Genomic DNA, 72,089 nt, shown 5'->3' with positions numbered 1-72,089 from the left:
TTGATTATGTTGTTTGTTAATTATGTCATTGATTATTTGCTTGTTCGTTTAATTGTTCGTTCATTCGTTTATTCGTTCGTTCAACCATGGGAATGCCCGTTCGATGTGGCAACTCTGTAAATTGATGACAGAGGGAATAGGGGGATCTCATATGGTGCATGCTCCGAGAAAGGAAATGATCATCATCACATGATTATTATTATAATGAATATGAAAATTTAATTTCGTTAGTAAGTCACTGATAGGTATTATTAATCAATATTTTATTTTAGAATTTATTTTTAGATTTCAGGTTTTAACGAGTTCAAAAGGAACCAATAAATCAATAAGGATTTAATTGAGTTAAAAAACTTGAAAAGGTGAAAGATTGGAGTTTGAAGTTGTGCAAGTAATCATTTAATCGATAGAAAGCACAAGAATATTTCTTTCGGGAATAAAGTACCTGGAAAATTTCATAAGGAGATGTGGAAGTGAAAGATGAATTTTGGAATAAAGATTAATAATGGGAGAACACCAATGTATTATCTGGGGTTCATCTGTGTGGTATGGGTTACCTCTGAGTTTGAATTTTGGATAAATGCTCGAGATTGGAAAATTTTTATTCTTCGACATTAAAGATTATAACGTATGGGTTACGTCAAATCTGAATACCCAGCTCAATAACGCGCGAATTGCTTTGGGGACGGGGAATGAAAATTGTAAAGACACCTACTATCGAGAAACATTGAATGGATAAAATGGGACAAACCTGTAAACTATCATGCTTTTACCCAATGGGAAAAAGATAGAGATAAGCCCAGTATAGGTCCACCAATTTGAGGAAAGATAAGTTGGTTTAGATGAGTTTTATGGATAGCTGATGACTTTTGAAACTGGATTTTGGAAGGTTAGATTCACCCGTTAAGAGACAAGTCGGCCAACGAAGGAGGAAAAATGGATACGTTGTATTGTTACAGGTTCTAGGCTACATTTCAGATGAAGGTTCCTGGTGTAGTGTCCTAGTTCACGCTCTCATTATAATGTTCCGTTAAAAGAAGATAAAATAGAAGGATATTTACACATTAACGAGCCGTATAATGAATATTACGTGCAGTATTTAATAATAGAGTAAAATCCGAAAAGAAGGACATTTATTTAAAAGAAGAACATTTATTTGAAAAGGAATATTTATTTGAAAAAGAACATTTATTTGAAAAGGAGGACATTTATTTGAAAAGAATGACATTTTGTGTATCATAGATTAATTTATATAATATAGAATATATAGTAAGAAGGATTTATGTGGACGATAAGAAAGATTGGAAATTCGCGAACTTTAAAAGTTATGAAAATTTTGGAGTTTGTGATATGTGAAATTATGGATCTTGGTGACAAAAAAGATGTGATAAGTGAAATTATGAATCACGGTGATAGGAGATAAATTTTAGAATGTGACATGTGAAATTATGGATATCGGTGATAAAAGATAAATTTTATGGCGCAGTAAAAACCTCCGCAGCCTGAGGAGATCGTGGACTTAGAATAATTTTTGAAATTTTGAGGCGCAGTAAGAATTAATAGTAAAATATGGCGTAGCGAATACATAAAACTGAAAGATGGAATCTAAAGATTGAAAGAAGCAATCTATTTAAAGATAAAAGAATGTTTAGAAGATTGAAAATAGAAATGATAAGAGTGAAGTATAAATATATAAAAGGATGTGAGATTTTAGTTAAGATTCTGGATGAACGATTACGACGATGGAATGGTATGAAACTTGGAGGGTTGATTACGAAAATCACAAATTAAGACATGATGAAAATATTGGAAATGTAGATATAGGTGAATTAAGAGGAGAAAATATAACATGTGAAATATGTTATCCAGTAAAAGATACGCCAGAAGTTTTTAAGAAATTTTGGAGAATATTACAAAAATTTGAATATACGATAAAAGGTTATAACGCGGAAACTATAAGAGCGTTATTAAATTTATTAAGTATAGATAGTGAAGAAAGAAATAATTATACAAAAGGAAGGACTAGAGATGCATTAGATGTAATGGTCGAATCGATAAGATACTTGAAACAACCAGTATTAAGAGAAAAAGGATTAAAGATAATAATAATAGTAATCGTGAGAGATTGTATAGAAAATGATAAAGAAGATGAAACAATGGACAGATTGATAGGGAACGAAGAATTAATAAGATATGGTTATATTTTGGAAGATTGGGATGTGAATATAAGATTTGGGGAATTTTATGAATGGTATAAAGAAGCTATAACAAATTTTATAGAATGTAAGGATAGCACTATTAGAAGATACAAAAATATATTATATGAAGAAGCTGAATTAAAAGAAGATGAGTCAACAGAAAAGATAGAAGCGTTCAAACAAAAAATTAGATTAATGTTGCACACAATGCACATAAGAGTTCGTGAACATGGTTGGGGAATTAGAAAAGAGATAGTTGAAAAAGTTTATGATAAGATTAGAGGGTTTGAACAATTAAATATAGATGAAACAGATAGTGATGATACACCAAGAAGCTATACTATAACAGAAACAGACGATGAGAAAGAAGGAAATTTACCGATTAGTAAAAATGAAGAAATGTCAGATGAGGAATCTGATGAATCTATTGAATCTAATAATGTTGAAGAAACAGGAACAACAAAGATATTCGAAGAAATAATTAGAATGGATTTGAAAAGAATGGGATATGATGTAGAAATAACGGAAATTAAAAGAATAAGAAAATTTGGAGTAACCGCAAAGATAATAACAACATATGAATTTATGAAGAAATATTTAACAATATGGAATCTTGAAGATGAAGAATTAGATGAACAAATATTACAATGGAGAGTTGAAAACACAAAAGAATGCGGAAGATGTGAAATTGAAAGATTAAAGAAAGAATTTGAAATTGGAAAAGAAACCTGCATAGAATGTGAAAAAGATATTGAAAAAGAAAATCCAACAGATGATGAAGATGAAATGGAAGAGGATATAAAAGGACCCGAAATTGGCTCAAGTAAAAAACCAAAAAGTAAAGAGAAAAATAAAAAATCAAAGGAAGTACCTATAATACCAATAACACCAGTACCACCAATAAAACCAAAGATAACAATGGCAGCATCAAGAGATGAACTCAGAGCAGATCTAAGAGCATTAATGAATACTATGTATAATCATGATATTGGGGCAGATTGGAACAATTTAGTATTACCACCAGTAACATTGACAGGATTACAAGGAGAAGTTCAAGCGAATACTAATGCGATAGGAAATTTAAACGCAAATAGAGGAGCTATTGTAGAAATACCAGCATTTTATGGTACCAGTGGAGAAGATCCAGAAGAATGGGCAGATAAATTTGAGGAGACATTTACAGCGAATGGTTTAGGGAATGATGATGCACAGAGATTTAGAATAGCAAAAGCGAAATTAATGGGAGGAGCAGCAGATTGGTTAAAGACTGAAGGAGTAAATATTGTCGATTGGAATGTTAATGGAGATCATAATTTAAGATTAAGAGTAAGAATAATTGGAAAGTATGCAAGTGATGAAATTAAAGATAGATGGCTAGAACAATTAGAAAAGATTAGACAGGGAGACGAGAATGTAACTCAATACCTTACGAGATTTAAATATATGTTAAAGAGAGCGGGAGGTGATGCAGCAGTAGCAGCAAATCAGCAAAAGAGAATTTTTATTAGAGGATTAAAACCAGACTTTACTAAAGACGTAGTAATGGGAAATCCAGCAGATCTAAATGCAACATTTCAGATAGCAAAAAACGTAGAAAGAGGTTTAGAAGCATTAACAGATAAAGTACAACCAAAAGGAATTAATGATGAACAAAGAAGACAAGAACCTATTGTTCAAGGGAATGTAAGGAATAATAAAGAGGTAAGTGTAGATGAATTAGCAGACAGTTTTGCGAAGTTACAAATTAAGATGTTAGAAGATGAGAATGAAAGATTAAGAAATTTAGCGAGTCAGAGTTATAGGCGATTACCACAAAGAAACCAACCAATGCAGAGAAACCAACCAATGCAGAGAAACCAACCAATGCAAAGAAATCAACCAATTCAAAGAAATCAGTCATTCCAAAAAAGGGTACCGACATGCTATACATGTGGTAGAGTTGGTCATTATTCAAGGGAGTGTCCAGAGAAAAGAAGGAATGTAGGAGTGAATATGATGGACGAATATGATGACCAAGAGGAATATGATTATGATGGATATGAATATGGGGAACCACAATACGGTGAAATGTATTATACACAAGGTTATTACGATGATTATGAAGATAGGGAATTAAATTACCATAATGAATTATACGCGAAAGATAATGCAGTAAAAACAAGAAGACAAACAAGAAGGTCGAATCCAATAATGGGATATAAAAATAATGGTGAAGAAGGAAATTTACAAGAAGAATTAAGAGAAGCGGGAAATAGAATGGATGATAGAGAAATACCAAGTGGAACAACAACACCAAGATATACGCCCGAAAGGACAGAACAAAATAATGTACACAAAGATAGCCAAAATTGGGATAATCCAATAGGACCAGAAGATTATAATTATGGTCGTCGACCCATGACAAAGGATGGAAGATTTTATAAACCAATGTTCACAAAAGAAGGCAAAGCATTTTACCCTGGAATGCGGCAAGACGAATTTGGAAATTGGGTTAGAACAAAGCCATCAGGGATAGGAAAGCCCAGAGAATATGGACCGAGATTAACTGATGGAATACCACCTTATGACATTGTGGGAGACGTGAAAAATTGTAGAGCGAATATAACATTTGGACAATTAACAAATGAGAATACTAAGTATCATAAACAATTAAGGGAAGGAACATATAAGCCAAGAAGTGTAAATGAGAGAAATTGACTACACTCGGTGGGAACTATGAAAAACGAAGAAAAGAGAACTACAGCAATGAGAACAGAATTAGAAGTTGAAGATCAATTAGTGAATGTAATAATAGATACTGGAGCAGCAGTAAGCGTGATAACAGATAAATTAAGAAGAAGATTGAATATACCTATATTTGGAAAAAGTAAATTTAGATGTACAATAGCAAATGGGCAAAAGATAGCAGCGTTAGGAAAGGCGAATATAACTTTGAGGTACAAAGATGAATTAGAAATACTGAAAGAAGTTGAAGTAATCGATTCAGAAGAGGAGGATCTAATTTTGGGAAATGACATATGGAAGTTGTATAATGCAAAAATAAATTTTGAAGATCATACCTTAAGAATAGAAGAACAGGGAGAAATAATAACGATTCCAGTAGGATATGAAAGAGAAGTAGCATATGAAAGTGAGGAGAGTGAGGACGATGAAGAATATGAAAGCAATGATGAAGGAGAGGTATTCAAAATGCACCAGAATTTTAAATAGAGAGTCTTGGCTCTGAAGAGAGAGAGACGGAAAAGATGCTCGAACCAAGTGAAAAATTTATGCAAAAACTAAGTATAGGGGAGGTAGAAGAACCAATTTGGGAAAATATGGTAAAATTACTATTAGAATACCAAGATATTTTGGAATACGATGAGGAAATAGAAGGAAGAACAAAAGCAGCGCAGCATGAGATAAAAATAAAAGATGGGGTAGAACCAATAAAGCAAAGAAGATATAAAGAAACAGATGAAAAGGCAAAATTTATAAGCGAAGAAGTAGATAAATTGTTAAGACAGGGAAGGATAAGGAAATCAAAAAGTCCATGGAGTTCACCTGTTACATTAGCAGGAAAGAAAACAGGAAAATATAGATTTTGCATTGATTACAGGAAGTTAAATAAGATAACTATAATGGATAGTTTTCCTTTACCAAGAATGGATGAATTATTGGACAAATATAGAAAAGCAAAATGGTTTTCAAGTATAGATCTAGCGGCAGGATTTAATCAAGTAGAAATGAAAGAAGAAGACAAAGAAAAGACAGCATTTGTATATTCGAAAGGATTATTTGAGTATAATGTAATGCCGTTCGGTTTAACGAATGCACCAGCAACATTTCAAAGATTAATGGATGAAATATTGGAAGAATACATAAACGATTTTGTGGTAGTATATATCGATGATATTATGATATATTCGGAAAGTTTAAAAGATCATATGGAACATGTGGAAAAAGTATTAAAGAAGTTACGGGAGAATAATTTGATAATAAAATTAAAGAAATGTAGATTTTTGGAAAGAAATATAGAATTTTTAGGACATATAGTAGGAAATGATGGATTAAGGCCAGACGATAAAAAGATAGAAAAGATAAAAGAAATGAAGGCACCAACAACAGTGAAAGAAGTAAGATCATTTTTAGGACTTTGTTCATATTACAGAAAATTTGTAAAGAATTTTTCAAAGATAGCAAGACCAATAAGTGATTTGAGAAAGAAGGGGATACCTTTCATTTGGGGAAGAGAACAACAAGAAGCGTTTGAAAAATTGAAAGAAAAGTTAATACAATATCCAATATTGCGACATCCAGATTGGAAGAAAGAATTTTTATTAATAACAGATGCATCAGGAAAAGGATTAGGTGCAGTATTAAGTCAAAAAGATGAAAAGGGAAAAGAAGTAGTAATAGCATACGCAAGTAGAAGTTTATTACCAGCAGAAGAAAATTATCCGATAACCGAATTGGAATGTTTAGGAATAGTTTGGGGAATTCAACATTTTCATAAGTATTTGATCGATAGAAAATTTAAAGTAATAACAGATCACAGTGCATTAAAAGGATTAATGAATGCAAAGATACCGAAAGGAAAAAGAGCAAGATGGGTAATGGAATTACAACAATATAATTTTGAAGTAATACATAGATCAGGAAAAGAAAACACGAACGCTGACGCGTTAAGTAGGTTATTAAAGATAGTAGAAGACCAACCAGAAATAGTAATAATCGATGGAGTAGATGGATTAGGAAAAACAAGTATAGTACAAAATTTAATTAAAGAATGGGAAAAACAAGGATTAAAAGTAAGATTCAATACTTATAAAAGAAGAAGAAAAGACAAAGATGAATTTTATGAATCAAAAATGGAGACAGAATGGAAATTTAGAAAAGAAGTAGTAGAACAAATAAACAGGAGAATGTTAGAATATGACGAAGATACAGATATAATAATTTTAGACAAATCACCATATTGTGAATATTATTATCAAAAGACGAAAAGCTTTGACAGAGGATTAATTACTCCACATGGAAATCATGAGATGGAAAAAGAAATATTCAGATTGAAAGAAACAATAGATAAATCAATAGTGATATTTTTAGAAAAAGATGGCGACGTATGTTGGAAAAATTACATTGGAAGAGAAACAAAGAAAACGGAAAAATCATCATATCCAACATTAAAGAAGGATGAATATTTGGACATGGTTAGAATGTTTGAAGAAAATCAGGGCGTGTACAAAGATACTAAAAGATACAGTCGAGTAAAAGTTAAAAATGACAATAGTAGTTGGAGAAAAGTATTTAAAGAGGTGGAGAAATGGAGAAGAGCACAGAACTAAAAATACAGAACATAACAAATTTAGAAGCGAAATCAATTAAAGAGGTATTATGGAAGAAAATAATTACAAGAGAATAATTGACAATATCGAAAAGGAGAATAAATATGAATTGAAAGAAGGAATTCTATATAGAGTAAAAGGACAAAACAAATTTAGAGTAATCAGGGATTATGAATACGAAGGATTGATGTACATGATGCATGATAACGAATTATCAGGACATTTTGGAGTAGAAGCGACATTAGATAGAATAAAAGAAAATTATTGGTGGAAAAATATGAAAGAAGATGTAGAAGAATATGTAAAAACGTGTTGGAATTGTCAAATGAGAGGAAAACCAAGAGGAAAGAACGAATTAATGCCGATAAAGATAAATGAACCATTCGAGATGATTGGAATAGATATAGTTGGACCATTAAAAGAGACAGAAAAGGGAAATAAGTATATTGTAGTAGCAATGGATTATTTTACAAAATGGCCCGAGGCCGCACCACTAAAAGAAGCTACAGCGAAAGAGGTAGTAGAATTTATTTGGAGGGATATAATTTGTAGACATGGGTGTCCAAAGAAAATAATTAGTGATAGAGGGACTCACTTTAACAATAGAATGATGGAAGAATTGGTAGAAAGGTGTGGAATAAATCATAGATTAAGTACACCATATAGGCCACAAACAAATGGTTTGGTCGAAAGATTCAATAAAACTTTATGCGAAGGATTAGCCAAATTAGGAGAAGAAAATTGGGATAAACATATACCATCTGTATTATTTGCATATAGAACAAAGAAGCAATCATCAACAAAGATTAAACCTTTTTATGCGACATACGGAAGGAGAGCAAAACTACCATTGGATAAAGACGAAAATAAAATAACATTAGCTGACAGAGTAAAAATATTAATTGAAGAACTACCGGTAATAAGAAGGAAAATAAAAGAAAATGTGAAAGAAGCTCAAGAGAAACAAAAACAACAACACGACAAAAGGGGAATTAGAAAACCTAAATTTGAAATAGGAGAAAAAGTATTATTATATGAAGCATGGAGAGAGAAACAATGGTCGGGAAAATTGCAGAACAAATGGAAAGGACCATATTTAATTCACGAAGAATTTGGAAATGGAGCGTATAAACTCAAAGAATTAGACGGAAGAATACTAAAAACACCACAAAATGGAGAATGGTTAAAGAAATTTTATGATCGAAGGGGATTTATACCAAAAATAGTAATTAAAGGAAAAGAGGTATTCGATAAGACCCGAGTTCGATTCGATTAAAATTATTATGGATAAGACACGAGTTCGATTCTATTAAAGTTATTTGTGAGGTCACAAATAGCGAAGAGGGGGATAATGTAAACGGTCGAATATCAAGCACGAAAAGATGATAAAATTCAACCACCAAATGTAATTATTAAATATTAAGAACGAACAAATTAATCGTGGATTGGCGTAGATGGATAAATAATTAGCCGAAAAGGATAAACATTTAGGAAGAGTAATGATCTACATGATGTAATATTTATTGAATGATTGACAAGGAACCAATAGGATAAATAGAGTCGATCAATTGCGGCTTAGCAATCTTTAACAATAAGAACGATAAGAAAGAATAATTATAAGCCACAAAAGATAGATTATAAGCAAAACACATAAAGCGAATTAAAAGAACATATAAAATAATGTCAGAAAGATTAAAGAACACAAAATAATGTAAAAGATAATATAAAAAGATAGTATAAAGATGGAACGTAAAAGATAATATATTAAAAAGAACATATATAAAAAGATAGCATATTAAAAGATAGCATATTAAAAGATAGCGTATTTAAAATATAGATAGTATATTAGAAAGATAGTTCAAAGATAATATGTAAAGAGAACATAAAAGATAGTATATAGATAGAATAGAAAGTAGCATAAAAATTGTATATATAGAGAGCGGAATTCAAGGTAATTCCTTAGTTCTCATCCACAGAACTCAATAAAAATATAAGTTTTATTTTTTTAATTATTTGTTAGTAAAGTTTAATGTTAATTAAAGGTAATAGGTTCGCCCTAAACTTTAATTAATGTTTGCTTAATTAATTTTAATTGAATAAATGGAAATTTTAAGATGAATTAAATATACACTTTTGGAAAGTAATAATTCGTAGCGAGAGCTATCGAAGTTTGAAATTAAAGGTAAAAGTGGATATAATTTGGGGAAAATTTAGAGAAGTTAAATTTTATTTTATATCGTTCGACGTTTTATATTACTAACGCTATTTATGTCATGAACCAAGAATGTTGTTGTATGTTGTTCGTTGATTATGTTGTTTGTTAATTATGTCGTTGATTATTTGCTTGTTCGTTTAATTGTTCATTCGTTCGTTTATTCGTTCGTTCGACCATAGGAATGCCCGTTCGATGTGGCAACTCTGTAAATTGATGACAGAGGGAATAGGGGGATCTCAGCATGATTTACACCATTCAAAATGTAAATACTTTCCACATCTTTCACATATCATAGTCACAAAAATATGGTTTATACTATTTTAAAATTTTTCAATGTTTACAAAAATGAAAATTTCGGAACGTCAACATTAAAGTTCCTTATCTTTTTAATTGATTTGAAAACTGCGTTTCATACATTGTTTAACAAATAACTATCTCTGTGCCATTGGTGTAGCGCTACAAGTCCCTATCTGATTTGCATTGTGCAACAATTAAATATTGTTGTACATCAATCATCATTGGCGTAACACTGTTGTGACGATTAATTTCATTAATGAAAATGTTATTTATCCAATTTATAATCAGTGTGTACAACTGTACATCAGGATTTTATAAAGTTGTTTAATTAATTTTATTATATTCAATTAATTTTTATAAAAATAATATTCATTTGTATTTTATCAAAAGTTTTAAAAAGTGATAAAAAAATTTGAATAAAATTATAATTAATGTTTTTTTACAATTATAAAATTACATATAATTTTCATTTTTTTTATTTTAAGTGTAACTGACCAAAAATGACGCAGAAGTATTATGCAATTTAATATGGTTAGCCGAGTTGGACTAAACTATCAGCCATGAAAAATCAAGCATGGATTGACAAATTGTTACACTGTGCCTGACATTTTACCTGTTTTAAGTTTGATGTTCATCTGTCCATGCTTGATATTTTATTTGTTCATGCATGCTTGATATTCATCTGTCATATACTTGATATTTTCATCTATCCATCATGCTTGATGCTTATCTATCACATGCTTGATATTTTAGCTGTTTGTGCTTGATGTTTTATCTGTTCATGCCTGATGTTTTTACAAACGGACCAAATATCAAGCATAACACATAAATATCAAGAACGAACAGTTAAAATATCAATCATATTGCAACGACAGCTTCTGCCACTCTGTCACCACAAGAATTTCGTCTCTCTCATAAAGTCATAAAATTTATAATTTAATAAAAGGTTTATTCTTTATTATGTAAAAATATGTCATTATAACACAGTTATTTATTAAATGTAAAATAATATAATCATAAAATTTCGTCAGAACATTATAAAATAATTATAATAATTAAAATGATAGTTTTTATTTAAAAGAATTAAAAGAATTTAAAAGGAACTAAAAGAAACGGAAAGGAACTTCCAAAGAAAAGGAACTGCTAATACTAAGTCAAAAAGTTGGGGTTTATATAATAATTTACATGTTGATCCTTCGATCAACGTAAATAATAATAAATTAATTGTAACTTATTACATCATTATTACTATTAGGATGATCTTCATTTCCGATCCAAATTACTTCGGACTATTAATATATGTTACACAAAATATAGACGATCCCTATAATTCCGAAATACTCTATTATTTAAATCAAAGTTAATTCTGGAATTATGGCACTACAAACTTTCCTCCCCCTTAAAATTTGTGTCCTCATAAATTTCCAAATTAAAATCTGTATTACAGGATCAAAATAAAACGCGTCCTATTAATTAATTATTCCTTCTACTAATTTTAGTAAATCGCGACATTTATTTCATACTAACTCCAATCCGTTATTCTACCCCTTAATTTTCCGTGTATTACTAAAAATAAATCTCTAATTTTAACAAATCGCGACATCAATGTTTCACCAAATTAATTTGTTTTTAACTCCTTAAATTAATTAACGTATAGTTCTTTGTTCTAAAAATAAATTTCTTTTTCTATAAATTTCCACGTGGGGTTTTCATCAAATCTTTTCGTGATAAGTTTGTTTTGTTTAATTTTAACGCATTCTTCAAGTCGCGTCTTTTTCTCTATATAAGACCTCACTTTTTCCTTTTCTTTTCTTTCCTCATTCATTCATTGTTATAAAACATTTTCCTTTACCCTTTAAAATATATATAATCTTTCGTCATGACTTCTCGCCGCTCAGTTTCTTCAAATAAGAAATCTCAACTTCGTTATAAAGCTCTCAAGGCTTCTCGCAAAACTGAAATAGCTCGACTTAAGGGTGGGTATCATACGCAAGGTCCTTAGGATGTCTCTTGAATGGGGTTTAACTGTAGACGGGGTTTTTAAACTTAAGTTCCGGTTCTTGAATGGTTGATCTTTTGACCTGTAGACGGGGTTTCTATACTTCTAGGGCTAGTCTTGAATGCACTCTCCTGTAGAACTCCTTTGTACTATCGACTTTATTCACTTAGTTTTTTAACTAATAATGGTATGAATTTCTTCTTCTCTTTTTTCTTTCCTTCTAACAGAACAAACAGAATCTCTCCAACGCAAATTGGATAAAATGAAGGAGCGAAACGAATCTCTCTTTGAAAAGAATGTTCATTATTTGACTTCCGGTTGGAAGTTACAAGATCAAATTGAGGAAATGGAGGAAAAGGTTAATGCTCTTGAACAAGAGCAAGATAATTTCAAAGATACCATTTCAGAGCTTCGTTCTTTTAATCGAAATCTTGGTCGGCTGCTTCTCAGTCTCAAAGGTATATTATCTTATTTTTAATATTTAAGATTAAATTCCTAAAAATTATCATTTAATAATAAATTTTTTTTTTTTTTTTTTTTTTTTTTTCAGAAGAAAACCTCGCTTTAAAGAAACTATTATAATTCTCTTCTTTTTCTTCTTGGGATTTTTAAAATTTCAATAAAATTTTATATTTTACTTTAACAATTGTGCTTTTACTTTTTATTTTGTAAATTAATTAAGATATTTATCTAAGTTCTCTCGTGAAATATCTCTTCAATAATTCTCCATTCGTAGGGTTTCTCAATATTTTTCCATCTAACTCTTTTAATTTATAAGATCCATTTAATAATATTTCATGTATTAAGTATAGTCCTGACCATTTATCGTCTAATTTATTTGATTTAGAATTTTGCTGTGCTGCGTTATATCTTAATACTTCGTCTCCTATTTTAAATTCTTCTTTCCTTTTACTTCTGCTATCATGATATTCTTTCTGTTTTACCTGAGATCTTAAAATTTCTTCTTTTGCTATATTTCTTTGAAAAGGTAGTCCTTCTATAATCTCATTTAGTCTCTCTGTGGTTTGGGTTTCTTCTTCAATGAAATTAGCTTTTCGTCCATATACTAAATAAAATGGTTTGGTTTTTGTAGAAGAGTGGGTTTTATTTCTATATGCAAATAATACTGATGGTATTTTATCGTCCCATTGTTTATCTTCTTGCAATTTAGCTAATGATTCGCATAACGTCTTATTAAATCTTTCTACTAATCCATTAGTTTGGGGATGATAACTTGTTGATAAATTATGTTTTATTTCAAACTTTTTAGTTAATAATTCTACCATCTTATTGTCAAAATGTTTGCCTCTATCACTAATTATTTTTCGTGGACAACCATGTCTACATATAATATCCTCATAAAGAAATTTAACTACTTCTTCAGCTGTATCTCTTTTAGTCGCTCTTGCTTCTGGCCATTTAGTAAAGTAATCCATTGCTACAATTATATATCGATTTCTCTTTTTAGTAGCAGGTAATGGTCCTACAAAATCAATTCCTATCTGATAAAATGGGGTTTTAACGCTAATTGGGCTTAATTCATTCTTCCCTTGGGGTTTATTTCTTCTTTGACATCTATCGCATGATTTAACATAATTTTCTATATCTTTCATCATTTTATTCCACCAATATTTTCCTCGTATTTTATCTTGTATTGCTTTTATTCCAAAATGTGCTGATAATTCATGATCGTGCATCATATATAATAGTCCTTCAACTTCATGTTTTTGTATTACTTTAAGTAATTTATCTTCTTTTATTCTATAGAGTTGGGCTTCTTTTAATTCAAATTTGGGGTTTTCATGAATATTTTTAACAATTTTATTATATTCGTCAGTTTCCATTTTTTATTATTTTTAAAATTTCATTATAGACAATTTTCCAACTTTTGTTATCGTTCTGGATTTTTACTGCTTTATATTTCTTTTTGTTGTCATATATTGTTTGATTTTGTTTGAACATCTTAACCATTTCCATATATTCGTTTTCTTTGAGTGTATTATATGATGCTTTATATCCTCCATTACTCTTTTTAGTTTCTCTTCCTATGTAATTTTTCCAACATGCGTTATTTTCTAAAAATATAACTGCTGCATTATCAATTATATTTTTGTATTTGAAAATTTCTTGTTCCATTTTAAAATTTCCAAAAGGTCTTATTATTCCTCTATCAAAACTACTTGTCTTTTGATAAAAATATTCGCAGTATGGGGATTTATCTACTATAATTATATCTTCATCAGTATACACAGGCAATCTCGATAAATCGGATCCTCGATAAACCGGATTTGGCACTATTTCGGATTTTTCTTCTGGAACCAAATCATCTATATTAAAACAGTCTTGATATATCGGACTTTATTAGTAAAATCTCGATATTTCGTAAATCGGATTTTATTCTAGATCAACTATAGTTAAAAAATCTTGATATGTCGTATTAATTTTTTTGGAGTCCGAAATAATTATGTCAATCATTTATTAATTAGGCAAACAATTTTTCTCACTGTTTTTTTTTTCAAAATATACTTTAGCATGAGAGAAAACAAAGATACGAATAATAAAAAGAAGAAATCTTTAACATTAGCTCAAAAGAAAGAACTCTGCAAAAAACAAAGAGATCAAAAACTTAGTGGTGTTCAATTAGCAGCACAATATGGAATTTCCACTAGCACAGTTTCTGATATTTTAAAAAGATCAGAACATTGGCTTTCCATTGATACCACTTTACCAAATGCAAATAATTTTCGTGAAAAATCTAGTGTTTATCCACAACTAGAAGAAGTAATAAGCATTTGGGTTGATCAACAAATTTCAAGAAATTTAACTATAAATGGGCCTATTATCCAACAAAAAGCAGTAGAGTGTGCTAACTTACTTGATATCACCAACTTTTCAGCATCTGCAGGATGGTTAAGCAACTTTAAACAGAGAAATAATTTGCATACATATAAAAAAAAAGGAGAAGCTGGCAGTGCTCCTATTGATGAACTTCCACAAATGAGAGCTGAATTACGAGAAATTCTTCAAGCATATGAACTAAAAGATATCTGGAACTGTGATGAAACTGCTCTTTTTTGGCGTTTAGAACCATCCAAAACAATAGCACATGATCCTGTACTTGGTAAAAAACGTCCTAAAGAACGTGTTAGTATTTTGGCAACTTGTAATGCTTCTGGTGATGAAAGATTGCCTTTAGTTTTTATTCATAAATATGAAACACCACGTGCATTAAAGGGAATTGAAAAAAGATCTCTCCCTGTTTGGTATTATTGGAACTCTAAAGCTTGGATGCAAAGAAGTATTTTCAAACATTATCTTGAAAGATTAAATTCCAAAATGCTTAGAGAAAATCGGCATATTATTTTACTAATAGATAATGCTAGATGTCATGAATCTGAGAACATCAATAGTCTTTCAAATGTTAAGGTTCATTTTTTACCACCAAATACAACATCATTTCTTCAACCATTAGATCAAGGCATTATTTATAGTTTAAAAGCACAATATCGCAAATTGCTATGTCAAAATCGTATTCAAGCTTATGTTTTTTATGAAGAGGGAGACCCCATTCCACCCCCAATTGATATTTTTGATTCAATCAATTTAATTGCTGATGCCTGGAAAAAAGTATCTAAAAAAACAATTCTTAACAGTTGGGCTAAAGCTGGAATCCTTCCCAATAATAATATGGAAGATTCTGAATGTTCAGACAATTCCGATTATGAAGAAGATAATATTGGACATGAATTACAATCATTAATTGATGAGTTAGGATTCGTAGATCCTTTAGCTGTGAATGACTATATTAATATTGATAATAGAGCATCTGCTGAAGAGGAATTATCATTACAAGAAATTGTTGACGTTGTAAAGGGAACAAATGAAAGGGAAATTGAAGAGGAAGAGGAGCAAGATGAAATCTCTACAATAGTTGCGTTAAATAGCATTGAAAATGTAATTAAATATATTCAACAAAAAGATTTAGAAATTGGTAATTTAGAAATGAAAAATTTAATTAAATTGAAAAAAAGGATCTTTTTTGATAATATAAATGAAAAAAGGCAAAGTAAACTAAATGAATATTTTGATTTTAATGTATGACAGATAGTTCTTTTATAATAATAAAATTATATTCATTTTTGAATAAAATTTTGAAAATTTTGAACGAAAAATCACGTGATTTCTTGGTATTTCGGATTTTTCATATATTTTTATATAAATCCGGTTTGGCGAGATTTTTTCGATATATCGGATGTCTTGATATATCGGATATTTTTACTGGAACCAACTGATCCGATTTATCGAGATTGCCTGTGTATGTTACTAATCTCTTGTTAATTTGTTCAACTACTTCTTTTCGAAACATCCATTCATATTTGATGGTTGGGGTCTCAAATAATTTATTATCACCTCTCCTTCTTTTGAAAGTGTTAAAAATGATTTTAAGATTCTGGGCTTCAATTTTTCTAATTATATTTTCTACTATAGTAGTTTTTCCTACGCCATCTACTCCATCAATTATTATTAAAATGGGTTGGGTTTTTCTATTATTTCGTTTTAATAAAATTTCTTTGGTCCTTTCTCCTAACTTGAGTAACATCGCTTCATTATCTGTAAAATATTTGAACTCAAAATTTGGGTTTTTAGTATACGAAATAAAATGCTATTCATCTTTTATTTTTACATATTTTTGTTTCATTTTGAAAATTTGAGTTTGGGTTTATAAAAATTGGGCTTTATTTATAAAAATTTCAATTAATATCTTAAGAGTTCCATGTTTTCCATAGAAGGATCTATATCTATGTCTGAACTAATTGTCATATTAAGATCTATTATCTGATTAAATAACACGTTTCCAAAATTTATTTCTTGCTCTAATTCCTCTATCCTCTCTTTCAAATCATTATTTTTGTTGACATATTTTGTTAACAAAATATTACCTTTCTTTTTTAATTCATTTACCCATTTATTCCTTCTGTCATATTTATTTTTGAAATATTTCATCCACTCTTGAGCGTTCATCACCATATTTGCATTTTCATTGCACATTCTCGCTGTTTCGTTAAGTTGATATTGGGTTTCCTCTAATTGATTCCTTAATCCTTCATTCATTTGGTCCTTTATTGCAATTTCATTTTCTAGTTTCACAATATGGTTTTGAAGTTCAATTATTCTGTTATCGGTGGGATTTACTTCTTGAATTATATTCATTATAGGAATGGGGTTTTCTAATAATTCTTCTTCTGGCCATATGAATTCTCCATTCAATTCCCATGGTTGTCTGATCTCTTCGGTCCATTCAATAGTATCATTAATGGTTCTAATAGGTATCACTTGAGTTAATTCTTTATTCTCTATATGTTCAGATATCATATTTGTTATCTCTGGTGGTACTATAACATCTAAAGCTTCTTCAATCCTTTCTTTTGGATATTCAGAAAATATCCTTTCTTTGAATTCTTTCTTAAGGTATTTTTGAATTTTTCCTGACATTTTATTGATTTTATCCTGTTCTTCGCTCATATCATCTTCATCTTCTGGATCATATCCAAGTTTATCTATCCAAATTTGTAATTTCTCTTAAATTAATTGGGATTGGGGTTTTCCTGATTTATCCTTGTTAACCATATTCATAATAGTTAACACTCCATTACATTCCTCTCCACATACTATAGCTCCTGATGATCTTGACTCAAAGTTATCAGTTTGTAGTCGGCAAACTGTACAAGTCTTTATACAGGAGGTACTTCCTGTTCGTTCCAATCATTCTCTTTTCTCATCACATTTGTCACAAATACCTAAATTATTGATACAATTAATGGGGCTTTCCTTTCTGTTACAATTCGTACATTTGATTTCAGTATATTTTTGTTTCTCTTTTCCTTTATTTTGGATCCTTGGTGGGTTTAACTCCATATCTTGCATTGGATCTTCAGGTTCTGGTATATTAAATTTGGGCTTTTTGTTACCTTCGTCAGTATCTGGTGTAGGTGGTCTTTTGTTATTAACGCTATTCTCATGACATTCATTGCATCTTAATTTTCCTATTTTATAATTACTGTATGCCTCATAGAATATTACAGGTTTCTGGCAGGTGCAACAATGATTGCCTCCTTTAAATTGGGTTTCTGATCTTCGTCTTTTACATCTCCTTCCATCACATTTGCATAGGCACAACCTATTCCAATAGTATAACTTATCATTGCATACCTCCTTACTATGTCCCCAAGATCCACATCTTTCACATTTAGCTTTATTACAATTATGTGGTGGATGATAGGTTACTGTTGAATGTTTAAAGCATTCCATGGGCTCTTTATGCTTTAGCATATTGCTTATCACAACTTTTAGTTCTCCATACTCTCTATCCAGGCTATAATGGTTGTTTTGACATCTTCCTGTACACCTTTTACATCTTTGACCTAAGTCGGTCTTAATCCTAAAATTCTGAGGATTGGGCATGTTAAGAACTTCCTTAAGTTGTTCAACTGTTGAGTTCATCTTGAATTTGGGTTTTTAAATTTTTGATTTAGATTTTGAGTTTTTGGTTTCTTGGAAAAAAAATTATTAGTTTATTATTAAAACTATGATTTGTATAATCTCATTTTACCATCTTGAATGGTGTCTTTTTATAATAATTTTATTTCCACAGTTGAATGATCATCATCAATTTTACTGGTGCATCTTTAGATGATCTTGGCGTATCTTTTAAATTATTGTTTACATCTTTAAATAAACAAATCCTCCTCATGATAATTTGTTTATATTATCAGAATAATATTAAGATTTGGGTTTTGATTGTTTCTGATTTTCCATCTAAAAATTCTAAAATCTTTTACGCCAAGGAGTGTTTCATCACTAATTTTATTTCCTTAAATGTTCAACAAGATTTGGGCTTTTAATTTGTGCATTACACTAAATTAATTAATCTTAATTATTGTTTATATTTTAATCTTGAAAGTGCGTCAGCATTCCCATTTTTCTTTCCTGGTCTATGTTCTACAAAGAAATCATATTGTTGTAATTTCATTATCCATCTTGCACGCCTTCCTTTTGGAATCTTTTCATTTACTAAGCTTTTAAGGGCTGCATGATCTGTGATTATCTTAAATCTTTTATTTATCAAAAATTTATGGAAATATTCAACTCCATATACTATTGCCAAGCATTCTAAATCTGTTATAGGATAATTTCTTTCGGTTTTATTGGTGCTTCTGCTGGCATATGCTATCACAACTTCCTTATCTTTATCATTTTTCTGAGCCAATATAGCGCCTAATCCATCTGCTGATGCATCTGTTATCAAAATAAATTCTTTTTCAAAATTTGGGTGTGACAAAATTGGGCTTTCAGTTAGACATTGTTTTAACCATTCGAAGGTATCTTGTTGTTCATCCATCCATTCATATGGAACATCTTTTTCTAATAATTTATATAGTAGTTTAGCTCTCTTGGAGAAATCTTTAATAAATCTCCTATAATATGAACATAATCCTAAGAATGATCATAATTCTGTTAAAGTTTGGGATTCTTTTATTTTACTAATTGTTTCTACTTTCTTAGAATTGGGTTTTATACCATCTTTACCAATTTCATGACCTAAAAATTCAATTTGTTGTTCACAGAATCTACTCTTCTTTAACTTTACGACCAAATTATGTTCTCTTAATTTCTGTAATACTTTAGTCACATGTATAATATGATCTTCAAAATTTTTAGAGTGTATCATTATGTCATCAATGTAAACTTCAACAAAATCTCCAATAAAATCGTATAAAACATTATTCATTAACCTTTGGAAGGTAGCTGGGGCATTTTTAAGTCCAAATGGCATAACATTAAATTCAAATAATCCTAATGAACACACAAAAGCTGTTTTTTCTTTATCTTCTTCGTCCATTTCTACTTGATGGAATCCTGCTGCTAAATCCATACTTGTAAACCATTTTGATGTTTCGTATCGTTCTAGTAATTCATCAATTCTTGGTAAAGGATATGCATCTGTTTTAGTAACTTTGTTAAGCGCTCTATAATCAATACAAAATCTATAGGTACCACTTTTCTTATTAGCTAATGTTACTGGGGACGCCCAAGGACTATATGACGGTCTAATCCTTCCTACTCTCAACATTTTCTCTATTTCTTTCTTTATGAATTTCTTTTTTTCCAAAGTTTCTCTATAACCTTTTTGTAAAATTGGGGTTTGCCTTCATTTATTATTATACGATGTTTAACATTTGGTACTAAATTGGGTTTTTCCTTATCATATTCCATAATATCCATATATTCTATTACTAGTTCTTTTGTTATTTTCTCTTGGTTTTTATTTAAATTTCGTAATTTTAACTTTTCTAGCATCTTTTCTGTCTCTCCCTTTTCTGGGCCAAGACTCATTATTTTACTTCTTCTTCATCTTCGCTGATATACTCTTCTTCTAAATCTTCAACTCTAAAAGTTTCAATTTCTTCATTATCTTCGTATGTGGGGTCTTCTTCATCATCAGTGTATTCATCCTGAATTGGGGTTTCAAATTTAACTCTATTACTTTTGATATATTCAATTGGTATGTATATTTCATGTCCTTGATCATTTAATGTTAAGGTGTGGGTTTTAAAGTCTATATTAGCTTTCCAATCACTCATAAAATCATTGCCAATTATTAACATTCTATCTTGTGAATTAATTACTTCAACTTCAATTTCTGTTATTATTTCATCAATTTCAATTTCTAAGGTTGATTTACCTAATGATGCTGTTTTAGATCCATTTGCCATTATACATCTTACATTACTTGATCTTTCAATTTCATTTCCTGTCTCTATTAATAATCCTTTTGATATAGCACATGTGGCTGCTCCAGTATCTACTATGGCTTTAATTTCAATTCCATTTATAAAAATTGGGGTTTTCATAGCTATTGTTACTTCTTTATTTTCATCATAATATCTTAATTCTTTTTCGTCCGAGTGTAGTCATTGTTGATTTGGCATTCTAGGTATTCTTTGTCTTTGAAATGCTTTCTTGACTTCCATACCATATTTAGGTGCTGCTGCTACTAATTGTGTGAAATTAATGTTGGGTTTCATATTTTCTAAATCGCTTACTATATCATAATCTTGTGCATCAGTTTCGAATCTACTAGGTTTAATTTGAAATTTTCCTTCTCCTTTCCTAACATATGGTCTTCTAACTCTCTCAGTCATCTCTATATCATTGTTTACTGGTTTTCTTTTAATAATTGGATCTCTATCAGGTAATGTTTTATTACCTACCAATGGGTTGTTTCTTACTTGACTCCTAGTTGTCCTTTCTGCTGGATAATATTCGTTATCTTGATAATATAACTCATTTTGGGATTCTTCGTCAAGATAAAAATATTGTTGATAATCGTAATCAAAGTAATAGTATAATCCTGTTTCATCATCATAATGATAATCTTGATTATCATCTTCCATATCAATCACATTATATTGTTGAGTATTTTCTCTACAAAATCTGGCAGTATGTCCTAATTTACCACACTTATAGCAGTTAACTCTGCTCCAATCCATTGGTGGTCTTTGTTGAAATTGGGGCCTATTCACTTGACGTCTTGGTGGTCTAAATTGGGGTTTTTGAGTGTTATTATTATTATTTATCTCATTTTTAATACTTAATATTTCTTTTTCTAATTTAGCAATCTTTAATTCTTCCAACTGTTTGGCTAAATTATCTACTTCACTTGTAATATTATTATCAACTATAACGTTTGGGGTTTTACTTGTTGAGCTTTCATTTATATTTAAATTGGGGATTCCCATTCCTTGTAACATCAAATTATTACCTGCTTCTATACTTTTTGCTCTAGTAATTGCATTAACTAAAGTATCAGAATTCCCTTCAAATGTCCTTCCAGCGACTATAGGATTTAACCCTTGTATAAAATAATTTACTCTAAATCTTTCATGTAAATCACCAGCTTCTGGTGCTACTCTTTTTAATAATTTATTAAATCTCGCCGCATATTCTCCCACTTTCTCTCCATCTTTTTGTTTGATAGATTGTAATTCTCTTGTCCATTGTTGTTGTCTAACAGGACTGGCATATTTACTTTTCATCTCATATGCTAAACTAGTATTATCGTTTGCATTATCAAAACCAGCTAGATTTCCTAAAGCAACTATTCCTTCTAACCAGTCTGCTGCTTCTTCTCTTAAACATGGTTTTGCTCTCACTAATTTTGCTGCTTGATCATCAACATATCTGTTTCCTGCATACACATTATTAAAATCTCTGATCCAATCATTAGCGTCTTGATCCCCTCCATAAAAGAGTGGTAATTCTGCTATTTTTGCAGCTCTATTAAGTGGATTTAACATGCCTGTTAAGGTAGCATTTATTGTATTAGGTGGGGCTGTATTCAAGACTGCTCCTGGATCTATTCCAAAGATAGTTCTCATTACTGTTCTAATATCTTCTCTTACTTCATCTCTGGTAGCCATTATTGGTAGTGGACTATTACTTCTAGTTGAGTTTCCTGAGGTTGGGGTATTTGTTCTTGTATTATGTATACTATTATTTTCTGTTGTATTATTACTTGAGTTTTCTGATTCTTCAGAACTTGAGGGATTTGGTGGGGTTTTTATAACATTTTCATCTTCATCAGACGAAAATTCATCATGTGACTCCTCAATTTGGTGTTCACTTATCCATTTATCCAATATTGTTTTTAACACGTCATTACTTTCTCCTTCATTTTCAATATAGGTCTCTATGAATCCTTTTAAGTATATTTGTGCTGGGTTATACCCTAATGTGAATATTATTCTCATCAAGTCTTCCTTCCCTATTTGTATTCCTCTTTCTTGTAATATTTCGATTATTATGTTATATTCATCATTCTCTTCCTTCAAATTTGGGTTTTCTATCACAATTTCTCCTTTAAATCCATTAGTTGTTAGTAATTGGGTTTCTATAGCATTTGTGAGATAATCATTTTTCCATGGTTGGGGATAATAAGTATCTTCTTTGTGGAATTTTATGCTCTTTTGTAACCTTCTAATCTCATTTCTATTTACTCTAATTTTCTCTCCTAAGTATAATATCTCTCTAAATATTTTTAATGTTTCAATTTGATCGAATAAATCATATGCTGTAGTATCTAAAATTATCCAATTCCAAAATTCTGCAAATCTATGATTTAATTCCCCATCACCTATTATGTAACCATGATTTTGTAGTTCACATATCTCTTGTAAAGTTTCGTAAAGTTGGGTTTTATTATCTACAAAGTAAATATTTCCCTCTTCATTATAATTATAACAGTTTTGTTTAATTTCCCATATAATGTAAATTAAACCATCTAACTTATAGTGGGGTTTTCCTTTATAACTAATTGACCATATAAGATTTGTTGCTTCTCTTGTAATCTCATCTTTATTACTTTCTACTATTTCCCCAAAGGAAATTATTGTTTTAGATGTATAACTATCTTCGTAAATTTGGGTTTCTATTCCACATAAAATTTCCCAGAATTTTAAAAATTCTTTTATTATCTCTTCTTGTATTATTGCTATTGGATAACATTTTCTACACGCGAAATCTAAGACTGGGTTTTCTACACGTGAAGTATGTTTTTGTGTATTATGTAATGTCCTATGTTGTAACCAATGATCATATATATCTGACATCTTATATTTTATAAAATTTTCAGAGTTGGGTTTTATGATATATTTATACTTTTAAATTATTTTGATATCTCTTTTTGGTTTTTAACTCTGTTTTTATCTTAATTATCCTTTTAATTATATTCTTTTTTATGTCCATTAGAGTCTCGTAGTCTCCTCTAATTTTCCTTTCATATCTTCTTAAATCTCTTTCTAGTCTTATTTCTTTCTCAAAATCTTCTTCAGTTGGTTTAAGTTTTCTCCTAATTTCAATTATTTTGTCCTTATAGTAAGATATGGGCCTTCGTAATGATTTTTCCTGATATAAACATTCGTGATATGCCTTTACTAAGAATTCTTTTTGTTGTTTGATATCCATAATTTAATTCGTTAATAAATTGGGATTATAATTTAATTTATCAGATTGGGGTTTTTAAGGTATTTATAGCTTTTTAATGATTTTCAGCCATTTGTTCAACCTGATTCAAACAATATTCTTCATATTCTTTATCAATTTCAATTTGATCATAGCATATGCAATGTATTTCATTACAACATGGATATGGTATTGGTGACATTGCTCTCTCTTCTCTTTCAGAGTCATTATCACTTAAATCCTCGTCACTATCTTTCTCATCCTCTGATTCAGTTGGGGTTTCATTTTTGCTATCCTCATAATCACTATCTAAATCGATTTCATCATATCCTAATTGGGTATTGCATTGTATAATTTTATAAGATATTTCTTCATTAAATTCTCTAACTCTTTTATCTATTTTTCCAAGACTTGATTGATAAGTTTCAATTTCATTTTCCATACACCTTTCTTTAAATTGGTCTATCCTATTCAAAGGTTTGAGCTTTTCTTGTAATTTTAACCATCTTTCCCTAATTCTATCAGCCATCTTATCTAATATTTTTATATCCTCCATTGTCATTCCATACATTTTGATGAGGTAGTTTCGTTGAGCTTTAATCATATCTCTATCCTCATCCTTAAGTACAATTTGATTATGATAGTTTTTAATTGTAGTCATTTTATCTCAAATTATAACGATAATAAATTTTATCAAAATTATTTTTAATATCTCGCAAATAAGGATGATATATACTGCAAATGAGTATCTTGATATTATTATTTTTGTTAATAAGAGTATTTCTTCAATCATTTGAATGATCTTTTGGCTGGTAATTTTGGCACTCCTTTTATAGACAATTCGGATATTTTATCGGGTATTCTACTAAAATTTTTAGATAGCTTCCGCCATCTTTTCTCTTCTTAAAAGGTGGGTTTTATATCTCAGTTTCTTTGGTTTTTAAAGGTGGGCTTTATCTACGAATTTGGGTTTAAAACTTGGGTTTATTTACGTTTTATTGTACTTAGAAGTGGGTTTTCAACTCATAAATTGGGATTTTTATATGGGGTTTTACCATTCTTTTAGGTTTAATACATCATTTTGGGCTTTAGAATTGGTCTTTAATCATTAATTAACGCTGAGTTTAATATAGGGGTTTTAAATTGGGGTTTTTATTTTCATTTACTACTCAATTTTGGGGCTTAAAAATTGGATTTTATCACTTTCTTCATTAAATTTGGGTTTTTACGAAATAACTCTTTATTTCTCTATCCCTTTAACATATTCCAACTCATACTTACTCATAATTCAATCTATTTACACATTTTTGTAGGTTCAGTTACGCATCTCCAGGATGCTTTCAGTAAGGAGAAGTTACACTCTCGTCAGAGTCCAGTTATTCCCATTCCTATCTGAAGAGTTATACCTGCAAAAATAAAATCTAAATTATTAAAATAGATAACAATACTTAACCATACGATACAGAGGCCTTGTCGAATATAACGCTTTATTCGCAGTTTCTTAGATTCCTAGTCGCTAATACATGTATGAAGACATGTCTAAAAATTTAAGTCTGGGTAATACTCTGTAAAGGGTTGGAGTGAGTTCTTTTCTTCTTTCTTCTTTTCACTGTCAAATAATTCCTAGGACCACTATTTGGGTTTTCTCCTTGGTTCTAATAAATTTCCATTCCTTCCAAAAGGGTATTTACTATATGCCGATAGTAAAAGGCTATTTATTAGGTATTATTCAACAAGTTTTTCTATTGTATGTAGACAATAGAAGGTGATTCTCAGAGCATGCACCATTTGCAACGACAGCTTCTGCCACTCTGTCGCCACAAGAATTTCATCTCTCTCATAAAGTCATAAAATTTATAATTTAATAAAAGGTTTATTCTTTATTATGTAAGAATATGTCATTATAACACAGTTATTTATTAAATGTAAAATAATATAATCATAAAATTTCGTCAGAACATTATAAAATAATTATAATAATTAAAATGATAGTTTTTATTTAAAAGAATTAAAAGAATTTAAAAGGAACTAAAAGAAACAGAAAGGAACTTCCAAAGAAAAGGAACTGCTAATACTAAGTCAAAAAGTTGGGGTTTATATAATAATTTACATGTTGATCCTTCGATCAACGTAAATAATAATAAATTAATTGTAACTTATTACATCATTATTACTATTAGGATGATCTTCATTTCCGATCCAAATTACTTCAGACTATTAATGTATGTTACACAAAATATAGATGATCCCTATAATTCCGAAATACTCTATTATTTAAATCAAAGTTAATTCTGGAATTATGGCACTACAATATGACAGATAAATATCAAACACGGACAGATGAAAATCAATGAACAGGTAAAATGTCAGACATAATGTAACATTTTGTCTAATATCCATGCCTGATAGTTTAGTCTAACTTGGCTTGCCAAATTGTGCAACATTTAAATATTGTTGCATCAATCATCATCATGATACTGGCATGAATATTGATTTATTTTAATGTAAATATTTATTTTATTTAACTTATAATCAACGTGTACATTATGCATTTAAAAACAATAAATTCAGTTCAAAATTACTTGATACAATATCAACTTTTAAAGTTGATAAAAGGTTTTAAAGTTCATAGCAGAAACTTATAATTTTAAGACAACGCTTTCACTATAATGTAACATCATGGTTGTAATAACGTGACAATGCATTATACATTAGCGCAAAGTTACAATACAATCATAATGCTATGACAGTAAAAAAAAACTCTTTCCCCTTTTTTTATTTTTGTTAATTTTCCGTAGTAAATAGCGCAGCTTTCTTTTGAATTTTTACATTTAAATATACTTCAAAGGGGAAGAGGCCCTATAGGGCGCTTCGGGCATAAGACGAGGTTTTATTGTTCTCACTTTACCCATATTCAAGGGTTGGTTATGTCTTATATTCCATGAGCAGACGACTTTGTTCCTATACCCGGATATAATTATACACCGCCTGGTCCTGAAGACTTCATTTTTAACCATAATACTACAAATTCCTTACCACCCACTGAAGACAATTTGTCAAATATATCTTCACCCTCTGAATATTTTGAGGATACTCATCCCACCCTTTCGTTTAATAATAATAAAAACTATATTTTCTCTATGAAATATGAAAAATTTCATGTGATCCCATACCATAGAACTGGTTATAACAAGATTTACAACTTTTGGCATTCAAAAAGTTTCTTTTTTGAGCTTGTTGATCATCTATCAAACACCAATCAACTTCAATTAAAGATCTACACCAATGATTATCATATGTCCTCTAACCCGATTAATCATAACTCCACGAGTCAACTTCTGAATTTCAAATTTCAAATATTGAAACAGCTCACACACTTTTTTTCAACGCAAAAAGTTATTCCTCGACGGTTACAAAACAAATTTTTCATGCTTATTCGTAAAAAATTATTGGAGCGTTTAGATTTCATAGTATTACGTGCCCAAAAAAAAGATGAAAATAATCACATGACTAAAACTTTTTTTAATTTCTCATATAAGAAATATAGATTTTATTTTGGTATCTACCTCCCATGTAATTATTGTCATACTGTGGATCCAATTAGCAAAACTGTAACGGCCTGCCTCATTCCAGCTCCTTTCACTATGTCTTTTCATTGTCACGCCTGTATTACTTATCACAAAAAATTAACGCTATACTTTACTTCGAAGGATAACAAAATACCTGATGTCAGCAACTGCAAAACTTTCAAAGATTTTCACGCAACTCGCCTCTACAACCGATGGGCCAAGAAGAGGATACATAATAATTTTTCAAACCGATTAGGCATCTCTTTCACCACAACATACTGTGCTTTTTATAGCAATGTCGTAAAAAAAAAGGACTCAATTTTATTTACGGCAAAGTTTATCGGAATTTTCAACGCACTCCTAGTTCGTCCTCAAAAGTCAGAAAAAGACAAGAGAAATGCTTTGATGCATCGATTAGGCATACTTTTCGTAATGCTAATTTACGCACTAATGCTCTGTTGGATGATAAGCTCCGTGCTGCACAACGTCATATGCTTCTGTTTCAAGAAACTCAATCGTTCACCAAACCTCTCACACATCTGTGCTATAAGAAAAAATTCATCTCACCTTTACAACAAGATTATTCTTTTCCGCTTTCGTTTCCTGGAACAAATCGCGTTTCTGCAGTCATTGCTACGGAACTATATAGTAACGATAGCTCCATCGCATCTCCGACCATTGTTGATCCTAATCCACCTGTTGTCATAGACAACCTTGAAAACGTGCCTAAACACTACATTCCGTTAATTCCGGATGAACCTTTCTACGAAGGTGGCTTATATAATCAACCTTCTCATAGAAACATTAGGAAACGCAACTTGAAACTACTTACGGTTGGCAGTAATGCTTGGTTAGCCCACATGAAAGAGATTTATGATATCCATATAGAAAATACGCAATATGAACAGGCAAAAATCGACGCTGGAAGTCAATAGGATACTACTCCTGAAAAAGGTATCTACCGAAGAGATCTTTGTGATATGATAATGGAGTATACCACCGCCCGTCATGATTATGAAATGAAATTATTCGAAGTCTCATCTGAAGCGCAGACTGTGCCCATATTACTGAAGAAAAGCGAACAACGCAAAAGAGAAAAAGAACTACAAAAGAGAAAAGCAGAAGACATCTTAGAACATTTACGTGATCATGTCGATACTATTGATCATGCGATATATACTGAATACTACAGAGACGAAGTTGGCTTAAAATTTCAGCCTTGTGCGGTCATGGATAACAGAACACTTAAACGACGTGCCGATGATAATGGCAATTCACAGGTCGAACAGATGTCATTGTCGCAAAATTTGCCTGAAATTTTTCTGGCAAATTGAGAATTATCCCGGTAAATTGGGGTAAATTGTGTTACAATTTTGGGATAATGGAGGTCTTACAATTTGGCAAATTTTGTCAAAATGGCAGAATTCCTACAGAATTCCTAATTCAAATGTTGAGAAATTTTTCAGTAAATTATCATTAAATTATGGGAAATTTTAGGCAAATCTTTAGTAATGATATGCAAACGAAGTGCAAATTGTGGTGAATTTAGTTAAATTTTTAGTAATTTTATGCAAACGTAATGCAAATTGTGGTGAATTTAGTTAAATTTTTAGTAATGTTATGCAAACGTAATGCAAATTGTGGTGAATTTAGTTAAATTTTTAGTAATGTTATGTAAACGAAGTGCAAATTGTGGTGAATTTAATTAAATTTTTAGTAATGTTATGTAAACGAAGTGCAAATTGTGGTGAATTTAGTTAAATTTTTAGTAATGTTATGTAAACGTAATGCAAATTGTGGTAAATTATAGTGAATTTTAGTAATTTTATGCAAAAGTAATGCAAATTGTGGTAAATTGTAGTGTATTTTTAGTAATGTTATATAAATTGTTGAAAATTTAGGTGAATTTTTCAGCAATGTTGTACAAACGTAATACAAATTGTGGTAAATTTTGCATTTTTTTGGTAAATGTTAGCTAAACTTTTGATAATTTAGTGAAATTTAGGATAATTTCGGATAATTGAGTGAAAATGTTTTACCGATTTTGGACAATTGAGAAATTTAGTAATAATTTTAAACAATTTAGTGTAAACTCCATGACAATTTAAAACACTGTTTTAATAATTTCACATAATTTATTATAATTTTATTTATTAATAAATGTACAATTATTATTATTTAACGATAATCTATGGATAATCTGCACCTCTAATTCATTCATGTATCAAATGTCCAGTGCCAAAGTAGAAGCCGGTGTAAACCTAAAAAAAAAGAAAAAAATGAAGCGTTAATAAACGTTTCGTTGAAAAAAATCAAAATAAAGAAACATTTCGAAGTATATACCTTCGAAATGTTAAATTCCATACGTTCAAAGACCGTTAAACCTAAAAAATAAAAAAACGAAATATTAATATACGTTTCATTAAAAAAAATCAAATAAAAAAAATATTTCAAAGTATACCTTCGAAATATTGAATTCCGGTTTGTCCAATGAGCCGCCAAACCTAAAAAATATAAAAAAAATGAAACATTAATATACGTTTTGTTGAAAAAAATCAAAATAAAAAACAAATATTTCGAAGTATACCTTCGAAATGTTCCTTTCGTTTTCACTGTTCCCTTTCGTTTCCCCCATTCGTTTTCACCTTTCCCGTTCATTTTCACCTTCCCCTTTCGTTTTTCCTTTTCCCTTTTCATTTTTTCCTTTTATTTTCATTTCCTCTTCCCCTTGTGTTTACTCTTTCCTTTTCGTTTTACCTTTTCCCTTTTCGTTTCATCCATTCCTTTACGTTTTACCCTTTCCTTTTCGTTTTATCCTTTCCCTTAAAGTAAAATGAAAAAGAAACAAAAATTTAATAAATTAGATAAAGGAGAGAGGGAACTCTTCCTGACGATCTTTCGGACTAAAATTTTACGAAAGAAAAATTTTAACTTTATTAACAAAATATATAATAAAAATACATATTTTAACAACAAAAATGGAAGAAGAAACTCTTAAACAATATCTAAACGAGTACTATAGAGGCTTTACAGGTTTCGAGTTGGAACATATAGAAGATTTTTCAAAAAGTTTAAAAGAATATAAAAAATTTAACTTAGAAGAATACAAAATTTTACATTTGGATAAAGATATGTTATATCCGCCAGGCGACATAAAAATAGGAGTCAGAGATGCAAGAATAACAAAAGAAAGGAACATATACAAAGATATTTTAATGGACACCGCAGTCTTCACAATGAAAATGGGTGGCGAAAACGTTAAAAGAATCTTGGAAACAATTCTCCTAGAAAACTCTCAAGCAAGCACGACAACGCAGGACGGAGCAATAGCAGATATAGAAAAAGGAGCGACAACGAACACAGAAAAAGGAGCAATAACGAATAAAGATATAGATGAAACAAATTTTTTAAGACACTATTTATTACTTTTTTATAAGGACTTTAAAGGATTTGAAGAACATCATTTAGACGATTTTTCAGATGCTATGAGAAAGAATAGTAGAGTCAATTTAGCAGAATACGAATTAGAATACATGGAAAGAGATATAATATTCCCACCAGGAATAATGGGAGAAGGCATTATAAATGGAAAAAGACAAACGGGTAACAATATTATTAAAGACACTTTAATGGATTTCGCTACTTTTACAATGAAAATGGCTGGCGATACCACCAAAAAAATTCTGCAAATAGTATTCGAAACCCTTCAGAAACGATCCGCAGAAAAAAATGCCGCAGTAGAAGAATTACAAAAAACCAAGAACGAATTAGATTCTATGAGGGCCAAATACAACGAATACAAAGAAAAGATAGACAATTTAGAAAAGGAAAAAAAGATGGCAGAAGAACGAATAAAAAAACTAGAAAATGACGTGCTAAAATTGAGCAATTCAGAGAAGAAAACAGTAACGAGCGAGATTGCCACATCCAGTAAGCCGAAAAGTAAGACAAAAAGCCACGATCGACGTAGAAAATCAAAAAAAAGAAATCATCCACACAAGAAATTAAAAAGGGGAAGATCACCGAAATTTCGGTTCAAACAACTTCCGATGATGATTTTCTGAAAAAACATTTTTCCGATAGATCACGTGACTTAAAATTTTATGATTTTCCAGCTTATTGGAAGGATAATGAAATCTATGACTCGCTAAAACAAATAGGATATATAGAAAGATTAGAATGTAAATGGAATTACAAATATAGGACTGTTCGAGCTAGAATTCGCTTCACAACAGAAATGGAGGAAATCTTCATCAAAGGTGGACCTAATATAGCGATCAAGAAAAAAGAGCAGACTTATTTTTTTAGGATGTTTAACGCGAAAATGAGTACTACTGAAATTAAGAAAAAATATGAATGGCAAGCATACAAAAAATTCAAAGATTTACCAGGGAGACCAGAACATGAGGGATTAAAAGCAGAAAACTTAAAATACGGTGGCCTTTTTTCAAAAATTATCAAAATAAACAAAATTAAATACATTTTGATATATTTTAACAATGAAAAGGATTTAATGAAAGCAATTTACAATTCGACGATGGAAGAAGAAAACATGGAAAACGGTTTGTAGATCAAAAGTCAAGATGAATTGATCACTGAAAATGGAACATACAAAAAACGTTTCGGCATTAACAAATTCAATATCCCACAAAAACCAAAGGACGGATTTGTTGACGCAACTACTGACTTAATCTCAACGGTTCCAAGAACTTCGGAAGAACACGACGAGTTAGATAATTTAAATAATAAATTTAAAGAAAGATTAGACGAATTAAAGATGACAACAGACACGACACAAAGAAAGGGGAAAAAGAAAGTAACAGAGTTATCGGACGATGATGATGAAGAAATGAAAAATGAAAACAAAAAGCGAGTAGTGCGAAAGCAGGGAGAAAGGGAAAATTCTGATACAGAATGAACAAATTATCCCCAAAATTCTTAACAATTTTGAAAATTTATTCTAGAAGAGCAATACTGGAATTTGATCGATTTTCACCTTCTTAATAACAGAGAATGTTACAAGAGTAATTTTGATATTTTCCGCGGTAGTATAGTTTTTCTTTTTAATTTACAAGACAGAATTTTATTATACTTTAATTTTTTTTTTTCGCTTTTAATGTATTTTAAATCATTTAGTTTTTACTTGATATTTCTTCACAATTATTTTGTTTGATTTTAAAATAGTAAAGCCTCAAAACATATAAAAATAGCAAAAATTCAAAAACATCATAAAATACGAGAACAGTAGCGTAGTTTGAAACAATATAAATATAGAATCGAACACAAATTTTTTAGTTTAGATTTTATATTAGTTTTTTTTTAGATAGTTAAAACTTAGTTATAGGGTTTGTCATTTTATGTCAAGCTCTAAGTATTTTAAAATAATTATAAAAATTTTCTGTAAATTTTAAATAATTAATAAAATGCGTTACTATTAAAAAAAAAAAAAAAAAAAAATAATAAATTAGATAAACAAAAAAAATGAAAAATTCCCCTAATTCCCTTTCCCTTATTACCTTTCACCAAAGTCCGGGTCGTAATTTCATCTGGCATTCCTACAAGAAGGAAGAAAAGAAACGTTAGTTAACATTTCTTACAATAAAAAAAAATAAAAAATTAAGTTTCGCAATGTAACATTGCGAAACTTACCAGTCGTTTCCATCATCCTAACATCCGGAACCTACAAAAAGTAAAATAAAGAAACGTTAGTTAACGTTTCTTATAATAAAAAAAAAATAAAAAATTAAGTTTCGCAATGTAACATTGCGAAACTTACCGGTCGTTTCCATCATCCTAACGTCCGGAACCTATAAAAAGTAAAATAAAGAAACGTTAGTTAATGTTTCATTTAATAAAAAAAAATAAAAATAAAGTTTCGCAACACAATGTTGCGAAACTCACCGGTTCATTTCGAACTCATCATCCAAACGTCCGGTGTTCCTACAAAAAGACAAAAGAAACGTTAGAAACGTTTCCTAAAAAAAATAAAAAAAAAATTTAATTTTTTAAAAAAGGGTTCGAAGAGTTTCGCAACTTACCCTTTAGTTTCCTCATTTCCCAAACTCAAACACCGTAAATCCTACAAAAAAAAAGGAAACATCAGTAATGTTTCCTAAAAAAAAAGAATTTAGAAAAAGTTTCGAGGCAAACGCCTTGAAACTTACCATTTCGTTTTTCCAAGTTGAATACGCCAGAAAGACCTATAAAAAAAAATAAAGGATCGTTAAAAACGTTCCTTATAAAAAAAAAAATTTTTTATTATTTTTTTTTTTTAGTTTTCGAAACGGAAAGCTACCTTTCAGTTCTTCGTTTCCCGAAATCAAAACACCGGAAGCCTACACAAAAAAAAAGGAAGCGTTAGAAATGTTTCCTAAAAGGAATTAATAAAAAAAATAAGTTTTGAAGCGAAACGCTTCGAAACTTACCCATTTCCTGGCTTTCTGAAGACGAATACCAAAAGACCTAAAAAAAGAAAGTATAAGAAGCGTTAGAAACGCTTCTAAAAAATAAAAAAAAAATTATTAAAAGTTTCGAAGCGAAACGCTTCGAAACTTACCATTTCATTGGAAGATTCCGACGCTGATTACATAATTAATATGGTTATTGTTAATAATAGTAGGAAGGAAAAGGGGAAAAGGGGAAGGGGAGAGAAAGAGAAGGGGAAAGGGCGAAGGAGAATGGGAGGGAAGGTGAAGGTGAAGGTGAAAGAAAGAGGGAAGGGGAAGGTGAGAGAGAAAGGAAGGTAAAGGGCGAAAGAAAGGAGAAATAAAGGCCGTGAGAAAAAAAAATTAAGCTTTTTGCTAAAAAAAGCTTAATTTTTTTTTTTCATTATACCGCAGTTGAAGCTGTGGTAATTATTAAGTAATATCACGTGACGCACGTGATATATAATTTTATATAAATAGGGGCATTTTCCCCGAAAAAAATTTTTTTTTTATTATAATTTTTTTGATAGATGTATATATATACTTATATATATACATATATATATATCTATCTAATAACTTTACGAAAAGCCCCTCCTCTGTAAACAGGTAGAGGCCATAAAGTACCTATAGGGGGAGAGCCATTGCTGCTCCCTCCGCCTGTTTATAGTGACAAAAAGAGGGAGTCTTCAGTAGTAAGGTTTCGTATAAATTAAACAACACATCGTGTTGATACATTGTTAATATTAACAATGTGAATTTAATGTTAAATAATGCGTTAGAATATAAATATTATAAATTTAATAATGTCCGTAATTTTAATAAAAATTATCCTAACAATTTTAATGTAATTAAGTGTAATGCTACATTATCCTGTGTAATTGTAGTATTTTTTTGTGTTTTTTAGTGCAATTCCACGTTTTTTAGTGCAATTCTGCGTTTTTAGTGCAATTCTGCGTTTTTTAGTGCAATTCCACATTTTTTAGTGCAATTCCGCATTTTTTAGTGCAATTCCACGTTTTTAGTGCAATTCCGCATTTTCTAGCATAATGTTACATAACACGAAATTTTCTAAAAAATGTGATAATTGTGGTACTTTTTAGTGTAATGCTATTTTGTCTAGTGTAATTGTGGTATTTTTTAGTGCAATGCCACATAATTTAGTATAGTGCTACATTTTTTAGTATAATTTAATGTAATGTGGAATTTTCCAAAAAATGTGATAATTGTGATGCTTTTTAGTGTAATTTGGTGAAATGCTACATTTTCCAGTGTAATGCCATATTATTGAGCATTTTCAAAAAAAAATGTAACATTTTAACATTCTGACGAAAGTGAAACATTTGACCAAAAAAACATAAAATTTGCTAAAAATATGCAACATTTGACAAAAAATATAGAATTTTCATAAAAAAATGCACCATTTGCTAGGAAATCGGAATATTTAACAAAATTTGATTTTAATTGACAATGTTATAACAATTTTATGAAATGTTGTTACAATGATATCACATTGGAGATAAAATGTGGCATTTTCATAAAAATGCACCATTTGCAAGAAAATTGGAACATTTGACAAAAAAAAAGCAAAATTTGATTTTAATGACAATGTTATAACAATGTTACGAAATGTTACAAAAATGTTACATTTGAGATATAATGTAGCATTTTCCCAAAATTTCATAAGATTTGCTAAATCGGACAATGTTGTAACAATGCTATTCCAAAAAATTGCTCAGCGTAATGCAGCATTTTCCACAATTTCCCACCATTTTCCAGGAAAATGGGGAATTTGCATTTTTTGAATTTTGGACAATGGTGCCCCTTCGACCTGTGATTTAGATTCTCATTACGGTATCCATAAATATAAAAAGGTTTGTATAATCTCCACTTCAAGGGATTTGGAAAAGAGTTCTTCTAATAATGATATATAGTACATGTTCATTAACTTTTATATATAGATTTATATAAAATAGTTTCTATTTGTACATGCTTTTTAGCATTTTGGTTCGTTTATGTTTTCAATTTTTTTTAACAACTTAAAATAGTGTAAACCATTCCACCTCTTACAGTATTTACAGGTGGCAACCTTATGAGTTGAAAGAAAAATACGGATTAGTGCTCGTCATTTAATTGATTTTATTTTTTCCGGTGGGGTACCTGTTCCTCTATTTGTAGTAATTCAGGATCAGTCTATATAACAAGAAGTATGGGTCCGTCCAGATCTTTGGGTGGATGATGGACTAAAGGTTGGGCAAGGTCTTTTAGATTCTATGTTCTCTTAAATAGTCTTTCCGGCTTCACATAAAATAAATAAATAAATAATGCTATAACAGTGTTGTTAGATATATCGTAATGATGCTGTGAATTTAAGTTTTTCAATGTAAAAAATGGTAAACTATTTTTTTTATATTAATAAATTTCAGAATTGTCAAAAACGTAGTTATAATACTTATAATTGTATAATGATAACGTTAAAACAGTATTACAACTATACTAAATGATTGTCTAACAATCATTAATAATCACTAAAACAATCAAATTATAATTGATGTATATGATCTAAATGTAAAAATATACGGAAAAATGAGACCAATTTGAACAATATAAACAATACACTAGTCGAAATAAGGCAAATTGGCTAAAAATCGGATATCCGATTTTAGGTCAAATTACGGCTGAAATATGTCCAATTTTTACAAAAAAATATATTCCGATTGTTATCCGATTGACTGCCAATCAGATGTACTTCAGAACTTAAATCGGACATAAATCAGAACTAAATCATACTAAATTCGGACAGTCAATCAGATGTACTTCGGAACTTAAATCGGACATAAATCAGAACTAAATCATACTAAATTCGGACAGTCAATCAGATGTACTTCGAAACTTAAATCGGACATAAATCAGACTAAATCATACTAAATTCGGAAAATTATTATATATAAAAAATTCGATTTAAATTTATTATCGTTATATATTAATTATCAGAAATATTTACAAATAATACATGAAAAAAAAATTTTAAAATAAATGTAATCGATAGTCCCGCTTCATTCAGCTAAATCATCACCGGCTCCACTTTTTTGACTATCGATTAATACCTCTTCCGTTTCTTCACCATAGTCTTCATCTTCGTCGAAACCACTTCTACTATCAATTTCCGTATCATATATAAAATCCTCTTGCTCAACATATGACCATTGTGGAGCATCTTCAGGGTGCATTCGGTCGAAGTGTTGAACTTCATCATCATACTGGCGAGGTCGTTGTAATTTTGCCATTTGAATATCTGCTGAATGTGAGTCGATGACGTTTTGAAGTAAATTTTTTAGCTAAAAAAGACAATATAAATAAAATAAATACAAAATAAAGAAAGGAACAAGAGTGATATATCGAAGTATAAATATCGAAGTATAAATATCAAAGTATAAATATCGAAGTATAAATATCGAAGTATAAATATCGAAGTATAATAAATATCGAAGTATAATAAATATCGAAGTATAATAAATATCGAAGTATAAACCTCTTGTGATCGCCAAGAATAATCATAGACGCATACGATCATCTTATCTGGATTCTCTTCATCTGACTCACTGATTTCCGGTGAGTGGTAAGATCGATTTGCCAACATTTTTAATAATTGGCGTTTTTCATAACCAATTATTCTTTCGTCACTTTTCCTATAAAGATCCTTTGCAGCCTTAATTCGACACAATTTTTTCTTAAATGATAAATATATAAGAAAATTAGCATAAATCATTAACATGATGATAAAGGAAAAAATTCGACAATTTTACATTTTGTACGCGACTGTTGTTGTGAACTCTGCAACTGTCCTCGTCGCTTTTTCCACTTTTTTTCAGTTGTATTTGTGATCTTTGCGACTTATAGAGGGCGCTTAACCAGTTTGTCAATTGTGCTACTGAAGGTTTATAATTCGAAAACATCGCCCTTCGAAGTTCGGGAATTAATCTACTGCGAATTTCAACATTTTTTGGACTATTAAACGTTTCATTATCATCCAAATTGTCATTAGGTTTAATAGTTTTGAGGATCATTTTCATTTCAATCTTTAAATCGGAACAATTAGTATAAAAGTATAAAGACTGTACAATTCTGCCTAAAATTACAAAATTACAAACCCTCACCTCCTTTTCACGTTGTTCTTCTTGTTCTTCTTTTGGTTGATTTTCGGTGTAGTGTACCGTCTTCTTTACTTTTTTTGACCCATTCGATTTGAACCGTTTTGCTAACCGTTCTGCTGGAACATCAATAAAATCAAGGCTTTCAGATGATGATCGTATCTGGTATTGTTCGAGTTTCGTTTTTAATTCGTTAACCTCTTCTTTCAAGTCGTCATTTTCAGAACCGAATTCTGCGTTAACACCAGCAAGAAATTCGTTATCTTCTCATAAGCGAGCTATTTCAGTGGCAACGACAGCTGTATGTTTGGTTAATTCATTATTTCGTCGTTCTAACTGTAAACACTTTGCACGCAAATCGGATACTTCTTGAGATAACCTCCGATTCTCTGTATAAAAATGTAAAATCAACAAAAAAAAAAATACTAAATCTAACTGACGATATATACACGATACAGACCTGTTGATGCATCATCATCATCGCGGGTAGGTTCATTAGTTTGATATCTGACCGGAAGCCGAAGATTTTTATATCTCTCTTTTAACTTTGGACTCGTTCATGACTTGGCGCAGCAGATGGTGGTTGAGTATTGGACGAATCTGGAAGCCGAAGATTTTTATATCTCTCTTTTACACTTTGAGCTCGTTCATGACTTGGCGCAGTAGATGGTGGTTGAGTATTGGACGAATTTTTATTGATGTTAGTAGTTTGAGCTCGCTCATGAATTGGGGTGGCAGTCCCTTCAACAGCTTGTTGGATATTAGATGAACTTTTATTGATGTTAGTAGTTTGAGCTCGCTCATGAATTGGCGTGGCAGTCCCTTCAACAGCTTGTTGAATATTAGACAAACTTTTATTGATGTTAGTAATCGTTTTATTTTGATTATCACTAGCCAAACCTTTTTCAGTATTTTTATTTTTTCTATTTTGGATCATTATTTTTTTTGGTTGCGAATTTTGGCTCATTATTTTTTTATTTTTTTTTGGTTGCGAAGAGTATTAGACGTTAAAACTCTAAAAAGAAAAGGTGAGAAAAAATGAAGTTTTATTTAAAAAATTAAACTTTAAGAAACTTTCGCCATCATACTGATCGAATAGTCTATTTTATTATTAATATTATTAATCAAACGATTTGAACGCAAATCGACATCATGTAATATTTATAATTTAAGTGATAGTTGATGATTTTAATAAATTTAATATAATTTAAGTATTATATCGACAATTAAACTCTAAAAAGATTAAACTCTAAAAAGAAAAAGGTTGGTGAGAAAAAATGAAGTTGTTTAAAAAATTAAACTTTAAGAAACTTTCGCCATCATACTGATCGAATAGTCTATTTTATTATTAATATTATTAATCGAACGATTTGAACGCAAATCGACATCATGTAATATTTATAATTTAAGTGATAGTTGATGATTTTAATAAATTTAATATAATTTAAGTATTATATCGACAATTAAACTCTAAAAAGATTAAACTCTAAAAAGAAAAAGGTTGGTGAGAAAAAATGAAGTTGTTTAAAAAATTAAACTTTAAGAAACTTTCGCCATCATACTGATCGATCGAATAGTCTATTTTATTATCAATATTATTAATCGAATGATTTATATTTATAATTTAAGTGTAAATCGATGATTTTAATAAATTTAGTATTACATCGACGCAGTTGATGATTTTAATAAAATTTATTCTAATTTAAGTATTTTAAACGAATTATATTGATATTATTGATATATTATTAACAATTAACTTTATTTTGAAAAACGTTCACAAAAATGACGAGAAAAAGATCATTATCAAGTATACTCAATGAAAAATCAGATTCTAGACCTCATGCCATACCTTCATCACGTATACAAAGAACCAGATCAGTGTCAAATATAATTGACGAAGAATCTTTAAATCAATCTTATCCTACATCATCACGTATTGGAAGGTTAGTTGCATGTAATTGTTCTGAATGTAATGGACGATTAGTAGATCCTTGTACGAAAACTATCCATGAAATTAACCAAGATTCAGAGGATGATGATTCAGAAAGAACAGAAGTACATCTACCTGATGAAGCTGAATTGCCTAGTGACGAACCATACGAAAGTGCCTCAATATCAGATGAACCACGAATGAGAGAATTGGAAGCTGAATTGCCTAGTAGACAACGATCAAGAAAATATGTTTGACCGGTTATAATTGCTGAATTAGGAGATATAGTAGATGATAAATCTTCTGAATCTTCTGAATATACTATGGAGGAAGATGCAAATATCGATGATAGAAATGAATCATCCGATAATGAACCATCCAATGATGACGAATACCACGAAATTTTTGAAGATTATTCATGTCCACCTTTCGAACCATTTCAAGATTCTGATACTGAACAATCAATAAATAATCGGTTCTTATGGATATTATTATGGATCATGAGCTTCCGAACCAGGTTTAACTTACCAGAAACAGCTACAGAATCATTGATAAAATTCTTGAAGCTTGTTCTAACAGAAATCGGTAGTCCTGATTTTGACACATTTCCTGACACTTTATATCTAGCAAGAAAAGCCCTTAATCTTGAAGACCGGTTTCATAGTTTTGTAACGTGTTCCAAATGCCACAAATTATACAACAAACAGGAAATAAAAAGTTTTCTCCAAAATGAGCAACCTGCCATCATGAAGTGTTGCCATGTCGAATTTCCTAATTCGACAACTCGAAGATTAAGGTTGTGCCAAACACCTTTGGCACAGAAAACAACATTGTTAAATAACCAAATTTCAATCAAACCTGAATTATTATTTCCGTTTGTGAGTATTAAGCAGCAATTGGAAGCAATGTATCGTCAACCTAACTTTGAAAATTCTCTAAGGCATTGGATAAATCGTCCAACTTTCGATAATATCCTAACTGATATATACGATGGTGAAGTTTGGAAAACTTTTAAAGAAACGACAGATGAAAGTTCAAATAATTTTTTCCGATCTGATGTTGCTGATTCGCACCTCGGATTAATTTTAAATTTGGATTGGTTTCAACCTTTCGACGGCAAAATCCACAGCACTGGAGTAATATACGCTGCAATCAGTAACCTTCCGAGGGATGTCAGATTCAAGCGCAATAATATCTTGATTCTTGGCTTATTACCCGGCCCAGATGAAGTAAGTTTACATAAGATTAACCACTATCTGGTGCCAATCATTGATGAGTTGAAGTCACTTTGGGAAGGAGTGACATTAAATAAAACGTATGAATGTCAAGAAGGGAAAAGAATTCGCGCAGCTCTGATTCTTGTTTCATGTGACATACCGGCTGCAAGAAAAATTTGCGGACATATTTCCGCTTTGGTGTCGTGTCATAGATGCGAAAAGAAGGTGAATTATAAAAATCGGCAGCATAATTTCGCTGGGATAAATGAAATGGACGAATGGTTTACTTGCCATGATTCGGCTCAACATCGTCAAGATGCTATAGGATGGAGACGCTGTAATTCGGACGCAGCAAGAAAGCGATTTGTAAAGCAAACTGGAGTTAGATGGTCCAAATTATTGCGTCTACCATATTTCGATCCAATTCAGTTCATTACAATCAATCCGATGCACTGCTTGTTTCTGGGCATCGCAAAATGGATTGTAAGAAGACTTTGGATCGAAAATGGCGTATTAACAACACATATTTTGAAAACAGTTCAGAAAAAAATAGATGAATTTAAAGTTCCAGCTGACTTGGGTCGAATCCCGGGAAAAGTCGATTGTGGAGATGGGTTTTCAAATTTTACTGCAGATCAATGGCGAATATTTTTTACAATATATGCAACAGTCTCTCTCTGGGAACATCTTTCTGAGAATGACCAGAAAATTCTCATGAATTTTGTGAGAATTTGTTCAATTTCAGTAAGTCGAATTGTAGAAGTCGATTTCATAAGAGAGGCGCATCAGAAGCTAATTAACCTAGTGAAGTTGATAGAAGAAAATTACGGTCGTGATAAAATCACACCGAATTTACATTTATCACTTCACTTATGTGAATGCTCACTCGACTATGGACCTTTATATACATTCTGGTATTTTTCCTTTGAGTGCATGAATGGCATGCTAGGTATAATATTTTAAATATTCTTGTTACTTTCTAAAATAATGCATTTTTATCAACTTTTGTTTAAAATAAATTTAGGCTCTTTTCCGAATAGCAGGAGGAAAATTGAACCGGAAATTATGCGCCGCCTGATGTTTGATAATCAAATCAGTAATATCATTAATTCCGGCGTGGAATCAAAGGGCCTAGATTTGATTAGTAATAGACCATCTGTTGGCTCTCTATCAGAAGCCGACCAATTTTCTGCTGATGAAATGAGGCGATTTTGGTTGACTTCAAGAAACATTCATGAATCGACCACCACAGGAAAAGAAGCATTTCTGGGCGAAATGCTCAGACCAGTATTTAACGATATTGTAATGTCAAGTGATATGCTTGACTTAATAGTTGAATACTACATGGCGAGCTACGAAACGATGGAATTTCGAAAACCATTTGGAGAGGGTGCAGAAGATTCGATAATAGTTCAAATTAAAATGAATCAATTTGGAAGGTGCCGAATTGGTTCTGAAATATTCGGCTCTTCGATATCATCACGTCATGTAAAAAGCTCATTTATCTTGGCAAAATTTATGACAGAAAGTGGTGATATCGATTGCTATCCTGGACAAGTCCAATACTTTTTTACACATGCCGTTAATTTGCCGGATGGGTTATCCAAACATAATCTAGCATTTATTCGCTGGTATAAACCTGCAGAATCATCAAATATTCGGTATCATTTCAGAGTTAGAGATGACGAAATATGCAATGTTGAATTATGTGGTACCGAGTTTTACCCAGAATCCCGCGACTGTATTATTCCAGTTCATCATATTCTTGGCCGATTTATACCAACGAAATACTGAATTTCAGGCAGGAGAAGTTCAAACGTCTATTTAGCGGTAAATCCAGTCAATAGAAAATTTCATATTCGCTGAAATTAGTATCTTTTTCGAACTTTATTTTGATGAAATGACATATAATTTCAAATAATACAAATATCAGAATTTATTAAATTTCAAAATAATACAAATTTCAAATAATACAAATATCGGAATTTATTAAATGTTAAAACAATACAAATTTCAAATAATACAAATATCGGAATTTATTAAATGTTAAAACAATACAATACAAATATCGGAATTATTAAATGTCAAATTTACATATAATATAATTATCGGAATGTCGAAATATTATAATGCGCAAACATCGGAATTTGAAACAAATATCGGAATTTGCACCGCAAATCGGCTATGCCGAATGTCATCTGATATGCAGCCGATTATCGATCATATCCGAAATCAGAATTTTGCACCGCAAATCAGCTATGCCGAATGTCAGCCGATTATCGATCATATCCAAAATTTATCCGAAATTTGGCCGAAATTTGGCCGATTTGCCTTACTTCTGATTTGCCTTATTTCGACTAGTGAATATATGGTCGTAATTTTCCATTTTACATTCAAAAATATTACTAATTAACACTTTTATATACAGATAGATATTTAACATTTATTATAAAATAAATTATACAGAAACCCATTAAACAAAAGTATGAGATATATAATGAGAATCATAAACTTCGTAGCCACGCTCAATTAAAGCAATGTATTACTAAACCTACGCTAAAGATAACTTTAGCAAGGCATTCTTTTGTGAAATAAAAGAAATTTCATACACTTTTCCAGCTGGTGGGATAGCTTATGATCTCTAATCTCAAGTCAATTTATGCAAGAAATAATAACTAATGCTAACTAAATATCAAAATAATTTATTATATTTGCTGCGGTTAAGTTGAACATGATCCAAGCATCAAAAACATAATCGCAGAACATTTTGGTGGATTTGACTGTTTATTATTTTGAAGTGTATAAAAGAAATTGCAAAGAAAATTAAAAAAGAAATAGTTTATTCATTGATTAAAAATAGTTTACCACGTTAATTAAAAAAGAAATAGTTTATTCATTGATTAAAAATAATTTAACGAGTTAGAGAATATGCCCTATTTATAATAATTAATGTCACGTGTATCACGTGATATAATAAGATAACTGATAGGCACAGTTCAACGATAATCTTTTTTTGTTAAAGAAAAAAGAAAAGAAGCTAACTTTTTTTCTCTCGTTCTACCTTCTCCATTCCTTTTTCTTAATCTTTCCTTTCCTTCCCTCTCATATTTATCTTTCATACTCTCTTTCCATAAACAACAATATTACCAACGGCTTGAAATTAAGAGGGCTGAACATTCTGTGAATGGTGCTCTCTTAGGTGGGTTTTTTATTTTTATCAATTTTGATTTTTTTTTTCGCTTTATATATTAATTTTCTTTCTTTTTTTTATAAATTTGTCTTCATTTCAGCCTTTATTTGGATGTACTAATATAGTAGTTAGCAAAACAAGCAACCTTTATTATTCATACAAAAAGAAAATTATTAATAGTAGAGAAACAAAGAATATGAAGTACTTCAAGCTACTTTCATATTAATTAGCTTTAAAGGGTTTTTGAGAAAATTTTTAATGATATTAAACGGGTGCTCATAATAATATTTCCAAAATATTATATTTATTATCCTTGTGGGAATTTGGTAAGGGTGCTAAAAAATTTTATTTAGCCATTTGTATCATCTTTGATTAAAAATCTGTATAAAGAATTGATTTTGGATTAGATAAATCAATTATAATATTCATCAAAAATAAAAATATAAGACTTACTTTGTAAAATCAAAAATTTCTACTGTATTATTATCAATATTATCAAGTTTTGGGATATTTTTTGTAAAAGGGTTAAGTAACCGAGATTTATAAGTAGCTTGTGGATGAGCCAGAGTAGTACTTTCATCAAAAGAAGCAGGATGTGATCTTCTGTATTCTTCTGCTTCTTCAAATTGTTTTTGAATTTCAAAATGTTTTTGTTCTTTTTCAAACCCCATAACTACTTCAAAGATCGATGCATTATACCAATATGAGTATACAAATAATTCAATTAATTTTTCAATTTCAGCTGCTTTTGGTCTATTATTCGGATTTGAATCCCAACACTGTTTCATTAAACCAATATAACATTTAGGTGCTTCTGGCTCATTAATTTCAGGCCTAATTCCACTGCAGATATTTAATACTAATAACTCATCATGTGCACAATTGAAAAAGGGTTCTTTTCCAGTTGCCACAAAATACATAATCATACCAAAACTATATATATCTGCTTCTTGAGTATAAAGTTTCCCTTTTAATACTTCAGGAGATACATAAGGCATAACTCCATAAATATTACTTTGATCATTATTATTAACATCTCCACATAATCCCATATCTGAAATATATAATATACTTCTAATTGCACTATTTGCTAATATATTTCCTGTATGAAAATCACGGTGAACCATCTTTTTTTGATGAATTTCTTTAAGACCTATAATAATATGAAACAGCATTAATATTTTGCTGGACCAGCTAAGGTTTCCATAATATTTGTTTATCAAATTATTTAAATTTCCGCCTTTTGCATAGTCAAGAACTATAATGTATTCCTTTGTATCTGGATTTTGAGATATTCCATATATTTTAAGTATTCCAGTTTGATTTTCAATTGAATATGATTTAACCTATTAAAATATAAAAGAAAGTAATTATTAAAAATATATAACTAAATTAAATTTACAGATAAATCCGTACCTCATTAAGAAATTCACTTGTGATGATATGTTGGGAATTATATAAACATTTTAATGCAACTTTTTTATCTTGATTTCTCGTATATTTATGATTTATTGTATTATATTGTAATGGGCCATCCTTCCATATTGCTAAATATACTTTAGCAAAACCACCTTCACCTATTTCTTTAATATTGGTAAACTGATTATATGGTACCCATTCAAATACTATGTCATTAAAAGAATTAATTTTCGAATGCATTTCCTGAATTAAATTATTAATTATTTCATATTCACTGGTCCAGTTCATAGAACTTTTTCTTGATAAATCATTAATTTGACATAGTTTGCACCATTTATAGAGATTATCTGCAAATCTTTTACATTTTTCACAATAATATTTATTTGGAAAAACTATAATATAATCTCTTGTATTAGAATTTTGAGATATACCATATATTTCATGTTCAATACTATTAACCTATTAATTAAAGAAGGTTATTATTATTATATTAAAGTATTAATATTCAAGTATAATTTAAAAAGAAAATTTATACCTCATTCAGAAATTTATCAGTAGTAATATTTTGCGAATTATATAATTTTAAATTGACTTTTATACTCTTTTTTCTTGCATATTGGTATTCATCATCATTATGAATCAATGGACCATCGTTCCATATTGCTGAATATATTGTAACAAATTCATCTTTTCCTAACTCTTTAATATTATTAAACCGATTATATGGTATCCATTCAACTATAATATCATGTGATACACTTATTTTTAATTGCTTTTCCTGAATTAAATTATCAATTTTTTCATTTCCACTGGTCCAATTTTTTTCTAAATCATTAATTTGACATGGTTTACACCATTTATAATGTTCAATTGTAAATTTCTTATTACACTTATCACAATATACATCTTCAAGAACTAAAATATAATCTTTTGTTTCTGTATTTTGAGATATTCCATGTAAATACTTCCCATTAAAATATGTTTTAACCTATTAAAATATAAAAAAATTATTATCATTACACTTTGCTAAATATTTATATATAGTGAAATATTGATGAAATAAATGCATACCTCATTTAGAAATTCATCAGTAATATTTTGAGAGTTATATAATTTTAAATTGACTTTTGTCTTCTGTTTTCTTGAATATTCATGTTCCTTTTTGTCATATTTCAATGGACCATCCTTCCATATTGCTGAATACATTGTAGAAAATTCATCTTTTCCTAATTCTTTAATATAATTGAACTGATTATATGTTATCCATTCAATCGTATTATCACTAGTGTTAATAATTTCTAATTGCATTTCCTGAATTAAATTATCAATTTTTTCATTTCCACTAGTCCAGTTTGTAAAATTATTTTTTAGATTATTTATCTGGCACGGTTTGCACCATTTATAATATGTATCTAAACATTTACTAACACATTTATCACAATACATATCTTGAAGAATTATAATATAATCCTTATCTGGATTTTGAGATATTCCATATAAGTGGTTATTCTCAAAATGTGCCTTAACCTATTGAAACATAAAATTTTATTATAAAATAATTTATAAATTAAATTAAAGACATTCATACCTTATTCAGAAATTCACTGGTAATATTATGTGAGTTATATAATTTTAAATTGACTTTTGTACTCTGTCTTATATATTCATATTTATTTTCATCATATTTTAATGGACCATCCTTCCATATTGCTGAATATATTGTAGCAAATTCTTCTTTTCCTAACTCTTTAATATCATTAAACTGATCATATGGTATCCATTCAACTATAGCATCATGATAATAATCGATTTCTAATCTTTCTAATTGCATTTCCTGAATTGAATTATCAATTTTTTCATTTCCGCTAGTCCAATTTATAAAATTTTTTTCTAAATCATTTATCTGACATGATTTACACCATAAATTTAGTTTATTTATAAAACATTCGCCACATTTATTACAATATTTATTTCGAAGAACTAAAATATAATCTTTTGTGTTTGAATTTTGCGATAAACCATATAGACCATCACAAGTCTTAACCTATCAAAATAAAGAAATTTATTATTATATTTATAATTTTATTATTATGCAGCATATTAGAATCATGCCGATCTTGATGTACCGTTATTTTTACCAGTAAAAAGTGTGGGATAAAAATATTGGTTATACACATTAATTATCTAAAAAATTATACTTTTATATAAAAACTGTGACCGATATTTTTATCCCATCCAATAACTATATTTAAAGTATTTAAATTAAATAGAATAATTCATACCTCATTTTGAAATTCATCAGTAATATTTTGAGAGTTGTGTAAACATTTTAAATTGATTCTTGTATCCTGGTTCCTTGAATAATCATATTTATTTTTGTCATATTCTAATGGACCATCTTTCCATATTGCTGAATAAATTGTAAAACATTCATCTTTATCCAACTCTTTAATATCATTAAACTGATCATATGATATCCATTCGATTATGTAATCATATTGATTAAAAATTTTTAATTGCATTTCTTGAATTAAATTGTCAATTTTTTCATTTCCACTGGTCCAATTTGCAAAATCATTTTTTAGGTTATTTATCTGACATGATTTGCACCATTCAAAAGGTAAATATTTACCACATCTTTCACATATCATAGTCAAAATAATATGGTTTATACTATTTTAAAATTTTTCAACGTTTACAAAAATGAAAATTTCAGAACGTCAACAAGGTTTCATACATTGTGCCACAAGCCCTTTATGGCCTTATTCGTTTCATACGTTGTGTAACATTTAAATATTGTTGCATCAATCATCATCGTGACACTGGCGTGACTATTAATTTTATTTAACTTATAATCAATGTGTACATCGGGCATTTATACAAAAAAAAAATCAGTTCAAAATTACTTGATACTATATCAACTTTTAAAGTTGATAAAAGGTTTTAAAGTTGTTTAATTTAAATCTCTCATATTCAGGTTAATTTTACAAGAATAAATATTAATTTGTATTTTATCAAAAGTTTTAATAAAATTATAATTAACGTTTCATTAAAATTATATAATTTTCATATAAGAGATATAACGCCATTTTTTTTTAAGTGTAACCCTATAAAAAATTTTATCGTAAAAATGAGCCTTTCACGGATCCATTCACGGAAAATGCGATAAATTCCGTGATATAAGAGATGAATATAATAAACGGATAGACTTATTTTGATTTGTTTGTTACACATAAATTAGTTAACATTCGAGAAGGTATTACATAATTTAATTAGAAATCTAAACGTGATCAGTGTGACAGCGACAAAAGCTTATAGTTACACAAGTAATTGAGTATACCATTTTTTTTTTGCCTTTATTCAAATAAGATATTTACAATATATAATTTATAAAAAAAGCACTACCGTCACTCAGTACTATCCGGAACTTCACAGGGACTGACTATATTACAGAAACTTTAAGTATTCCGTCATGCCCATTGGAGATAAAGCCCCGAGCACATCGTCATGATCATTACCCCCCGGATACCGTTCACTTGTTGCTCGCAGAACGCTAGGCGAATTTAACAATATAAAAAAAAAAATTTTTAACAACTACTTAAACCGTACTAGGGAAAAGCAAGATTACCAGAAAGCCCTAACAATATTGCTACACTAAAACTTAGTACAATTTATCGAGACAGATTAATCCCCTCCATACTATACCCAATGAAACCTACCCATCAACCCGTCAATTATCTTAATGAGCGTGGACGAAGCACTGGTCGGCCACTTGTATCACTCCCAATGTTTATTTCAAGGCAATAAATTTGATTGATACCTGTGCTTAAGATCTTCTTGCCTTTTACCTCTTTAAAGGGACATTTAACATATGCACCAAAATGACTGCGCTAAACAACCCAAGAAAAAACCAAAGAAAAAAACACCAAATTACCTTAATCACTTCGAGTTTTCCCGCCCTTTTACCGCAAAACTCGTTTCACCCTTCCTCCTTCAATTAAACTTCCACCTTCTCTCATCCAAACCTAGTGATTAAGAGTAACATGCATAATATAAGTAAAAATTTAATTAAAATGTCCTATGTATTTTAGAGATTGGAACTGATTAACATTGATTGATTAATTAGCTGATTTAAAGACAATAAACCGGTTATGAGCAAAACAAACTGATACAATTTATGGTAAAAAAAAATTTATTTTTTTTCAATACTGTAATAGATTAATTAATCGGTTAAGATTCTCAGTAAATCAGTTTTTGAACCGGAATCACATGTTATATCATCTCGTATCCAAGCCTATTACTTCAGAGCGCTGACTGTTAGATTTATGTTTAAGATTAGGAAAAGAATGTTTTATTTATTATTTTAATTTAATATATAGTACATTGACTAGTACATTTACCTGTATCGTAACGCAGTTAATATAATTTCCTGTTAACATTCTACAAGATTTTTCCTGTTATCATAAAATCAAATATTCATTAATTGTTCTTTGTAAATTAAAAATAAAAATTAAATATTAATTCCAATATGCACAAATATTAGGCATGACATTTCCTTGATTGATCATAACAATTGAATAACTCCATTATAATTATGAATAGTCAACAGAAGGTAGACGAAGGATAATTCTCTCTTTTATTTTGAGAAGCATTAGAGAAATGTTATCAGCAAGTTCTTTACTATTTCATATTCATAAATTGTAGATAGACGGATGAATAATATATTAACGAAACAATTTAAAAAATAAACAAAATTACAAGTTACTGTATCAAAATATACTTTATAGATAATGTCTTTAATACACTTTTGTTTAATTAAAAAAATAATTCAAAGACAGAAAACATTATTTTTCGATTTATATATTAAAATTTCTTGCACGTTTTTACATAAAAATCAGGGCCAATATCTCATGTTTACATTGACGAATAATACTGAAAAATAAAATAAGATTGAATATCAATGTATCACGTTACCCATACACCATTATTAAGTATAATTTGAATATTCTCATTCTTAAGAAAAAAAACGAAGTGAAGACAAGGTCATGTTTTCCGCTTGAACGTTTTCTTCAAGAGTTAGTTGAAAAGTTTTTAATTAAAATAAATCTGAAAATATTTTAACATTTTATAATATTCTCAGTTACTCACTAACTACACTAAATATAATATACTGTATAAACTGAACTAGTTAATTCTTTTCCATGAAAAATATATGTCCAAGGATTGTATTATATAGAGAATTGCTGTATAAGTAAGTCATTACACGTAAGAAACATGTAAACTACTAAAAAAGTGGTATTATTTTCCGAATCAATGTTACATTGTTTTATTTTTTCTAATCAAAGATCCACAAAATTATTATCTTGCAGAATATCCTTCGTTATGAGGGGATCGGCAATTATAATAATTAAAAATTAAAAATTCAATCCAATCGAAATTATCGTTAAACAACAAAGAAAATAAAAAAATGCAGTGTTACAATGATCATAAATAAGGGCGTTCTTGCATGCATAATAAGAGATTACAAAAATTATGGATGGGACCTTGTAAATCCTTCCTTATGAGTAACCACCGGAAATCGGAATTACTATCGTGAGATATTATTTCTTTATCAAGTTAATCCGAATCATATAAAACTTTTTCCCGCATTAAACTTTTTTTTTAAAAAAAATGATAGTTAATCCTAATATGGATCATTTTCAACATAAAGTTTTGAATTAAAAATTCATTCTCACATGATAAACATTTAAAGAAATAATCAGGGTGAAATATTAACATTTTAAGGCTGTGATTTATTTATTTCTGCTATTTCTTTTGAGCACTACATACTTTTTCTTTAAAATAAATGAAATCAATCATTGAGAATTTTATAAAACCTGTCGGTCTTCGATTATCTTAAACAAATAAATATATTACTGCGCCACATAAGACTCTTTTTTTTTTTCTTCATAATATTCCTGAAAAAAAAAATTAGGTCGTTTTTTTTTTCTTCAAAAAATGGTTTTAGAAACTGGAGCAATTGCATGGATTTCATCATTCTTTTCAGCCGCTGCATGTAACCTTGGTTTTAGGTCATACCATTGCAGCAATTCTATAGCGACAAGAATTGTTTATGCAGTACGTAAAACAACAAGCTTAAAATATACTTATTATTATTATTATTAAGAATATATTTAACATAATATCATAAAATTTAGATAATCCTTTTATTGAATTCAATTGTAAGTAATATTTCATCATATATATATATATATTATACATTACTTCTGATAACGTTATTAATTTTATAATAATGATAGCTTGCATGGGTAATGATGTCTGATTGGGTTGTTAAAAAACTTGAAAAAAAAACACATAATAACTTACACTTAAATTGTCCAGAAGGAAGTTGTTTTGGAGTTTTAACGGTAAAATCAATTTGATCAAAATTTTCTTTTTAAATTCAAAATTTTATTTTAAATAACGCTCATGTGCTGTATTGATTTAGGTTCATCGAGTTTGTTTTGCGCTTTCATTATTACATTTTATCTTGGGAATTTTAGTTATTGGAGTTAAAGATATTCGTAATCCTAGGTCAACAATTCAAAATGGGTAAGTGTTGGTTAGAAATCATATTCGTTTCTTAACAAATATATTACTTATCATCCTTTATGTAGATGGTGGGGACCTAAAATATTATTATGGATAGGCTTTATAATCGGTTCATTCTTTATTCCAAATGAATTTTTTATGGCCTGGGGAAATTATATTGCGTTAGTCGGAGCTGCATTATTTATTCTTGTCGGTTTAATTCTCTTGGTAGATTTTGCACATACATGGAGTGAAAAATGTATGGACAAAGATGATCAATCTAAAGATAATAAATGGAAGGTAATTCTTGTTGGGTCAACACTTTTGATGTTCGCTGGTGCGATTGCGATGACATCAATAGTATACGTATTTTTTGCCAAATCAGGATGTTCACTTAATCAATTTTTTGTTACATTGAATTCCATATTATGTGTCATTGGAACTTTACTATGTATACATCCAAAAATTCAAGAAGGAAATCCTCGTTCAGGGTTACCACAAGCATCGATGGTAGTAATTTATTGTGCTTATTTAATATTAAGTGCAGTGGCAAATGAACCTAAAACTGAAACTAATGGTGAAAAAGTTGCAGCACATGATATGTGTAATCCATTATCTTCACATAAAACACGTAAAACATCAATTATTATTGGGGCTTTATTCACCTTTATCGCCATTGCTTATTCAACTTCAAGAGCTGCGAGTCAAGGAAGATTATTATTAACAAATAGTTCTTCCACTAAGGATTATAAATATCGCCGTGTCAACAATGATGATGTTTCCGATATGATTCCTTTGACGAGTAACGAACCCAAAGATGAACCATCACTACCAATATCAAAAAATTATTCTCAAATAACCATGGATTCCGTTCAAAAAGAGTAAATAAATTAATCGATTAATTTTTTTTTATTAGCGTGATTTTTTGATATCTTAAAATTATTTTGTTATTTTTATTAGAATTCTTCCTCCATCAGCCTTGGACGAAGAAGCGGATTATCCCATGGATGATGAAGACTATGATGTTAATTATAATTATACATTTTTCCATTTTATATTTGCAATTGCTGCCATGTATGTTGCTATGTTATTAACAGACTGGTAAGTTGACGCTATTATTTTAAATATTTTTTTTTTTCTTTTTTAAGAAAGTTATATAATAACCACTTTTTTTTTTAGGAACACTTTTACAATGACAGGCAATGAGAAATTAGTCGTTATTGGTCGAAGTCATACAATTGTTTGGGTTAAAGTTATCTCAGGATGGGTTTGCTTTTTATTATACTATTGGTCTTTGGTCGCACCTGCTTTATTTCCTGAAAGATTTGCCGTAAGTATATTTTATTTTTCGTTATACTGTACGTTATACGATTACGCTAAATTAAAAATTATTTATTTATTTTTTTTAGGATTATTATTTATAAATTACATTTCCGTGTTTCGAAATATAATCGGCTATATTTATGTTATTTGATAAAATTATTTTTATCTCAATGAAACGTTATTATTTAAAAGAAACTTTTCTGCATTACGTAGGTATTATAGAAATCGATTATTTAAAAATTTTAACTTATTGTATTTTATAAAAAAAAATTGAAGCCATAGAATTTTTTTATTTGTCTTTTTTTTTTATTAGTCTATTGGGAACAAAAAATTAATTGTACGAAAATAAATAAATGAAATAAGACAGTTTAAATTATTAAATTAAATTAGATGATGTCTGATATGATAAATTAATTAATCATGCTTGTGATGATGACGATAAAGATATTGAATAATAATCAAATTATATTCATTCCCGTTTTAATGAAATTACCAATTAATTTCTCACTCTTAATATAAATTCTTAAGTTTTAACTGCTGCAAATTATATAAACACCATCATTATTTAATCATAAACTAACGTCATCAATACTAGACATTACGAGAGATATATGTAAACAAAGAAGATCTTTTTTTAATTAAATTGGCTTTATCGTATAAATAAATATAAAGTAAATTCATCTTAGTAAATGTAACCAAACAAATGTAATAAGCGTATAAGTCGAAAACTTTATAATCTAATAAAATAATACGTTAATACAGTAAGATAGAAAACCGTTTTACGTTTACGATCACTTAACGCTTGTGTAACAATAGACTCACGTTATACGTAAATTTTGGCTATTGGATCCGATGTAGAATTAGCTCGGAATGTAATGACGGCAGAAGTCATGAGTCATGGATCCGGATGATTACAAATGATTATAAATCAAAAAATTCCAATCGGAAGCCTGAAACAATGTGGAACTAGGGGCGAAAACTAGTAAAACCCGTAAATTTTCAGCAATTGTGTAATCAAATATTATTAGTTTATGCATAATATTTTTAACCAGTTGCGGTTAGCCACAAGTCATATTACAAATTTATTACAAATCCTTTTTATAATGTTTAGAAAAATTAATCAATGAATGCAGCTTGCAAATCTTGATTGAAAAATAAGTTCAAATAGTTTTACAATCCTTCTAGTGGATATCCAAAAAAAAAAAATTTTTATTTTCCAAATAAAATTTTGAAATAATTTTTTTTTCAAAAATAATAAAATAGGTAAATAATGTCAAATTATGATGAATATGATGAATGTAAAAGATGTGGAAAATATGTAAATTCTGGATGGTGTAAATTATGTCAAATTAATGATTTAAGAAATAATTTTATAAATTGGACAAGTGAAAATGAAAAAATTAATAATTTAATTCAAGAAATGCAATTAAAAATTTTTTATTATTATGATATAATAATTGAATGGATACCATATGATCAATTTAATATTATTAAAGAAATAAAAAAAGATAAATGTTTTATAATATATTCAGCAATTTGGAAGGATGGTATATTAAAATATGATAGAAATAAACATGAATATTTAAGAAATCAAAATATAAAAATCAATTTAAAATCTTTACATAACTCACAAAATATTACTAATGAATTTTTAAATGAGGTACTATACATTTCTTTATTTACTATTAATTTAAATAATTTAATATAATAAGTATATAACTTATTTTTATTTTTAATAGATTAATACGTGTTTTAATGGTGATTACCTATTTGGTATATCTCAAAATTCAGAAACAAAAGATTATATTCTGGTTCTTCAAAATTTATATTGTAATAAATGTAATAACCGTTTTATAGATGAATATGATATGTGGTGTAAATCATGTCAAATAAATGATTTAGAAAATAATTTTATAAATTGGACCAGCGGAAATGAAAAAATTGATAATTTAATTCGAGAAATGCAATTAGAAATTTATAATTATAATGATATTATAGTTGAATGGATATCATATGATCAGTTCAATGATATTAAAGAGTTAGGAAAAGATGAACTTACTACTACAATATATTCGGCAATATGGAAAGATGGTTCATTGAATTATGATGAAAATAAATATGAATATATAAGAAATCAGAATATAAAAGTTAATTTAAAAAGTTTTCATAATTCTCAAAATATTACTAATGAACTTTTAATTGAGGTATAAAATTTCTTCTATTTAATTTACCGTATATATACTTAAAAAAAATATATATATATATTTATTGATTTTTTATCGTATTTAATTCTAATTAGATTAAGACATATTTTAACGGTGAAAATCTATTTGGAATATCTCAAAATCTAGAAACAAAAGATTATATTTTAGTTCTGCAAAATATATATTGTGATAAATATGGTAAATATTTTACTGATAAAAACAATAAATGGTGTAAATCATGTCAAATTAATGATTTAGAAAAGAATTTTACAAATTGGACAATGGTAATGAAAAAATTGATAATTTAATTCGGAAAATTCAATTAAGAACTAATTATTATAATGATATAATAGTTGAATGGATACCATATGATCAATTCAATAATATTAAAGAGTTAGAAAAAGATGAATTTACTACAATATATTCAGCAATATGGAAGGATGGTCCATTAAATTATATTATGGAATACTATGACTATACAAGAAAACAGAATAAAAAAGTCAATTTAAAATGTTTACACAACTCACAAAATATTAATAATGAATTTCTAATTGAGGTATGAAATATAATATAAATTTGAATATAAATTTGATTTAAAATTTAATATGCAAATAATAACTTCGTTCTTTTTTTTGATTTTAATAGTTTAATAGATATTCAACAAGATTTTATAGTTACAATAAATTTAAAATATTTGGAATATCTCAGAATCCTGATATAAAAGATTATATTTTAGTTCTTCAAAATGTATATTGTGACAAATGTGATAAATGCTTTACAGATAAATATGGTATATGGTGTAAATCGTGTCAAATAAATGATATAGAAAAAAATATTACAAATTGGACTAGTGGAAATGAAAAGATTGATAATTTAATTCAAGAAATGAGGTTAAAAATAAATAATCCATATGATATAGTATTTGAATGGATCCCATATGATCAGTTTTATGATATTAAAGAGTTAGGGGAAGATGAATTTGCTACAATATATTCAGCAATATGGAAGGATAATCCATTACAATATTAATAAATATAAATTTCATACGAAAAAGCAGAATAGCAAAGTCAACTTAAAATGTTTATACAATTCACAAAATATTACTAATGAACTTTTAAATGAGGTATGAAAACTTTCATAAATTTAATCCAAATACTTTTAATATTATATAACTGAATTTTACTTATCCATATTTAGGTTAGGACATATTCAATTAGAAATCATAAAGATAATAACCCTAAAATATATGGAATATCTCAAAATCCCGATACAAAAAACTATGTTATAGTTCTTCAAGATGTATATTGTGATAAATGTATTAAATATTTTACAGATCAATATTATAAATGGTGTGAATCATGTCAAATCAATAATTTAAAGGAAAATTTTACAAACTGGACCAGTGGAAATGAAAAAATAGATAATTTAATTCAAGAAATGCAATTAAAAATAAATAAATCATATGATATAATATTTGAATGGATACCATACAATCAATTTTATAAAATTAAAGAAATAGGTAAAGGTGGTTTTGCTAAAGTATACACAGGATGGTCCATTAATTTATAATTATAATAATTATGAATATACAAGAAGTCAGAATAAAATAGTTGCTTTAAAAGCTTTATATGATTCCCAAAATATTTCAAGTCAATTTCTGAATGAGGTATGAAATTTTCTGTAAATTTAATTTAATATATTATTAATGTAATAATTTTTTTTCATATTTTAATAGATTAAAGTATATTCAATTGAAAATCATAAAGATTATTTTAGTAATAAAATACTTAAAATATATGGAATATCTCAGAATCCAGATACAAAGGAACATACTATGATTCTTGATTATGCAAAAGGCGGAGATTTTAATTATTGGATGATTAAAAATTATAATGATTTTAATTGGTCAAGAAAATTAATTATATTATTTAATATTATTAGAGGTCTTGAAAAAATTCATCAAAAACAAATGGTTCATCGTGATTTCCATACAAGAAATATATTATTAAATGATATTAATGTTAATGATTACATGAATGACAGTATTATACATATTTCAGATATGGGATTATGTGGTGAAGTTAAGAATATCGATCACAATGATAATATTTATGGAGTTATACCTTATGTAGCTCCTGAAGTGTTAAAAGGAAAACCTTATACTCAAGCATCAGATATTTATAGTTTTGGTATGATTATGTATTTTGTGGCAACTGGAAAACAACCCTTTGACGATTGTGCACATGATGAGTTTTTAGTATTAAACATCTGCAACAAAATTAGACCTGAAATAATTAATGAGCTGGAAGCACCAAAATGTTACCTTGATTTGATGAAAAAGTGTTGGGATTCAAATCCAGATAATAGACCAAAAGCAACTGAAATTTTAAAATTTATTCGTTTATTTATTGACTCATATAAATATGATAGTCAAAATTTACATCATGAAATTTCAAAAGTACTACTTTAGCTCATCCACAAGCTATTTATAAATCTCGATTACTTAATTCTTTTACAAAAAATCTTCCAAAATATGATGATAATATTAACAGTAAATACCATAGAAGTTATTGATTTTACAAAGTAAGTCATAAATTTATTATATTTGATCATTATAATATTTAATCTGAATCTTAATTCTTTATGCAGATTATCAATCAAAGATGATACCAATGAATAAAAGAATCAAATTTATTTTTAGTGTGACAAGTCTTTAATTTGAAAATAACCTATAGCATTACTACATTAATTATTCATTCTTGTTTTATATATTTTGAATTTTGGAAAATTAAATTAACGCATGCAAGTCATGAGAATTTACGATTTGATTTTCTTGCCTTATCATAAATTTAATTAAAAAATTTCTTTTATTATAAAATAGCTAAAAAATAAATAAATAAATAAATAAAACCAAATATAAATTCACTTGTTAAAATAAAATAAAATAAAAATACTATGCGATAAACCACGTGATAAAAATTCATGTGATCCATAATGTATACTTAGAGCATCCTTATCCTGGGCCACGGTCCAGATGCTTATCCTGGACCAGGAAATCTAATTGGATGAGATTGTTTTGTGTAACATTTGTCTTAAAAAAAAAAACAATTCGCGTTTTTTTTAAAAAAAAAGTTACGAAATGCCTTTTTTTAAAGCATTTAATACTACCGTTTTAAAGTAATATGTTATTTGAAATTTGTATTTTGGTATGCATTTTATTAAACTTTATTAATAAATAAGTAAAATTGCATATATAACTTTATAAAAAAGGTCTTTACATTATTTTTTACTAGGGTTGGATCGGTCCTAGCAAAGACCGGTCCTGCGTCGGTCTTGGGACCGGTCTTCACGGTCTTCGGTCCGAGATCTGAGGACCGGTCCGGACCGGGGACCGATCCCATATTATTAATATCCAATAAAAATGAGCCAATTTTTGTGCTCATCTACTTCTAGGGCACGGTTTTTGCCAAAACCGATTGTCAGTTCAGTTTTTAACGTTTTCGCAATGTTTTTTATTAAAAAAAACGTGCGAAACTTTTTTTTCGTGAAATTATTAATAAAAAACGTTTTTGCAACGTTTCCTATTAATAAAATAATTAAAAAAACGTATGAAAACGTTTTTTTTTATTAAATTGCTTAATAAAAAACGTTGCAAAACGTAAATTACTTAATAAAAACGTTTTCGCAACGTTGTTTGTTAAAATAATTAAAAACGTTTGCGAAAAACGTTTTTTTTTATGAACTTATTAATAAAAAACGTTTTCGCAACGTTTTCTATTAAAATAATTAAAAAACGTTGCGAAACGTTTTTTATTTGTTAAATTACATATTAAAAAACGTTTCACAACGTTCTTTAATGTTTTAGCATAATTTAGAGGTCTAAAAATCATTTCTTTAAATTTAAATCGGTCCGGTCCCAGTCCGGTCCGGTCCAGGTTGAAAGACCGGTCTTTTTGGGACCGGACCGGACTGGACCGGACCGATCCAACCCTATTTTTTACTGTAATTTTATTATTAAAATTATTTTAACGTTAATATCAAAACAAAAGTACAAAGTAATAGTATTATATTAGCTTTAAAAGTTTTGTTATAAATGTGTAATTTACAACCTTTTTTGAACAACTTTGCTTAACCCCAAAACTTAAAAAAAAAACACTTGATTTCCAGAATAATATCAATATATCATAAAACTCTTCAAAAAGAAAATAAAAAACATTTAGTATTATCATAAAACTACAATAAATACAATTAAAATTAAAATATACAAACTGAAATGAAATATGAAATACTAAGTACTAACATACCACAAAAAAGAATAGAGAAAGAGTGAAAGATAGGAAGAGATAAAATAAATTATGCCGGAGTTATGTAATAAAAGGGCTGATTAGCCAATCAAAAGTTGACTGGTCCAGAATAAGCATCTGGACCGGTGGATCAGGTTAAGGATGGCCGTATACTTATAGTAGCGGAACCAATTAAACTGTGAGAACGTGACCTAATGTCACCGGGTCTAAAATCCTAGTCGTTCCGCTCCGGATAATCATAATTCATAACTTCATTTATAATATACACGTGGTAGTATACACCCTAAAAGCAACACTACTTTAAATATGAAAATAAGTAATTATCATAAGTGCGAAATTAATTGTAATCTCTATATAGAATGAAAAAAAAATTGTAAATAAAATTTCCTTGAAAAAATTTCATAAAAAATTATTAAAATTTCCACATACTCTGTATCTGCAAGATAACGGAATATTTAATTTCTATAGTTTTATAGATAATTGAAACTAGTGACTAGTTTTAATGCGTTTTCCTAATTTAAATATTTAAAATTTGATTAAAATAAAAATTAAACGTTAACGTAAGCATTAAAACAAAAGAACAAATAATTAAAATAACATCGAGCCAGATAAATATTTACCACTATTGTCATAGTAAGTATTGATGTTTAAAAATACTTCATTTTTTCTTTTTGAAGAAGTTGAAAAATTTTGACCTACAGAACTTAAATTCTGTGTCGATAAACTAAATAAAAAAAACCAATGAATTTAATAATTAGTTGTGTCTTTTCAAACCATTTTTTTATTGTTACATTAAATACCTTTTAGTATCTATATCAAGCTCTAATTCTGCCGAGATATAATTAGAATCTGAAGTGGTTGAATAATTTCGAATCGTAGAATTTAAATTTTGTGACGATAAACTAGTAAAAAATTAATAAATTAAAATAATTTAATTGTGTCTTTAAAATCTTTTTTTTTTATTGTTATTTTAAAATACCTTCTAGTATTAATTATTTTACGCATAATAACAAATTTTCTTATTATAATAGGTTAAAAGAAATCATTTGTATGGAATATCTCAAGATCCTTATACAAAAAATTATATTATATTATTTCCGGATGGATTTTATTGTATTAAATGCGGTAAAAAATTTACAGATATTTGTTTTAAATGGTGTAAATCATGTCAATTAAATACTCTAGAAAAAAATTTTACAAATTGGACCAGTGGAAATGAAAAAATTGATAGTTTAATTCAGAGAAAGCAATTAGAAATTAATAATTGTCATGATTTTATAATTGAATGGATATCATATGATAAATTTGATGATATTAAAGAGTTAGAAAAAGATGAATTTGCTACAATATATTCAGCAATATGGAAGGATGGTCCATTACGATATGATAGTAATAATTAATAAACGTGGATATTCAAGAAAACAAAGTAAAAAAGTCAATTTAAAATTATATAGCTCACAAAATATTAACAATGAATTTTTAAATGAGGTATAAATTTCTTTATTTAACTCAAATATTTTACGAATAATAACAAATTTTTTATTATATTAGGCTAAGGTATATTTTGAAAGAAATCATTTATATGGAATATCTCAAAATCCTTACTCAAAAAATTATATTATGTTATTTTCGTATAGATTTTATTGTAATAAATGTGGTAAAGAATATACTCTAAAAAAAATTTATAAATTGGACCAGTGGTAATGAAAAAATTGATAGTTTAATTCAGGAAAAGCAATTAGGAATTAATAAATATGATGATATTATAATTGAATGGATATCATATGATAAGTTCGATGACATTAAGGAGTTAAGAAAAGATGAATTTTCTACAATATATTCAGCAATATGGAAGGATGGACCATTACAATATGACAGAAATAAACGTGAATATTCAAGAGAACAGTCAATTTAAAATCATATAACTCACAAAATACTATTAATGGATTTCTAAATGCCCCTATAAAAATGAAATGTGTTAAATTTGTGTTCATGTGTAAAAAACGTCCAAAAAAGCACCATTTTGTCCGATTTATGTCTTATTAATAAAAAACAAAAATTAAACAAAATGGTGCTTTTTTAGACATTTATTACACATGAGCACAAATATTAAACAAATTTAACTCATTTCGTTTTTATAGGGTATGAGGTATTAATTTTTTATTTAATTTAAATACCCTTTTAATAAAATAATAAATTTTCTTTATTTTATTAGGTTAATAATATCTCAAAATCTTTATACAAAAAATTATATTATATTATTTTCGTATAGAAATTATTGTAATAAATGCGGTAAAATTCTAGATAATGATTATAAATGGTGCAAACCATGTAAAATTAATGATTTATTTGAAAATAATTTTACAAACTGGACTAGTGGAAATGAAAAAATTGTCAATTTAATCCAGGAAATGCAATTGTTACACGAATTTTTGTGCATGTGATTTCCGATATTGTATGATGATCCGATGAAATTTCGGTACATTTGTGTACACTGTAATGCCGTAGTATACATAGTAAATTTATTAATTGTGAGGCGCAGTATTATATTTAATCTTAGTATATAAAATTTTAGTTTATTTTTATTTTTTTTAGTTAGACCGAAAAGTCGTTAAACTATTGATCAGGTGATTCAAGGATAATTGGTCCGAGATGACATTAAACTATCAGTCACATTTAAGGATAAATAAAGATCCGAAAGATACTAAATTAAATGAAGTCAAGTGATCTGAGGTGTCAGGTGACTAATTTGCTGATCATTACGTTAGTATTATAAATCATAATTCAGGAGGTCACGATGATCAAATGGATACAGAATTAAGATGATGGAAATACTTTGAAATAATGGAAATACTTTGATAATTTAAATCCATGAACCGAAATTATGAATTTTTGGTTACACGAAAACAAATATAAAAGGGCGTGAAGATCACCTTTTGAGAAGGACATTATTCTTGGACGAATTTCGATAATGAATTATTTATTAGTTATTTAATGTTATTAAACCAAGCATATTATTGTATTTATTTATATTATTAATAAAGAGATATTTTGTTAATACCTAAGGTGGCAACGTGATTTATCACGGGCTTAGGCGTTACAAGTGGTGCATGCTCCGAGAAAGGAAAGTGATCATCCTCACATGATCACTACAGGTTATAAGTACAGGATCTCTGAGAAAAGAAAATGATCACCCCCACGTGATCATTAGAAGTTACAAATAAAGGATCGACGAAGTTAAGGAATTATAAAATTAAAAGTTCTAAGTCTTGGTTAAAAAAGAATTTAAGGCGTATTAACGTTAAATTTTAATAAAATAAAGTTAAATATTTTAAAGGATACGTGAAAATAATGGTTACCAAGGTAAAAGGCATTAATTTGGGTGAGTATGACCATAAATGTATAAAGAGATAATGTTAAAAATTAAATTTTTGATCTAACTTGACCACCGGCTGATAAGTCAATGAAAAATTATTATTATAATAATTTTCATACATATGAACCAAATATGTATGGTAGTAATTGATTATCAAGGGAAATGCGAGGCTAATCAAGTTAGAAGGGGTTTTAATAGAATATTGTAAATAAGTTCCATGAATTAAGGATTAAAAATAATTTTTATAAATAATTGAGGTTAAGTTAAGGATAAAAAGTGTACCCAAAAACCGACACTATAAATACGATGGTAGGGTAATTCTGTGTGAACTCAATTGAGGTTTTCTGTGTGATCAATTGAGAATAATTCTGTGTGAACTCAATTGAGGTTTTCTGTGTGATCAATTGAGAATAATTCTGTGTGAACTCAATTGAGGTTTTCTGTGTGATCAATTGAGAATAATTCTGTGTGAACTCAATTGAGGTTTTCTGTGTGATCAATTGAGAATAGTTCTGTGTGAGCTTTTTCTGTGTGAACTCAATTGAGGTATTCTGTGTGATCAATTGAGAATAGTTCTGTGTGAACTTCCAAAAACAATTCTGTGTGAGGGTACCCAAGAAAAATCATGATTAACGTTAACAAAAATTAAAATAATGTTTGCTGGACAAATATATTCAAGGAAAGTTATTAAAAATTAATAAGGATATAGATGATAAGAGATTTTGTAGCGTAGTAAAATTATATAAAATGTCAATACAGGTGTCGAGATTATTAATTAAAGATTATCAAAGCACAGTAAATTTTAGGATATAATAGAATTAGAGGCGTAGTAGGAGCATATGAAAGAGGGAGATTTGAATCTCCCACTTATTAAATGAATTGTTGACACCGAGGAAAGATACATCAGTCTTGGAAATACAACAAATAATCGGACAAATCAAATATGGATTCACACTTCAACCTTAGGTTGGAAAATTTTATGGAATATAAATTTATTTGTACAAACCTGTAAACTACCATACTCAGTAATGAACAAATGAGGTAAAGGCAAGCCCAGTATAGGTCAAATAAAATATAAAAGAAGGATAAAAAGTAAAAGATGTGAAAATTTTTAGAGAATTTTATTAAAAATGGAATGGTACCATGTTTGGAACGCTGGATATATAAACCATAAACAAGAACATGACCTAGGAGTGATAGAACCAGAGGAATGCTTAGCATGTGAAATATGTAATCCAATAGAAAGAGAAGTATCAACAGCATTCAAGAAATTTTGGGATGCTTTATTTAAATTTGAGGATACAATACTAATGTACAATAATGTAACACATAAAGAATTATTGAATTTATTAAGTATGGACAATAGAGAAAGGGAAGACACAATACATAAAGGAAAATGTAGGAATATAGTAGATAGAATAATTGAATCAATAAGGTACAGACAACAACCAAAAATGAAAGAAAAAGGTTTAAGGATAATAATTGTAGTAATTGTAAGGGATTGTATTGAAGGAGACTTAGAAAATGAAGTATTTGATCGGTTAATTGGATGTCCAGAAATAATGGAACATGGATACATTTTAGAAGATTGGGATGTTGAAAATAGATTTCAAAAGTTTTGGGATTGGTACAACACGATATTGGAAAATGAAATGAAAGCAATACATGTTAAGAAGTTAGCAATAAAGTTATTCAGGGATTTATTATATGAAGAAACAGAAGATCTGGTGAGGGGAGAAAAGGTAATTGAATTGTTACTCCAGATAGAACATCAGAATAGATGTGAGGCAGACACTCAAGAAGGAAAGGATGCATGGAAGAGATTGATACAGAAAGTAAGACAAAGATTTATTGACACCAAACAATTTACAAGGGAACCTGAGGACCCAGAAAGTGATAGTCCTGAAAGTTATGAACTAGAGGACAGTGATGGTAGTATACATTATGAAGTAAAAATAGAGGATGATGTCGAATGGACAGTGGAATCATTAAAAAGAAAAATTGAAGAAATGGGTGGAAGGTTCACTGACAAGGATATACAAAGAATGTGGGACCTAAGGATAAGAATAGAATTGATATTAACAGAAGACTTTTTAGGTACATTTTTCGAATTAATGAGACTAAGTGATGAAAAATTAAAAGATGAAATAAATGAATGGTTAACAAAAGAAACATTAATATGTGGAAATTGTAGGAATAGAAAGTTACCTGATATGATAACAGACATTGGGCAATGTAAAAATTGTGAACAAAAAGAATTATTAAAATTAAAGGATGACTTAGAAAAACTAGGATACGAATTAAATGTGTCAGAAATAGAGAGAATAAGAAAATTCAGGATAAGCAATAGTATGATATTAACAACGGAATTTATGGAAAAATATTTCCAGGAAATGGATACGAATGACAAAGAATTAAGGACAAAATTATATGAATGGATAAATGGAAATACCACATTTTGTAATGAATGTGGAATAAGATGGATGAACAATAAATTTGACGAAGGAAAAACCAAGTGTAGGGATTGTGAGAATGACGAGAATGAAATTGATATCAGGGTCAAAAGATTAAAACAAATATGTGATGATAATAAAATAGAAATAACTAATGGAGAGTTATTGAGGTTAATCAGTATGGGATATACTGATGGAGAAATATTGGATCAAGAATTTATTGAAATATTCCAAGGAAATAAAAATGAAATGGAGAAAAATTTAAGGCGAATATTAGATAAATTTCTAAAACAGCAAGCTGGAATTGAGGATAGTGAAAACAGTGGAAATGAATCTGATAACGAAAAATCTGATGGATCTGAAAAAGAATCAGATGGATCTGAAAAAAATGGAGAAATTTTAAATCCAAATGATACTGATAGCAATGAAAATTTTGAAGAACCTTATGAAGAAAACATTATAAATAGACCCGGTTTTGACTCAAGTGAAAGTTCAGAATCAAATTCTGAGGATAAAAGTGAAATATCTGATTATAATATAGAAAATTTATTTGAAACACCTTTAACACCACCGATACCACCAATCCCACCAATAGTACCAATAATTATGGGAGCAACAAGAGCTGAAGTAAGGGAAGATGTTAGAGCGGCTTTACTAGCAACAACAGGACATGATATAGGAGGTAATTGGGCTGGATTAATCGCAGCCAACCCATTAGCAAATGCAATTGAGGATGCAGGAAACGCAGCTGGAGGAATAATTAGTTTGCCACACTTTTATGGAAAAGAAGAAGAAGATGTTAATGATTGGGTAAGACAATTTGAAACAGCATTTACTGCCATAGGAAAAGCAGCAGGAGTAAATGGAGCTAGACAAGCAGCAATGGCAGCTACCTGTTTGAAAGGTGCAGCAGCACAATGGTATAATGAAAAGAAGGAAGCAAATAATGGACATTTAGTAAATTGGGCAGACAATGATGATGATAATGATTTGAAACATAGAGTTAAACAAAGATTTACCAGAGAGGATGTTAGAAAAAGGAAAATGTTAGAATTAAGGAAAATAACACAAGGAGTAAATGAAAATGTTGAGGCATATACGATAAGGTTTAGACAAATATTAAGGATAGCTACCAGAGGCCATGCATTAGATGATGAATTACAAGTGGATAATTATATCGAAGGATTAACACCAACATTGGGATATCAAGTCAGAAGACAAAACCCAGCAAATTTAAATGATGCAGTGAATACAGCAAGAAGAGAGGAGGAAGCTACTAATGAATTAATAAGAAAGACACGTGGTATATCAGTTAGTACCCAAAGAAAAGGAATCGATATACAAGATGACAAGCCAAAGAATATATTTGAAAAACCATTGGAGAAAAATTATGAGGATGACCTTGCCGACATGTTTAAAAAATTAGAGGTAAAACTAGTAAATCAACTTGGAGGGCAAAAGAGACCACCAAACAATAATAATAGACAAGGACCACCACCTCGAGCATGTTACAATTGTAAACAACCAGGACATTATGCAAATGAATGTAGGGTAAATAATGGTCAAAGAAACTATGGAAGACCAAATAATCAAAATTATAATAGAAGATCAAATAACTATAATGGAAGACCAAATAACTATAACAGACCACCAAACCACCAAAACAATAATCGAAGATTCAATGTAGTGGAATATGATAATTATAATGACCAATATGACCAATATGATTATGATAGTCAGGATTATCAGGATAATTATGATCAAGGATATAGTTATGACGACCCGTATTATCAAGATAATGATGTAACATTTAATCATGTTGATCAAGATTTTTATACCGGTGAAAGACAGACGAGAAGTAACATAAAAAATAGGTCAAGTAATCGAGATATAGATATGGAAATTGACCAAGAACAAATACGAAGAAGGAATAATAAATATGCAAGCCAAGAGGAAAGGGCAGCAGCATTACCAAAAAGAGGATTCACTGATGAAAGTCTGAGGAAGGCACAAGAAGTAAGAAGAAATAATAATACATGCGGAAATTGTGGACAAAGAGGTCACTATGCAAAACAATGTAAAAATGAACGTGTTGAAGGTATCCATAGGACAAGTGCATTTCTGAGAAATATACCAGGATATAACGTAGTGGAGGATCTGAAAAATACCAGAGCAAATACAACCTTTGCACAAATTATAAACACGAGTCCGGAGCAAAGAAAAATATATTATGAAGGAATGAGAAGGTATCCACAAACAGATTGACTACAAGAATCAATGAATAACATTGAAGCAGAACACTTAACTGCATTAAGGGGTAAATTAATAATAAACCAAGAATTAAAGGACGTAATGTTTGATACAGGAGCAGCAGTAAATGTAATAACTAGTCAGATAATGGATGAAATGGACCTAAAAATTGAGGAACCAAGTACAGTAAGATGCGTGATGATAAATGAGGATAAATTAACATCTAGGTAAACATGGGTAACGAAACCGAAACTTCCCGAAACTCTATCGGTTTCGGTATATACGAAATAGAGTTTCGGAAATGCATATATTTTTCCGATTCCCGAATCCCAACCCGAAACCGAAATATGCCCAAAATTTTTATTAGTTTTCCTTACAGTAAATCTTAAATAAAGGTATCAAGTTCAATTTCTAATAGTTTGTTCACTATTAAATTATTCCTAACATTAAATCCAAATTAACTATATAACTATTAGGGTAGAATTTGTTCACTCCATTATATTCCTCAATCCTCACATAGCGTCGGGTATTATGAATTTCTTGATGATTATTGAGCACGTGATTTCATCAATATGACGTATGGCACAGTTGTTTAAGCAATTTAATTGGGTAATGCTGGTTTCGGGATATCGGGATAGGTTTCGGAATATCGGAAGTTGTTTCGAGTTTCGGTAGAAGTTTAGGTTATGGGTTGAGTTTCGATTCGTATATACCGAAACCCGAAACATTCGGAAATGCTCTTAGGAGTTTCGATACCCATGTTTACATCTAGGGGTACCACGACAATATACATACAATTTGGGGATAAGGAAATACCCATTAAGGTTGAAGTAATTGATTCAGGAAAAAACGAAATTGTGTTAGGAAATGGAGTATTAGATATATTCAAAGCAAATATAGATTACACAGATAAAACAATAATAATTAGAATGAATGATGAAACTATGGATATACCAGTAAAATACACACAAAGGACCATTAAAGGGTTTGAAGAAACATTTGATGAAGAGGAAATATTAGAAGAATTATACCAGGATGAATTGTATAACATATATGAAGATGACCATGAAGGTCAGGAAGATGAAAATTTTAAAGTATAAGTCTTGGTCAGAATGATACTGAAGAGACGATAAAGAAGCACAAAAGTGACCATGAAAAATTTACTGAAAAATTTAAAGTAGGGGACATAACCAATGAACAAAAAGGTAAATTAAAGGTATTAGTAGAAAAATATAAGGATATATTTGAGTACGATGGTGAAAAATATAATAGGACAAACCTAGTAAAACATGAAATCAGATTAAAAGGGGGTACTGAACTAATAGCCCAAAAGAGGTACAAAGAAAATGATGAAAAAGGTAAATTCATCAGAAAAGAGGTTGAAGAAATGTTAAAAATGGGAAAAATTAGAGAATCTAGAAGTCCATGGTCTTCACCAGTGACTTTAGTAGGGAAAAAGTCGGGAAATTATAGATTTTGCATCGACTATAGAAAATTAAATAAAGTTACAATAACAGATGCATATCCATTACCAAGGATTGATGAACAATTAGAAAGGATAAGTTCAGGAAAATGGTTTACCAGTCTAGATTTAGCATCAGGGTTTAATCAGATAGAAATGGCTGAGGAAGATATTGAGAAAACAGCATTCATATGCTCAGCAGGATTATATGAATATAATGTCATGCCATTTGGGTTAACAAATGCGCTTGCAAGTTTTCAAAGGTTAATGGATAAAGTATTAAAGGAGTACCTAAATGAATTTGTGATAGTATACATTGATGATATAATGATATATTCGGAAAATTTTGAAGACCACCTAAAACACATAAAGTTAGTGTTAGAAAAATTAAAGGAAGCCAGTTTAATACTAAAATTAAAGAAATGTATATTTGGAAAAACAGAAATAGAATTTTTAGGACATGTAGTTGGTAAAAATGGATTAAAACCAAGTCCAGGAAAGGTTGAAAAGATACAAAAATTAACAGCACCTATAAATATAAAAGGTGTAAGGTCAATATTGGGGTTATGTACGTATTATAGAAAATTTATTAAAGATTTTTCAAAAATAGTAAAACCAATAACATCTTTATTGAGAAAAGATGAAAAGTTTGAATGGGGCATCAAACAACATGAAGCATTAGAAATATTAAAAAGGAAATTAACCGAAGAACCGGTGTTAAGACAACCAGATTGGTTAAGGAAATTTATATTAATTACAGATGCTTCAGGAATAGGATTAGGGGCAGTATTAGCTCAAAAAGATGATAAAGGTCAAGAATACGTAATAGAATATGCCAGTAAAAGTTTAAACAGGACAGAACAAAGATGGCCAATAACCGAACAAGAATGTTATGCAATTGTATGGGGAATACAACACTTCCATAAATACTTGATCAATAGAAAATTTGAGGTAGTAACAGACCATGCAGCTTTGAAGGGATTAATGACTGCAAAAGTACCAAAAGGAAAGAGATCAAGATGGGTCATGGAATTGGAACAGTATGATTTTGAAATAACCCATAGACCAGGAAAAGAAAATAAAAACGCAGATGCCTTATCAAGAATAATATAAATAGATGGGTAAAAGAGTTACTTTTCAAAAATAAAAATGGAACAAGTGGTAAGAAATACAAATCATAAAAATAAAGGATATAATCGAAAATTTAGAAGGTATAACAAAGGAATTAAACAGGATAAATTATAACTATAAATACAAAGCCGAAAATTTTGAGGATAGTAAGGAAAGACCACTAATTTTGGAAACCCAAGAGGAAATATTACAAATAGAGGTGATATTAAGTAAAATAAACAGGCTAAAATTATCAGAATTATGTAAAAATGGGACCTAAAATAATAATCATATGTGGAGTTGATGGTACTGGAAAAACATTCATTGTAAATAAACTTATAAAAGAATTTGAAAAAGTAGGACAAAGTGTGAGGTTTAACACCTTTAAAAGGAGAAGAGAGGACAATGATAAGTATAAAATACCAAAGAAAGGTATAGAATGGGAATTCAGGAAGGAAGTTGTCAAACAAATCAACAGGAGAATGGAAGAACATGATAATGAGGATTGGTTAATATTAGATAAAAGTCCCTATAGTGAGTACTTTTATCAACAAACACCATCATTCGACAGAGGATACATAACAAGATATGAGAACCACCTATTAGAAAAGGAAGTATTTAGGAACAAAAGGATAATTGATGAATCAATAGTGATATTTTTAGAAAATGAAAAATGTTGGGAAAATTACAAAGGTAGAGAATATTCGAAAAAGGATCAAGGACATAAAACATCATACCCATTATTAGATGAAGAAAGATATATGGAGATGGTGAAATCATTTAAAGAATGTCAAGATATTTACGAAGGAGAAAAATATGCTAATATTAAAATATCAAATAATGACACAGATTGGGAAAGAGTATATAATAAAGTAATAGAATTAGATGGAGATAAACCACCAATAGAGGTTAAAAATGTTGAGATTAAGGATAACATCAGAGTAACTGATGGTAAAAAGCATATTGAGAAAAATGGTAAAAACATCAGAATAATAGAAGATTTTGAAAAGATGGGAGCACTATATTTAGCTCACAGTCATGAATTATTGGCACATATGGGAATCAAAAGTACTTATGATAAT

The 72,089-nt window shown here is 29.1% G+C and overlaps 10 protein-coding genes across 10 annotated transcripts; 4 read left to right on the top strand and 6 right to left on the bottom strand.

Annotated features, from left to right (window-relative positions):
• Positions 1-20,426: 20,426 nt before the first annotated feature.
• On the bottom strand, positions 20,427-20,945 carry OCT59_025261 (uncharacterized protein; the record flags this gene model as incomplete). Its single annotated transcript, XM_066137272.1, has 1 exon — positions 20,427-20,945. The coding sequence occupies one exon, from the start codon at positions 20,943-20,945 to the stop codon at positions 20,427-20,429; it is 519 nt and encodes a 172-aa protein (XP_065991972.1).
• A 60-nt stretch (positions 20,946-21,005) lies between these two features.
• Positions 21,006-23,702, bottom strand: OCT59_025260 (uncharacterized protein; the record flags this gene model as incomplete). Its single annotated transcript, XM_025328934.2, has 1 exon — positions 21,006-23,702. The coding sequence occupies one exon, from the start codon at positions 23,700-23,702 to the stop codon at positions 21,006-21,008; it is 2,697 nt and encodes an 898-aa protein (XP_025164596.2).
• Positions 23,703-23,745: 43 nt separating this feature from the next.
• Positions 23,746-24,057, bottom strand: OCT59_025259 (uncharacterized protein; the record flags this gene model as incomplete). Its single annotated transcript, XM_066137261.1, has 1 exon — positions 23,746-24,057. One exon carries the CDS (start codon positions 24,055-24,057, stop codon positions 23,746-23,748), a length of 312 nt encoding a protein of 103 aa, XP_065991971.1.
• A 73-nt stretch (positions 24,058-24,130) lies between these two features.
• Positions 24,131-24,715, bottom strand: OCT59_025258 (uncharacterized protein; the record flags this gene model as incomplete). Its single annotated transcript, XM_025329720.2, has 1 exon — positions 24,131-24,715. The coding sequence occupies one exon, from the start codon at positions 24,713-24,715 to the stop codon at positions 24,131-24,133; it is 585 nt and encodes a 194-aa protein (XP_025164597.1).
• A 2,983-nt stretch (positions 24,716-27,698) lies between these two features.
• OCT59_025257 (uncharacterized protein) lies at positions 27,699-28,558 on the top strand (the record flags this gene model as incomplete). Its single annotated transcript, XM_066137245.1, has 2 exons — positions 27,699-27,782; positions 27,917-28,558. The coding sequence occupies 2 exons, from the start codon at positions 27,699-27,701 to the stop codon at positions 28,556-28,558; spliced, it is 726 nt and encodes a 241-aa protein (XP_065991970.1).
• A 51-nt stretch (positions 28,559-28,609) lies between these two features.
• OCT59_025256 (uncharacterized protein) lies at positions 28,610-28,957 on the top strand (the record flags this gene model as incomplete). Its single annotated transcript, XM_025312164.1, has 1 exon — positions 28,610-28,957. One exon carries the CDS (start codon positions 28,610-28,612, stop codon positions 28,955-28,957), a length of 348 nt encoding a protein of 115 aa, XP_025164599.1.
• A 1,644-nt stretch (positions 28,958-30,601) lies between these two features.
• On the top strand, positions 30,602-32,541 carry OCT59_025255 (uncharacterized protein; the record flags this gene model as incomplete). Its single annotated transcript, XM_066137233.1, has 4 exons — positions 30,602-31,565; positions 31,739-32,059; positions 32,131-32,189; positions 32,284-32,541. The coding sequence occupies 4 exons, from the start codon at positions 30,602-30,604 to the stop codon at positions 32,539-32,541; spliced, it is 1,602 nt and encodes a 533-aa protein (XP_065991969.1).
• Positions 32,542-37,104: 4,563 nt separating this feature from the next.
• OCT59_025254 (uncharacterized protein) lies at positions 37,105-39,136 on the bottom strand (the record flags this gene model as incomplete). Its single annotated transcript, XM_066137229.1, has 5 exons — positions 37,105-37,386; positions 37,581-37,778; positions 37,855-38,127; positions 38,206-38,432; positions 38,746-39,136. 5 exons carry the CDS (start codon positions 39,134-39,136, stop codon positions 37,105-37,107), a joined length of 1,371 nt encoding a protein of 456 aa, XP_065991968.1.
• Positions 39,137-51,952: 12,816 nt separating this feature from the next.
• OCT59_025253 (uncharacterized protein) lies at positions 51,953-53,949 on the top strand (the record flags this gene model as incomplete). Its single annotated transcript, XM_025321525.2, has 8 exons — positions 51,953-52,072; positions 52,153-52,176; positions 52,255-52,362; positions 52,443-52,546; positions 52,612-53,406; positions 53,486-53,626; positions 53,705-53,855; positions 53,935-53,949. 8 exons carry the CDS (start codon positions 51,953-51,955, stop codon positions 53,947-53,949), a joined length of 1,458 nt encoding a protein of 485 aa, XP_025168662.1.
• Positions 53,950-60,944: 6,995 nt separating this feature from the next.
• On the bottom strand, positions 60,945-61,361 carry OCT59_025252 (uncharacterized protein; the record flags this gene model as incomplete). Its single annotated transcript, XM_066137221.1, has 3 exons — positions 60,945-61,080; positions 61,157-61,258; positions 61,336-61,361. 3 exons carry the CDS (start codon positions 61,359-61,361, stop codon positions 60,945-60,947), a joined length of 264 nt encoding a protein of 87 aa, XP_065991967.1.
• Between the last annotated feature and the right edge of the window lie 10,728 nt (positions 61,362-72,089).

This window comes from Rhizophagus irregularis, chromosome 5 (assembly GCF_026210795.1).
Source record: "Rhizophagus irregularis chromosome 5, complete sequence".
NCBI lineage: Eukaryota > Fungi > Glomeromycota > Glomeromycetes > Glomerales > Glomeraceae > Rhizophagus > Rhizophagus irregularis.
Note: the sequence above shows the minus strand (reverse complement) of the source record. Positions and strands in the feature narration are given on the sequence as shown.